The 72,089-nt window shown below is 39.0% G+C and overlaps 1 protein-coding gene across 3 annotated transcripts; it reads right to left on the bottom strand.

The window, feature by feature from the left end:
* Positions 1 to 21,861: 21,861 nt before the first annotated feature.
* Positions 21,862 to 66,250, bottom strand: LOC120528079 (hepatic lectin-like). Of its 3 annotated transcripts, none has more exons than XM_039752077.1 (8): positions 66,194 to 66,250; positions 63,033 to 63,118; positions 56,783 to 56,851; positions 51,670 to 51,777; positions 39,206 to 39,478; positions 38,864 to 39,015; positions 34,346 to 34,461; positions 21,862 to 23,836 (listed from the first exon to the last, which is right to left on the bottom strand). In XM_039752077.1, the coding sequence occupies exons 2-8, from the start codon at positions 63,115 to 63,117 to the stop codon at positions 23,677 to 23,679; spliced, it is 963 nt and encodes a 320-aa protein (XP_039608011.1). In that variant the 5' UTR covers position 63,118; positions 66,194 to 66,250; the 3' UTR covers positions 21,862 to 23,676. The 3 variants fall into 3 exon arrangements, with proteins under 3 accessions (XP_039608011.1, XP_039608012.1, XP_039608013.1); XM_039752078.1 differs by having other exon boundaries at positions 56,783 to 56,848; XM_039752079.1 differs by lacking the exon at positions 51,670 to 51,777.
* Positions 66,251 to 72,089: the final 5,839 nt, after the last annotated feature.

The following is a 72,089-nucleotide window of genomic DNA, read 5'->3' as shown; positions in this document are numbered from 1 at the left end:
TAAGATATGAGTAAGGCACAACCCAGAGACTTAAATTAAACTCTTTTTATTCCAGAAAGGTTTTAGAATACAACCTTGATTTTGTTAACAACTGCGACATTTCAGATTAACACTTGCCTAATTCAGTGGCCTTTCTCTGTAACTAGTATGATTTAACAGCTGGATTCCGTGCAAAGGGTAGTACTTTATTATATTCAAATGGTAACAGTTTTCTTCAAATCAAAATAGTTTCCACATTTTAAAATAAATGACCCTTGTATAAAAAATGTGTCTAGTGGTTTGATGTTGTCAAATAAATGGCTTAATCCAAACAGTGTTGCTGGAATTTATTAACATAAAAAGAAATGTTCAAGAATATAGGAATCTTTAAAAGTTTTATATAGTTCAATGATATCCCCATGGTAGTACTTCTCAAGAATATATATTTTGTTTTTCAGTCATATAGTCTCACTGGAATTAAAATTAACCGGCTTCATAGCTTCAACAAAACAGGTGGACTTATCCAGGTTAGGGATTTTAATTTCAAATAACAAAACATCTCTATCAAAGACACAGCATCATGAACTTGAAACTCCAAACAATATAATGTGTAGTGCTGCTATGGCTCAAAAGTCGTTTTAAACTCAAAGGCACAAACGAGCAGCAAATAAAACAATGGCAAATCATCCTTGGTGTTTAAACAAGAAAAAGCACGAGTGCTGCGCGACTGTAGCTGTTCTGGATCGTTCCATTATTTTAGGAAAAAAAATAATTTACGTCAATGACATTGTTGAGTATATAAAAAGCTAACGGTATAATTACAGTTTCCTTGCAGTGTCCAATTGTTGTTTTTTTTTCAAATATAATATCCAGTGCTGTTTTTGACCCCTTTGTCTTGTAATGGAACATACCTTTCTTTGAGCATGCGTAAACGCGTTCCTTGTGAAGCGTCCTTAGCTTTCCCGCGCATAAGATGTTACATTTCGAAACGTTCTCACCGTAAGGTTATTAACAACGTTACATAGATAGCTAAAATACTGCTTTGCTCTTTGCAGCTTATAAGTAACATATTTACGCATATAAACCAATGGATTCACTTGACAAAGTCACACTGGAAATATTAAAAGGTACATTTCTAATTGACATTTACTGTTGCTGCAGTGCATTCTGTTTTTATGAATCCACAAGAATTCACCTGTCCACGTTGATACCTATAATCATTACGACACAAAACAGAAGTAGTGGGGCAAGCTAGTTTCGTGTAACCATTACATAAAATTAAAAAAAATAAATGCAGGTGTTTATGTTATAACACCAGACTCTTTTTATCGAGCGCCATCATTGTTAGATTTCATATTGTAGCGACCTGGGGTCGAGTCTTGAAGTTTTTGAAGCCGATCTCTGCCGTGCACCTCTCCCAAGCTGTCGGCTAGCGGATTGCCAGCATTAGGCACGCAGCTGTACCCAGCTCTTTAAGTACGAGCGCTCGTGTCCCATACACCGCACGACTACGAGCGTCTCGGCAGCACGCAGCTGTACCCAGCTTCTTAAGTAACGAGCACTCGTGTCCCATACACCGCGCGACTCTGAGTGTCTCGGCATTAATTGCTTAGATGAAATCTTAGCAATGAATAACAGCTCTGTCCTGTTGTATCTCTTTATTCACAGATAGCCAGTAAACAAAGCTCGACATTATTGCACTGCCATGGTCAAGGTCATGCACGAAGACACATTTCACATAACCGGTACTTTTTACAAAATAAATAACCCCGGACGGCGATGACCCAAACCCACCCAACTAATTGAACACAAACACAACAATTATTTACAAGTTAAGACATTAATAAATACAACAGGAAAAACATTATAAAAAGCAGTGAACGTACAACCTTCCCACAATGCATCACTCCGGCAGCGCTGACTGCCGGGTCGCTACATAGCCCCCTCCCAAGAGGGTTTAGTGTCCTCACAACCCTAGTCGTTACATTCAAAGTCTAATAAATATCCCGGTCGGCGACGAACACGCTTTGGCCTGCTTGACTCGCCACTACTCGTGTCAGGTTCAGTCCGAGACTTTCAATGTCTGTCTCGACACCGAGTGTGGAGGTTGGAGAGCCACTTTGAGTTCCAATTCCTTCTGGTGCTGGGGCCAATGGGTGGTATGGTGCTAAACGATCTTTATGTAGCACCACCCGCCTGCCCCTCCAGGCATTCGACTCGAAAAACAACTTCCAAATCATGTCCAGAATTTCTCCCGTCCCTGCCAATGGTGTGTCAGTTTTGGGGACAACCCCCGTTTCCTTTGTGGGCAAAAGACCCACACTTTGTCCCCTTGCTTGAAAGTTGGACCATGAGCCCGAATGTCATATGCCCGTTTCTGACGGGCTCCAGCTCCCGCTAGGGCCTCCCTGGCCAGTTGATGCACGGTGTTCAGCCGCTCTTTTAATCGCCGGAAATAGTCCGCCTCGTGACCGCCAACAAGCTCAGGTTCAGGGGCGAGCCAAACACCAAGTCCACCGGCGGCGATCTCTTCCGAACATCAGCCCCGCCGTGTGCACTGACTCGATTCCTGAACGGCCGCCCTATACGCCCACAAGACCAGAGGCAAATGTTGGTCCCAGTCTCTGGTGTTGACTAGTGAGGATGGCAAGTTGGGCGGCCAGGGTGCGGTTAAACCGCTCGACCAGTCCATCGCTTTGAGGGTGAAGGGGAGTGGTTCGGTCTTCTTCACCCCAGCCGCTGACACACCTCTTTAAACAAACGGCTCTCAAGTTCCGCCTTGATCGCTGTGCAGTTCATTCGCACCCAATCGAAAGTGAACATTTCATCCAGCAATTTTTGGCGGCTGTGGAGGCACTTTGATCTGAATGGCATATGCCTCCGCCATTTAGTAAAGTAGTCCATCGCCACCAAAACAAAACGATTTCCTGCCTCGTTGATAGGGAAAGGACCCAGTACATCTACCCCAATCCTCTCCATGGGAGCCCCGACAAGATACTGTTGTAGTGGCGCGTGAGAGCGCTGGCCAGGTCCTTTCTGCGCCGCATAAACGCCACAGCAGTGGACGTGCATCTCCGCATCTTGTCGACATCCGGCCAATAGAATCGCTGCCGCAGCCGACGACTGTCTTTGCATTTCCAAAGTGCCCAGATCCAGCTGCTCCATGAACCCAACGGAGGACCGCTGCGTAAAGCCTGGGGAACCAGAAGTTGCAAACGGTCAGTACCCCCTTGGTGCCTGCCATCTTCTGTAGATCACACCATCGCAACTCCAGGCTGCCCCACTGCGAATGTAACAACTTGAGTTCCGCCCCTGGGAAGACACGGTTTGCCAATCGGGCATTCCTGGGTCTCCAGCCAACCCCTTACCTCCTCTAGCACTTGGGTCGCCTGCTTGTAGTTGCCGTAACTGGTCGATGGTGAATGGTTCCCCTGCTCCATCAGTGTCCTCTAGCCCGCTGCTGATGATGATGGTCCCATACCCTTTCTTCTTGCCGGCGGCAATATCGACAGTCGCCGAGGACGCATGGTCGCCTGGAGAGGGCATCAGCATTTGCATGCTGCCGTCCTGGTCGGTGTTGCACCTCGAAATCATACTCCTGAAGTATTTCTATCCACCTTGCCACCTGGCCCTCAGGTTGCCGGAAGTTTAACAGCCATGTAAGGCTAGCATGGTCAGTTCAATTGTAAACTTAGTGCCCAAAAGGTAAGGCTTGAAGTGTCGACTGCCAGATCACTGCCAATAGCTCCCGCCGGTAACGCAGTAATTTTTCTCCGGTCGACTGAGGCTGCAGCTATAGTAGGCCACCACTCTCTCTCCGGTCTCCCCTCTGGGAGAGTACTGCGCCAACCCCACATTACTAGCGCCAGTGTCCAAAATAAAGGGTTGGTTGGGGTCAGGGTAAGCCAGGACAGGTGCACTGGTAAGAGCAGCTTTAGTTGTTGAAAAGTGGCGGCGCAGTCCTCCGCCCACCCAAACTGTTGGCCCTTACTCGCCAGCTGGTGCAAGGGGCTAGCAATGGTTGCAAAGTTTCTCACGAATCTCCGGTAGTATGAGGCTAAGCCCAGAAAGCTCCGCAGCTCGGTGATGTTGGCTGGTGGGGCCAGTTGCTCACGGCAGCCACCGTCGCTGGGTCGGTAGCCACTCCACTCTCGCTAACCACATGTCCCAGAAACTGAGTCTGTCGGGAGAGGAGGTTACATTTGCGGGGTTCAACCGCAACCCGGCGCTACCAACGGCTGTCAAGACTTCCCTTAAATTGTGGACAGCCTGATCAAAGTCTCTGGCATGGATTAAAAGATCGTCCAGATAGACCACACATCGGGTTCGGGGAATGTCTTTAGGACCCGCTCCATCAGTCTTTCAAAGGTGGCCGTGCGTTACACAGTCCAAACGGCATCACCTTGAATTGCCACAGCCCTTGTCCTATGGTGAATGCGGTTTTGTGTCGGTCCTCTGGTGCCAGTTCCACTTGCCAATACCCACTGCGCAAGTCCAAGGTGCTGAACCAACAGGATCCAGCCACATAATCCAATGCATCATCGATGCGTGGCAGTGGGTATGAGTCTTTTCGAGTGACTTCGCTTAACCTCCGAAAGTCCACACAGGCGCCAACCCCCGCTTTCTTCCGTACCATGACCATTGGTGCAGCCCAGGGCTGTCGAAGGCTCAATAACGCGTTGGCTGCCATCTCACAAATCATTTCCTCGGCAGCTTGACGCCGCAAGAGGCAATCGGTGGGGCGCAAACGAATGGGAGCGGCATGGCCAGTGTCTATGTGGTGTTTCACTAAATTCGCTCTAGTACAGTCCTCCTCTCGAGCCGCAAAATGTCCACAAAGTCTCTCAATAGTTGTTGAAGTTGCTCCTGCTGTGGCGCTCAGATGTTCCCCACTTCGACGCCCAATTCCTCTACAGCGCAACTGTCTCAGCTGATGGGTGGTCGCGTGAGGAAAACCGTTGGGAAGCACTGGTCTGAGCTGCAACATTCTCCTGGGGGTCCCCTTGAGTCTCTGCATCTTCCGAACAACGGTCGGGAGCCGGTGAGCCGTGGTATCCAGGCAAATCCAAGCCAGCAGCCCTTCCAGGACGGTTCCAGCCCGATTGAGCGACACAGTCTCATTACCTAGGCAGAGGACGGCCCTAGACACATCAACACATGCTCCCCAGTGGGCCAACAAGTCCAACCCAATAATGCACTGGTCTTTAATGTCCGCAAGCCAGAATTCGTGGTTGGTCTGGCTCGTCCCTACCACCACAGATAACAGTTTCTTTCCGGCATTACTGTCCGCTCACCCGAACGCGCGTAGTTCGCTATTTGTGGGGGTCCAGCCCTCGGGAAGAAGACTAGCTGTTTCTGGCAACACTCCTTTTCTTAGCAAACAAATAGTGGACCCCGTGTCCACTAAGGCACTGCATGGCCGTCCATCAATAGTGCAGTCTAGGTATAGTCCAGTGGAAAATCCACAGCCCAACTTTGAAGCAGTCTTTGTTGAGGGGTGCTGAAAAACGGAGCGAGGGTCCCCTCACGGCCTCACCCCGATGTCGTTTCCCTGCGGTGATGCTGTACGAGGCAACGGACTTGGGGCAGGGCAATCCCTGGCAAAGTGCCCTGGTTCTCCGTGATCGAAAACAGCAGTCCACTCGTTGTCTCTGTCGGGGTTGATGTTGATTGGGCGCGGCTGACCTCCACTGCCTCAGACAGGTCCCCTTCCGCCCTTCGTTCAACGGCTCTTGTTAGTCGACTCGGTCGTGGCGTTCGTCTTGTCGGTGACTCAGCCTGTAGTACGCCTTCAACCCGCTCAGCCTCTTTTAGTGCCTCGCCAAATCTCGGGGTGACGATAGACAGACATGCTGGCGAAGACGTTCTGGTGTGAGGCCCCGCAGGAAAGCATGAAGACCGAGTTCTTCTCTCACTGCTGTCGAGAAAGTAGGGTAACCTTTTCGTGTATAAACCCTGACGTCAGCGGCAAAGGCTCCTATACTCTCACCTTCATGCCGACGTCGGCTAGTCAGCTTGTCTCTGCTGCATTCTGCTGAAGTTCTTTGTCCAAAGCGACGGGTGAGAGCAGCGGTGAGAGCCTGAAGATCACGACACTCTTCCGATGACAGATCAATGAGTACCTGAAGTGCGGGACCCTCCAAGGCAAGGGCCAAGTGTGTCGCAGCTTCCTCGCGGTTCCACTCATTGTGTATCGCGCCAGATCCACTTGTGCGAGGTATGGTTCTAAAGGAGTCAATCCGCTGTATCGCGGCAGCTTAGCAGGTGACCGTGAGAAGCGGACCGTCCGACTGGTAACCTGGGGTATCGCTGCGGCAGCCGACGGCCCCCTCTGGCCGTGCTCAGAAGATCGCAACACTGTCCGGGGAATACTGGTACCATCAGGCCGGTCTGCCGCTTTTCTCCGCACAGCTCCGCTGATCAGGCGCTCTAACGTAACGCTGTTCTCTAAGATGGCACGCTCTAATTCTTCAAGACTCTGTTCCATGACGGCGTCTTCTAAACAGCCTGGTCTCCCACTTCTGACACCAATGTAGCGACCTGGGGTCGAGTCTTGAAGTTTTTAAAGCCGATCTCTGCCGTGCACCTCTCCCAAGCTGTCGGCTAGCGGATTGCCAGCATTAGGCACGCAGCTGTACCCAGCTCTTTAAGTACGAGCGCTCGTGTCCCATACACCGCACGACTACGAGCGTCTCGGCAGCACGCAGCTGTACCCAGCTTCTTAAGTAACGAGCACTCGTGTCCCATACACCGCACGACTCGAAAGTGTCTCGGCATTAATTGCTTAGATGAAATCTTAGCAATGAATAACAGCTCTGTCCTGTTGTATCTCTTTATTCACAGATAGCCAGTAAACAAAGCTCGACATTATTGCACTGCCATGGTCAAGGTCATGCACGAAGACACATTTCACATAACCGGTACTTTTTACAAAATAAATAACCCCGGACGGCGATGACCCAAACCCACCCAACTAATTGAACACAAACACAACAATTATTTACAAGTTAAGACATTAATAAATACAACAGGAAAAACATTATAAAAAGTAGTGAACGTACAACCTTCCCACAATGCATCACTCCGGCAGCGCTGACTGCCGGGTCGCTACAATATATACAGAGAGTTATTATGAAATAAATGTTAGTTAAATGCCGTTGATTTATTTGTTAAAGTGCTTTATTAAAAAAGTTGTCTTTTAAAGACGTTCTGATACAGACTTCAGCTTTGCTTAAAAATAAATTGAAACGTATCTTTTAAAAATGTGCCGAGTTCTAACTGCATTGCACGCGCCTCAAGTTATTACCGGTAGTAAAAGCGAACACGACCCAAGTTGCTTCTATTTGAGATACCTTTAAAGAAAAACTTTAAAATTTAAAGGCCAGTATTTTAAAATTATTATCGGTTTTGAGGTATCCACAATTGTAAGCTCATTGCTGGAATTTAAAAAGATCGCTGCACTTGAAACTGCAATGGGAGAACCCATCTCCTTTAACTTTGTTATCAATACCATACATGAGCGCGTCATATGTGTGTGTGTGTGTATATATATATATATATATATATATATATATATATATATATATATATATATATATATATATATATATACTTTTATTTCTTTTTTTTTTCTTTTTTTTCTAGAGTCAGCCCTGAGTGAGACGGTGCTCTTTATTACTTTAATGGCCCAGGTGAAGGCCCCAGTCTGAGTGAAATGTTAACACCCTGCTAATTTTATACACTCACAAATTAATTTAGTAAGTCGTGTGTGTCGTGTCCTTGATGAGGCAACACAGTAAATACAACCCTGTAGGATATCTCTACTTGCCTAAAACATCAGCATGATATACTAGTTCAGAAAGGAAACAAAATGTAAAACATTTATAAAAAGGTATCATGATTTGCACTTGTATCATCTTTCAAGAATCTCTTAAACTTGTAAAAATTTGTAAATTTAGCACTTAAAGCTTAAAACCTGAGTTGGAAATGACTGCTGGTAATTGTGCAGATGACTTCCAAATATGAATGAATTACTGGTCTTCTCTGTTGCTTTCAAGTTGCAAATGTTACAGAAGATCTTCTAGGGACTCTTATGTGTAGATCTGAACATTTCGTTCGGAGAAAACCTCGTGGCCAGCAGTACATCAATAGGTCAGCATTATTTATTTATTTATTATTTTTTAAAGAAATATTGTTGAGTAAACAATGTAGTTATTATCACTTTTGCGATGTTCTTTTTGTTGAGATTAAAGGTTTCTGTAGCAACTTTTATGTCAGAAGTGTCCATGTCTTGATGATATCTGAGATCAAGCAGGGGAGAAATATAAATGATAATAGGGAAAAGGAGGACATTTATGATATGAAAGTGATGACAACATAAATGTATACGAGTGTGGAAATTTGAAGAGTAGAAACTTGGGCTTGGTCCTTCTCAATTCAAATTTTCCATAATTCAATAAAAGCAGTTTGAAATGTCACACCTGAGCACAGGACAGCTCATGCATCCATCAAGGCTGTTGCCCCAACATGTTCACCTCACCATGTGAATCTTTGTGTGAAGACATATTTATGTATGTTTGTCATTAATACAAAGTCTATATTAACTTACGAATGTTTTGATAAATGTGATCATGGCACCAGAGAATGATAGCGCGTTACATGTTAATTAGCACACACAAGTAAGAATTTCACAATACTCAGGTAGCACTTATTTAGTTCAATACAACATATTGTGAAAATACTCCATATCAATAGATAACTGAGCACATATTGTTTCTGTGTTTTATCAGGAAGTAAATATGATGACTACTATCTTGTTTTTAGTTACTTAAAAATTTTAACAATGAAAATATAAGCGGTCAGATATTTGAGCAATGCTGTCTTTGATTACTAATTTCATTTACGTTAAATAAAAGTAAATATTTCCATTTATGTCAGGCTTCATCAAATTTCATAATTCATAAACAGTTTATTGATAACTGCTGACTATTTTCAATGCCCTTTTCCTGTATTTTTTTTAACAGGAGCTGAAGTTTTCTGTACAGCAAGATAACTTTCAAGACAGCTGCACATCTCCCTCCTCTTCTGAATGCAATACTTTACAAAATGCCAGTCTTTCACCTACCCCTCAATCCAGTGAGCAAAGATGTTCTAGAAAACTTTTAAGAGAAGCCAGTCCCTCTAAAATCATTCAACTACCAAGCCCTGAATACATCCTTCATAGTGACAGTGAGTTGGAGCAGGTCAGAAAACACTGCAGCACATAGGGAAAGAGTAGCATTGTATTCTTTCAAAGGATCTGTGCTGGAGATTAATTAGAAATACAACATGGTACCCATACTGAGGACAACAACGAGGGAAGACAAATATACCTCCAAACATGAGGTTTCTTTAATGGCAAACGTATAGTCAAGTATTATCCAAAGCTCTGTGCAGCTGAAGATCAAAATTCATGGGTGAGTGTAAGTAACTCGTTTTTATAGGGGTTTTAGACTGAGCAGTCACACCTTGTATTCACTTGCACACTTTTTAAAAGAGTGTAATCTCATTACAGGAACCTGTGTTTAAACAATTCCTGAAAAGACTACAGAATATCTGCACACCTCAGAAGCAACAGGACTGTATGCCTCAAATAAATAAAAAGATGTCTCGGCGTCACCACTGACAAGCCTGATGCTGCTGAAGTCGAGAATTCGGGCGAGGCCGATTCCACTGCATCTTTGGGGAATGCTATTGCTTTCGCTTGTTAACGTGTCACCTTCTAGTCGTACCCAAGAAGTTACAGCAGAGAGAATGTGAACCATCTGGTAAGTGCACAATAAAGATGGTCACATCCCATCTTAGTTCAGACTGTTTAGAAAATACAACTGATTTGATTATTCATTTATATGTTTTTGCAGCTGTTGACACTACAAAACACTACAGGATCTTTACAAGAAGCCAAAGCCAAATAAATTTGCAGTTACCCAGCTCCTAGATCATGAATTTAATGCACAGAGGTCATTTATAGATTATATGGGAGGCTTACCCAGGCTTTAAATAGCTGGATCATGTAAGTACAGTACATAAAACACAGACATTTGACTGATATATTTTTGAAAATGGTTTCTTAAAACAAAATATGTGCTGACTTAGAGTGTACTTATTTTATAGTTAATGGATCAAATGCATTGTATTCTTAGTTGGAATAATCTTAACTACATCATAGAAGTTAAACGAGCAGATGGACCAGTTTTTATGGAAAAGCACAGCTGTATGGAGTAATGAAGAAGATCCTGAAGCATCCACATATACATGATGAGGGTACATTTTGTCATGCATATTTTATTCAAACTCATTTTATAGTTAGTTATGCACTTTACTCAGTGTTACAGCATGATAGGCCTAAATGAAAATCAAATTGAAGTTGTTTAAAATTATGATATTTTGCAGTTGATGCTCAAAGGGTTGCACTTTTTATGCCATTTTTTCCATAAAGACCAAGTCTATATTATAGTAAACCAAACTTTAAGAAATTTTCATCCAAAATATTATTGCTGCTGTCTTTGCCAGTAACTGTTGATTTGTGAATTCCAGGTTCCCGTTTCTTCATTGTATTAGAAAGTTGTACTGTGTTATTCTGAAATAAATTTTTCCCTTTAATTATGTTTTTAAAAGTCATTTATTAGCATTGTAAATAGTTTTGTCTAGCATCTTTTTAAGACACAACAGAATAATAAACTGACTGACACTATCCTTTATTAGGTATAAATAATGAAGGAATATTTTAAAGAATACTTAAAATGATCTATGTAAGGTTCATTTCAATTGTTCGATCATGTTCTAGCATATTAGTAGGTAAAAATAATACCAGACATCAAATAATTTTTGTAATGAATCATTCTTAATTTAAAGCTTGCTGTATGTTGTTGTTTTCATTAAAAGGAGAATGTTTGAGTTATATTAGAACATAATGCAAAAGATATTTAATAAGATTGTGTTTTTTTTTTTTTTTTTTCTTCATTGGTGAAAAATGCCATAGCCATGTTTAGAGCTCTGCCATCCATGTTTCCTTCACTTTTTCTACCCCGAAAAAAGCTGGGAAACCAAAACATGAGGCATTAGTTCATGGCCTTAAAGTAAAACTGTGCATTTTTACATTGTTTAAAGGAAAAATAAAGACAGTTACTGCAATTCTATCCATCTGTGACTGGCAGCAATTTTCAGGGTTGTTTTTAATGTTAGCTACAGGAACGACATTCTACATTAAACAGTTTGATTAAAAGGGCTCAACAGAATATAACAATCTTCAATTTTGAGTGATTTCTTTGCTATTTCAATTACAAGCTGTGTATAACTGCTTCTGTTAAAATTAGCACATTAAGTATTATAAATAGGTAAATGTATAATAAATCTGTATAGGACTACAGAGGATAGAATAAATTCAATCTGTTTTCTTTGTTGGTTTTTGTTTGTCTTAAAGACCTCCGAGAATCCTGATGCCTTTCTACAGCAAAGACTGACCACTGACTAGCACCGTCCTTATTGTGGACCAAGATAACTGCATGCTGGCTATTGGAAGTGAGCCTGTGACAACTTTTCCTCAAGAAATGTTGTAGGAAGGTATCATGTATCTTATGGCATACTATTATGCACTACATCTAACATGTCCTAAGTGCATTGACGCTGTCCTCTCTGCAATTCAAACTGAAATATTACTGGACACAATTTGAAGGGAAAATACAAATATGCTAGAAGAAAAATTGTTTGAGCCAAATGTAGAACAGGAAATGCACGTCTATGATGTACTGTATATAATTGCCATAATATTTGAAAATCAATTAGATAAATTATAAATTTGCTTTTTTGTGGATTTTAACATGTTAGGTTGCATTTTCTTTGTCCTGTTTTTTGGCCAAGTTACCGTTGTTAAAATTTTGTTTATGTAATTAAGTTTTTTATGCATTTCTGACTGTGATAAAATGAGATAGTCCTGAACTACAAAGTACAATAATGATAAGCATATGACGTTTGTGTTATATACAAGGTAACCTTTCTGTGTCAACTCATTTTCATGTGCTTATGTTTTTCTCTTTTTCTGTATTGTAAACACAGCAGTAGTGCTGTTGGATACTGATGTAATCTATACTAATAAAAGGCAAAGCCCTCACTCACTCACTCACTCACTCACTCACTGACTCACTCACTGACTCATCACTAATTCTCCAACTTCCCGTGTAGGTAGAAGGCTGAAATTTGGCAGGCTTATTCCTTACAGCTTACTTACAAAAGTTGGGCAGGTTTCATTTCGAAATTCTACGCATAAGGGTTATAACTGGAAGCTATTTTTCCCCATATAATGTAATGGAGTCTTGAGTTGGAGATGGCCGCGGGGGGCGGAGTTTCGTGTGACATCATCACGCCTCCTACGTATGTACGTAGAGAACAAGGAAGAACTCCAAACAGCGATGAGCACAAAACGCCATTTCACAATTGAGAAGGCAGAAAAACATTATGAAGCAAATGATGCATACAAGCATATTCATAAGTACAGCTACTGCGGAAACAAAGCACGGCGTGAACCGTAAGTTTATATTAAATTAAGTTCATAGACAGGCTTCCACTAGCGTTTGTAATTTAGTGCCTGCCCATATAAGGCCGTCCATCAGCGGCAATCCAATACAAACACTGCCGGTAAATGTTCACGGGTGAAGGACTGTGCTTATGCAGAGGAAGATGAGATGGTCAGGGTGGTGTTTGGCACAAACTCATTGAAACTGCGAGAGAAACTTTTAAATGCGTGGTCTTAGCTGACATTACACGAGATGGCACCAGTACAGCTGGGAACCTTCGATGCAAGAACACCAAGCGGCTCACGTGAACTGGCGAGTGCACAGACAAAAGCAACAGTTCCAAAGAGTGCTGAACAAAAACCGAATTACACAATTGAGAAGGCAGCAAAAAAATATGAAGCGTCTTATACATACAATCATATTCATAAGTGCAGCTACTGCGGAAACAAAGCACACGGTGGAAAAAGTGAATGTCCTGCTAAAGGAAGACAGTGTAAAAAAACCCGTGCATGCAGTTTGTCACATCACAGATAAAAGGAAGACGAGCTGTTTATTGATGCAGTAAGGAACTAATCGATGAATGAAACCTCTTATCTTTACAACGATTGACAAACACGGAATGTAACTTGAACACATCCTACAAATACGAGCCTGATTGAAAGAAATAATGATAATCAAATCCTTGATGACAGCAACATTCAATAACACTCACAAAACAATTACTGTATATTGACAATCATGTTACGTTATTTTTAAAATGTTCCCTTTTCTTTTTCATAACTTCTACTTCTCCACTGCGATACACAGGTATATATATATATAAATGTATATCTACAATACATACTTTAGCATAGACAAGCCACACGCTGTGGCGCAATTGTAGAGTCTTCGCCTCTAACGCTGACATTCGAGGTTGATTCCGAGAGGGATGTACTGACTATGTGCGCTACCGCTTCATTTTACCTTCGATCTCCTTGGTTTGGGACGTATGAAAAATATTAGGTTAAGCAGAATCATGTTACGTTATTTTTAAAATTTTCCCTTTCTTAGCACAAGCACAGCTGAGAAGCTTCGATGCATGTACTCGTTAAAAAATAACGCATTTAATCACACTTTCAATTCCAAGCAAACGGGAACTTTTGTCAATGCATGATTTCCTGGTACATCCATTACACTGATGCACACATCACAGCTACAAAAATGTTAGAGTCGGAATAAAGCGCGTTCCTACAACTGATCATTTCGACTTCCGAGCGAAGCCTTGATAAAAGCATGGTTTTGTGCACACTGAAAAGCAAGCAAAATTAGATGCATTACAGAAAGCGGACTTTGTGGCTCTTACTGGGGATCATTGGACTTCCGTGACCGTTAGTAATTCTAAATACATCTAATTACAAAATGTTCAATGATCACACTGTTTTAGCCTAATGTACAAAATAATTTTGGCTAATGTTACTCAGAGTTTAAAGAGTAAGCTGGTCAAATTACCTTTTATGTTTCTGACTTATTTTTTTAAGAAGAAAAACTGCACTTTATGGTGAAATTTTGGTTATTATTATTTAAAGACAATACTATTCTGCAAATGTACTTAAAGTACTTAAACTACCACTTTATTTTTAAGTCTGCCCAATTTTAACCAGGGATGATATTTTTGTTTCTGTTTTGAATTCAAATGCAGTTTAAAGGCTTTTTTTTTCAGAAATTAAAACAGCTTCAGTTTACAATATTCATGTCCATGTCTATTATTTGATTCTGTAAGCCCACTAAAACCGTTTTAAATAAAAAAAAAAAAACATTTGCGATTTGGGGCAAATTTACGTGTGCAATTACATACGATTAATCAAGATTAATTCTTACACAGCCTCTAATTAATTGGATTAATTTTTTAATCGAGTCCCACCTAATATATATATATATGTAGATATATATATGTAGATTTGTATATATATGTGTATATACAGTATATATGTAGATATGTATATGTTGTATATACAGTATGTATATATGTGTGTGTGTATATATATACAGTATGTGTATATATATGTATATGTATATATGTATGTGTGTATAGATGTGTATATATATATATATATATATATGTTTATATGTATATATATGTTTATATATGTGTCTGTGTGTGTGTGTATATATATATATATATATATATGCCAGCAACACTCATATCAATGACAAAACAATTACATTAACAATCATCTTACGTTATTTTTAAAATGTTTGCTTTTCTTTTTCATAACTTCTTTAACACACTACTTCTCCGCTGCGAAGCGCGGGTATTCTGCTAGTACTTAAATAAAGAGCAGTGCTGATGATTATGTCTTTATTGTAAGTTATTTTATGTATTCAGGAAGCCAACATATATCAGGAAATTATATCTTAATTATGTGTCTTGAATATAGGAATGAATTCCTAATTCAAACCTCTGCTAAAATATTTGGTTTCAATTTGAAATGAAGACCCTCCTAAAATGAGAGCTTTGTGCTACTTTTACCTTACTTTGTAGGTGGACTGAAATTTGTTGTATATAACATGCAAATATAGCCTAGTATGTGTTGAAACAAAGTAATTTCAGGATTTTTTTAAAAATCCAAGTCAATATATCTCACCCCATTGGCATATAATTTTGCTTATTTCAAGCATTTATTTCTTAATAATGGTATATTTTTTTCTTATTATGTGATTTTTGTAAAATAATTTTCCTTTTTTAAGATATATGCTCTGAGATTAAATATTGGACTACCCATTTCAAGATGAGCAAACCTGTTTCAAGTAACAAGACTTTCATTCTTCACTGGTATTAAGAATTTTCCACTTATTAGTGATTTATTCTGTTCTTCCTTGGCCTTCATTTTTCAGTGTGCTAAAATTAAGAATGCAAAACAACTGAATTAAAAATTATTTTCTAATATTCAGTGTATTTCCGCTGTAGAAAGTCTAATCTCAAGTAATTTGTTCTAAAAAGCAGCATTTTCTACTTATTTCAAACCTTTGAACACCTATCAGGGCTTTCTTATTTCTAGACTGGAACTAACTTATTTTAAGATATCTTGGCAAGTAAAATTATCTTGCTGCATGGACAGATAATTTCACTAATATTAAGTAATTTTCTCCTGAAATTCAGTGTTTTTATCTTATTTCTTATCTAGGTTTTTTTGCAGTGTACAGACTCCTTGTAGACACGGTGGTTTGTATCCGGCCTAGACTCCAATTAATAATGCACTGCTTTTACTCTAATTGATTTTGGCATGTGAAATCAGTTCATACTTCTGTTAACAATCAGTCAATTTATTGATGTCTGCTTGATTTAAAAAAAATAACAATATCATCAGTGTAGACAGTGACTTCTACCAGATTCCCACTACAGTGAGGAATGGAGAAACCAGTCAGCACTTTTCTCGAATTCACTGAGAATGGCTCCAATGCAAGGTTATACAGCATTCCTGATAACAAACAACCTTGTACGACTCCTCTTTGGATGCAGACCAGCACACACATACCACCATTGACCATTACTATACCATAAATGTCATAATACAACAGCTAATTGTACTTAATAAATTGATCCCCAAATCCAAAGGCTTTAAGAGTATTCCATAGATAAGAGTGGCTAACACTATCGAAGGCTTTCTCTTGATCGACTGAAATAAATCCTGTTCTAAAATAAAATAAATAAATCAGTTTATCTGTGATGTTCTTTAATCTAACAAGCTATTTAATGATAAACATCATGGAAGTTGTCTCTTCTCAGACTGTGGACTGAGGTATAAAAAGAGCCACATCCACCCCCCCGCCCAACCCCACCACGCCATCCGTTGACACTATAGGACAGTTTTGAAATTTAACTTCCTCCCCTTGTGTCAATAGTAGAATAATCACCAGGGGCCTCATGTATAAATGGTGCGTATGTGCAAAACTGTTGAGCACATCTGCTTCCATGCTCACATCACAATGTAAAAAAACTAAACTTGGCGTAAAGCCACGCACATTCTAATGGCAGGACCACCCCTTGCATATGTACATTATGCAAACTAGTGGCATCCAGTGTCAAAGAAGTGCTACTGTTCCTGTGCGGCTTCCCTTTCTTTTTTAGATTCACATCCATGACGTGGGCTTTATCTGCTACACTGAAATTAACCTCATATCGTTTATAAATTTAAGGCACCTGACTATAGTTAACCTGTAACATTATAATGGTACACGGAATTGCCAAACTATTCCAAACACCATGGTTGCTTTAGCACTGTTACTCTCAGTGCACCACTCAGAGTATTTTAGCCCATTGTATCTGAGTGTGGCATCATAGTGTACAGCAGCTGATTGGAAAGCTCTACAGTAGGTTCTGTCAAGAGTGTAGAGAATTATCGGGAAACAGCTTCCAGCCCTAAAGGACATTTATAGCACATGCTACGTCAGGAAAGCCACCAACATCTGCATGGATTCCAGTCAGCCATGCAAACAGTCTATTTGAACTTCTCCCATCCGTCAAAAGCTTCAGAGCCTTTCCTGCATGGACCTGAAGATTCAGAAAAAGTATTTGTCCCAAGATCTACAAATGTACTGAATCATTCCATCAAGTGCTCCCGATAGAACTGTTTGTACTTAAAATTACAATCACCTCACTGTAAACTTGCACTACAACTGGAATATTGCACAGCCTGAGCCACTTTATAAACCATTTACGCTATTTGCACTACATGTACGAGGGGAAGTCAAAAAGCATAGGGACATTTGAGAAAAGGGGCATTTATTCTAATGATAGAAATGTGAAACATACCTTATTTTTCTACATATCCTCCCTGGACTTCAATGCACTTTTCCCAACGTTTCACAAGTTTTTTGATTCCGTCGGAAAAAAAGTTTTTCGGTTGCATCTGCAACCAATTTTGCACCGCATCAATGACTTCTTCATCACTTGCATCACTTCATCTTCGTCACATAAAGAAGTTCTTCCCTGTTTGAAGCGCTCTATCCATTCATAGATCTTGCTTCGCGATAAACAGTTGTCACCATACTGTGCTTGCATTCGCCGAATAATGCTTGCATTCGACGAATAATGTCCGCAGGTTTAACACCTTCCGCAAACAAAAAGCGAATCACTGCCCTCATTTCCTCCTTGGTGCAGATCGACAATGGAGCTGTCATGTTTAATGGTCTGCTACACTCCAACGAATAACGCGGGAATAAGAGTTACACGTTGTATAGAAGTGTTGGCGACTACACTCATTCAGCGCTGGATACGAGCAGTGTTACCAAACTCTGAAAAGAGAAATTAAAAAAATCCCTTTACTTTTTGACTTCCCCTCGTACATGTATATTCTACTTTTGCTTTCATACTGTATATTTTTTGATTGTTTTTCATATTATTATTATTTTATCATTTTTTTGGAAAATAAGTTTATGGAGGATTTACATATTGAATCTCATTGCACCATATAATAACAATGAAGGAATTTTTTTCAATTCAATAGAAGAGAGCACATATTTACAGATGATGACGACTGACGATTTAGATTTCCAAGAGCTATACTCCTTGAGCTCTGTGCTGTTAGGATACTAAGAGGTATACATGACATTATTTTTAAGATGAAATGCATTAAAGTATGTATATTACATTATACATATAAAATTTTAATTTCATTTAAATAATATATACTGTTAATAATAACATGTGGTGACAAGGTGTATCAGCGGTAGCAATGAGCTAGCGCCCCATTCAGGGACTGGTCCTGCCTCACATTGTATGCTTGTTGAGAGTAGTACGAATTAATGCTAATAAAGACCTCATTTTGTTAAATTAAAATACTGTGGCTTATTATTCTTCCACACCCATATTCAGAGGGAAGCACAAAAAAAGAAAATAATAATCAAAAATCCCTGTGTGATCTTCAAAATAGGCCAAACACTTGTAAAATATTGTTTACTGTAAAGAAGTAGAAAGCAATATAAATTGGACAATGAAACTGTAATTATACATATATAATGGATGATATCGTCTTACTGGAAGCATTTTTGAAACAGATAGATTAAGATGGTCTTCATTCCCTGTCCAAGTGGCACATCTCATAGTTGCAGAACTTCTCCAGAGGCAGACTCAGCACAGCTTATGTCATTATCAGATAAAAGAGAAGACTTCTACAGGTTGTGTACTTTATGTAGTTTGTGGCATTATACTTAAATTATATACATTAGAATAACAGTTTGCCTTCACTGTTATACTGCACGCTAGGAATTAAGAGCTCATTAGTAATTCCTGGTCAGCAGAAATGAAAAATAGTCTGTGCGTAGTGTAGCCTTAATATGAAACAGCATTGCATAAGCAAATAATGACTAATGCCACAACAGCCTAGTGGGCACACTACGACTGATCATCCTCAAGTTCAGGTGAAGGCGCTGTATATTACTACAGTGTGGAGTATGTGTTCCAACATCACAAAGAACCTATTTTTAGGGCTTAGTATGAAAAGAAAAGCATTTTTCTACAATATCACACTTGGCAGTATTTGCACTGTGGACTGGTGGAGTGTAGTGGTGGTACTGTGCAGAATGTTGGCAGTGGAATGAGAGAGAACTCATCAGACGTCATCAGGAAGGACTCCACTTGTGGTGTTTTCAGGCACAGCTGACAATAGGCACTACTTTATTAGCTGATTCTGTAAAGTAATGGCTTCAGAGGGCCCTTGTATTTCAAACATTGTGGTTTGCAGCTGACCACTGACACTTACCAATTAATACTTTTTAACAAAATGTCTGTCACTGTCTGTCCTGAACCATGCAGCTCAAGTGAGGAAGACATCAGTAGGTCATCTAAAGGTGGGAAAAACTGGAACTAAGGACACCAGAATGTAGAATAATAACAGGATCTGGCAGACAATGCAGAGGGTGGCGACTGTCAACAACATGAGACATGTTGTCATACTGGCTTGCCATTGCACACCATTGATACAATAGAAGGACTTGAAAACTTCCCCATAGAATGTGAAATATGTCTTTCTAGAATGGACCACATTATACAAAGTACCTGGCTGGAAGATTTGGCAAGTCCCATAAGATGGTGCCAGAAACACCTCTTTGTGAGTGTGCAGAAATAATACTACATCACTTTTGTCCATGAATCAATGTCTGTCTGCTTAAGGGAGAGGTGGATGATAGCTAGGATATTTTTCCTGTTAGAAGTTCTGACACTTTATTACATTACTCTTTAATGTACACATAGAATTATGTTGTTTTTTTTCCTTAGACCTTGTTGCACAGTGCCAGAGGGGACTCAGAACCCCAACTTTTCTCTTATTTCCTCTTAAATCCTGAAATAGGATTCCAATCCAAACCTCAACCTAAAATATAATCATGTCCTCTATGATGGATGGCATTAACAGTGAGTACAAATCAAGCAGAAATTTAAAAAACTCTAAAAAAGCTGTAATGATGTCACTGCCTCTTGTGTCCCTACATATGATAAATATGGCCCATTCAGTATATGGGGAGTGTTACCCATCACAGAAGGTCCTATTTAATTCTTGCAAAGAAAGAAATAAACTTGGCTTTTATCATCAGACGAAATCGTCATCAGACGAAGTAATTAATAAACTATATCTAGATAAATTAATTCTGAGGTTAACTTTTGGGTCTGGTTTCAGCAAAAAATAGTTATCATTCAGCCCAACAAAGCTTGTCCTTCCTATTCAACTAATTTCTTTAAATAACACAAAGTATGAGTTAAAGTTATGGGAAAGAGTAGTGGAAGCTAGGTTAAGAAGTGAGGTGATGATTAGTGAGCAGCAGTATGGCTTCATGCCAAGAAATAGCACCCCAGATGTGATTTTTGCTCTGAGGATGTTGATGCAGAAGTATAGAGAAGGCCAGAAGGAGTTGCATTGCGTCTTTGTGGACCTGGAGAAAGCATGTGACAGGGTGCCTGGAGAGGAGTTGTGGTATTGTATGAGTATGTCAGGAGTGGCAGAGAAGTATGTAAGAGTTGTACAGGATATGTACGAGGGAAGTGTGACAGTGGTGAGGTCTGCGGTAGGAGTGATGGATGCACTCAAAATGGAGGTGAGAATACATCAGGGTTTGGCTCTGAGCCCTTTCTTATTTGCAATGGTGATGGACAGGCTGACAGATGAGATTAGACAGGAGTCCCCATGGACTATGATGTTTGCTGAGGACATTGTGATATGTAGCGATAGTAGGGAGCAGGTTGAGGAGACCCTGGAAAAGTGGAGATATGCTCTAGAGAGGAGAGGAATGAAGGTCAGTAGGAACAAGACAGAATACATGTGTGTGATTGAGAGGAAGGTCAGTGGAATGATGAGGTTGCAAGGAGTAGAGTTGGCTAAGGTGGATGAGTTTAAATACTTGGGATCAACAGTACCGAGTAATGGGGATTGTGGAAGAGAAGTGAAAAAGAGAGTACAGGCAGGGTGGAGTGGGTGGAGAAGAGCGTCAGGAGTGATTTGTGACAGACGGATATCAGCAAAAATGAAAGGGAAGGTCTACAGGACGGCAGTGAGACCAGCTACAGTATGTTATATGGGTTGGAGATGGTGGCACTGACTAGAAACCAGGAGACAGAGCTGGAGGTGGCAAAGTTAAAGATGCTAAGATTTGCAGTGGGTGTGACGAGGATGGATAGGATTAGAAATGAACACATTGGGGGTCAGCTCAAGTTGGACGGTTGGGAGACATAGTCAGAGAGGTCGAGATTGTGTTGGTTTGGACATGTGCAGAGAAGAGATGCTGAGTATATTGGGAGAAAGTTTCTAAGCATACAGCTGCCAGGGAAGAGGAAAAGAGGAAGGCCTAAGAGAAGGTTTATGGATGTGGTGAGAGAGGACATGAAAGTGATGGGTGTAATAGAACAAGATGCAGAGGACAGAAAGATACAGAAGAAGATGATCCACTGTGGCGACACTTAACTGGAGTAGTCGAAAGAAGAAGAATATAAGTTCCTAAAGTCCTACTGTCTGCTGTACTACTAAGTAATTTATTCATTGTGTCTATGGTTTTCTGATTGAAGAAGAACTTTCTAAATTCACCCCTAACAAGTTTCCAACTAAGTTCATGTTGACATTATTTTAAAGTAACAGTTTCGATCCACTGTGTTAATTTACATGCAGAAAAAGAAAAAAGTCAAGAAACACAACATTTAGGTGACACAGCTGATATGGCTATACGGTCAAAACTTTGCACTGCTTACACTCTTTCCTTCTTAGTGTGGAAAAAAATGTTCATTGTTTTCCTTTGTAGATACACATTCTAACCACAAGTGGGCTCCAGAGAGCCCTACACCCCTGACACAGTAAGGAACCACACATTATTACGATCAAATAAAGACTTTTTATTCTCTCAAGGCATTTCTTTCCATTCCTTTCTCCAGTAATCAGCCACAATAATAAAATAAATCAATAAGAAAGTACAATTCTTCCTCCTTCTCTCCTTCAGTTGAATATTGCCCACTGCCTTCCGACTTGTCCATGTGTGGCAGTGGGCTACCTTTTATGCCGGACCCAAGAATGCTTCTGGAGCCACTCCACGGCTTCTAGTAAGCACCTCCAGGTCATAATGAAAGTAGGGAGGTCCTCCCCCAACAGCACCCTGCACTTCTTGACTCCATATTCCAAGCAAGGTGTCCCAACTAGGTTCTCGTGCAAGGACCACTGCAACCTAACATGTGGGGGACTGAACTGCTCCCAACACCTGACTTCTGCTGGTCAGTCCATTATTTTATACTGGCTGGGCACAGTTATTTTCTCACCCCAACAGCCAATCCATCTATCTTTCATGTTTGGCTTCCTGGCCGGGTAATAAACCATGCTCTCTCTGGCCGAGATGCCCAATCTTATCCTATAAAAATAGCACAGCCCTTCACTCACGTTCTGCTATGTTATTCACCTGAGTGCAATACATTTAACTAAATTGGCTCTCGCCATCATTTTGTCTTAATTACCATTCCACTTAGAGGCCTTGCTGTATAGGTTGTATCCTCTGAAAAAACAAAGTCAATTGGAAACAAACTCAAAATTTAACTACATAACCCCACCTCCCCATGCAAATCACGCACCGATTGCCCTATCAGAATAGTGATGTTCACAGAGGTTTACACCTAGGAGTTGGGGGCAATTAATTGGCCTGAAATGGACTAACTAAAATTTGGCTACATTTAGTAGGAATGGATGGTATGTTGACAATGATTGGGCTGTTAAAGTGTCTGATCAATCTGGCAACCCTAGTTGAAGGAATGAGGATGACACAGCAGGAAAGTTGATGCTGTTTTGTTTTGTTTTATGGTCGGGCAGGGGATTTTTGTTGGCAGATGAATGACGTGTTAAGAGGGATGAGTATGTTTTTGCCAGGGACAGAAGATGTTTCATCAAAGGTAGAGAGGCAGAATGGCATTATATCAGAAAAAGGAGGATGTCCTAAAATGGTCAATATACATTGGAGCTGGGCAGTGCTTGAAGTGGAAGTAAATAACTGACAGTTCTCTTTTTTTGCAATTCTGTGACATTGAAATGCCAGGATATGTCAGCACTTGATCCAAAGGGGTGGGGGTATTCTAAAAATAGGTACTGGTGTGGTGTGGTGAAATGTCAATCGATCGTTGCAAGACAATGAAAGTGTGTGGGTTGAGTATCACATGGTTATGTTAAGGAAAGGAACACTATGTTGAATTGGTGAGTACCAGCCCACTTCAAGCACTGGAGCTGGGTCTCATGGGTCATCAAACATTCTAATAAATTTGGCTAAAAAATGCTCAGAAGGGACATCCAATAATCTTGGGCTTGATCTGTAGATATCCTGTATGTACAATGTTTCTTTTGTAATCATTAGCTCTAGAAAGCACCTTGTGAACTTACATTCTTTTAAGTAAGGAACAAGTGTGTGGATTTAATGGTGACTTTGAATTATTTGAACAAAGCTAATATGGTAAATAAAGCATAATAATATATAATATATATGATGAAGCCTGTTTGCACTCAGTGTTGTTCAGTGTAGCACGGTGAGGAACTTTAGGTATCACTTCATTATCCAGTAGAAGGCAGGTGAAAAGAAAGAGTTGATGGTGTCTTCAAAATATCTCCATTGATGGGTCAAGGCAGCAGCTCCTGTTGTCTTTACCTGCTCCTTCAATCTAGAAGTTAAACCAAGCAGCAGCAGCTTCACAGATCCTGTTTGCTTGAGTACCACAGGGATAATCATGCCATTTTTCATTGTTTAGCAGCACACAGTATTCTTGGAATGATGGGTTATTTTGTTTATATGGCTGATTTGGCTGATTATCGCCCCAGAACCTGCAAGAAAATGACAGCTTTCATGAATAAGGATGCAGATAGCATGGTTTCATTTATTTCTCAGGCTAATACTGGTGGACAGGTAAGCCAATAGTATGTACAATAACCATCAACAATAATAGGGATAACCTGCCATCAAGGTAAAGTGAAATACAACTACTTTGTTACTTGACTTAAGTGCTTTTTTCAGATATTTGTTCTCTACTTGAGTAAGTTTCATTTAGTGCTACTTTTACTTTTGCCCACTGCATTTTAGGTAAAATTCAATACTTTATTGTTCTCTTTACTTGTTACACAGACAATAATACATTTATAAAAAAATACCAGTCAGGTGTGTTTGCAGCTTCAGTTATATTTCAGCACAGCTCAGAAACAAGCAATAGAATGCTCTATGTCCATAAAAAAAATGGCAAGCCTTCCACTGCTCATTTGGTAGGTCATTACCTTGCTACCCAGTAATTGTATAGTCACAGGGACTGAGTGTGCACTACGCTCGTATTAAAAAACAGTACCTAAAGAAATCTCTGCTTTCAAAAGTTTGCCTTCGAATTTAAAGAAGCAAATTGAAGTAATTGTTTTGGGGTTTTTTTCTCTCTTCTTAAACTTATATGGAGCATCTAAAGACCCAATAAGCAGTGACTTTTTAATCTTGTGAAAACAAGATTTTATAGGCACAAGTAAGGTCTGGAGACCACAAATGACATACTGTGCAAACAATATCCATATGCTGCACCCATATGATATTGTGTCGGATTCTTGCAAGCCCAATTACTGAAACGTTAGGCTGTAAAAGTCGCTGGTTAACTGGAGAAGACTGACTCGGGGCTCATGCAAGATCTAGTGGTCTGTGAGGGGTCTTGCTGTCCCTTGTCATGTGACAGAGCTAATAAAAGGGATGTCAGCTTTCCTACAAGCAGAAACAAGTGTTTTGTCAGTCCCTTTTGGAATCTCAGTTCAAAGAAAGCTAAAAGAACACTGCCCTGCTGACCAGAGTCTACGAGAGCCAATGACTAAGGAAAATGTATGTGGCTTATTAGGTGAATTTTCTTGTTTTATGTACAAAGGTGAACATTAAGGAGTGATATATTTCGCAGGAGAAAGCAGTTCAGTTTAACAGAGCTGGCTCACGTCCAGAGAATCTCCAGTGGAGCATTGACTCTCAGATTTGTGATTGTCATTTTATAATGTTGTATTGAAGCTGAATTTTTGTAGCATAATGTTAATGAAAGTTGGTTTAATGCTTACATGTGTAGAAAAATGTAATTTTGTAAAATTTAAATTGTCTATAGATATGCATCAAGATATAAATATATATTATGAGACAACCATCCAGAATACATCTTGTTTTACTGGAGGATTAATAATATAGTTAATTGTGGTTAATTCTATAGTTTGGGGCTAAAGTGGGTAATTTAAAGATAAAATAAAAAAGAATAAAGGAAACCTGAAGCTTTGTTGAGAGAATTCTTGTTAAAAATGTAAAATAAATATGTTGTGTCCTCAAGACAGAGCCTTGCATCTGCTCATTATTATGAAATGAACTTTTACTTTTGGTACTTGACTACTTTTGAAAGCAGATACTTCTTTACTTTACTCAAAGTATTTTTAACTGAAATACTTCTTATTTCAGTGAAAGCAAGAAAATTGATAAAATACTTTGAGTTTTACTCAAGTATCATTTCTGAGCACTTTATACAACTCTGCTAGTATCTCAGTGAGCCATAATACACATTATTATGAAGCAGAACAAAAAAGTATAAACCACCACCAGTCAAAACAAACACATATAAAAAGGTAATAGTTTTATATGATAATAATATAATAATAATAGTTCACAAAATAATCCAGCCAAACAAAAAAACATATCCTCAGTTCTGTAACAAAAATATATAAAGAGAAAAGTCAGCTGTAAGCATGACTATTACATATATTTTGACTGACTTAATTAGAGTACAACATAAAAGGAAGAAATTCAATACAGACAATAGCAAAAATAAATATTTACATATAATGTAGTATACGTACTACAACTTCATGCCACTTACACAAACACATATACAAGATTAAGGAATGATACAGTAAACAGGTAAAGCCACTTTAAGTCCACAGATCAGGCTAAAGGCTGATTTTTGAATTTGCACAGTCATCAAACAACAGTGGTTCATCTGCTCATCAAATTGCCTATTATGCATTGTTAACTTGTAGTTGATAACCGGTTAGCTGACGTGTTTTGTCTCATCAGGGCTTGAAGTGAAAACAAGCAGAGTTGATGCATATGCAAAGAGAGCATCCAGCAAAGATAACATATGCATGTTTAAACCAACACAAATCCATAAACATATATGTAAAATGAGCATTAACAAGGGAAAAAAACATTACCTGTATAGCGGCAATCGAGAATTCCAGTATGCTCTTTAAACCTATATTATGTTTGGGGCAACATTGTTCTTCTTAACGAAAATTAAACATTCCATTGTTTAAAATTAAAATAAAAATGAAAAATGGCTGAAACCTACAACTAAATGAAAATGAGAAAATAAAATGAAAATGAAACCAGTTTTTGTTATTTTGACTTTTTGTGCACATTTTCCGGTATACTTATTGAAGCATGCAGTCATAATTTTAGTTTAGAAAAGAACGTCGATTTCATGCACTTGTACCCTTCACTGAAGCTGCCAGACTCTCACTATCACCTGCGGTATTCTGGAGATCGCATTCGTCTTTTCCAGGTATCTGTCAGAAATTAGGGGGAAGCAGATGCCTCTTAACTTATCAGTAGCTTCTTCTGAATATTGTATTGGCCATAATTGAATATAAAATAAAATAAAATAAAATAAATGGTTAAGGATGTCCCTCTAGTTGTCAGCCTTTAACATATTCCAAGGAGAAAGTGCTAAAAACGTGCAGCCTGTTCTTCTGGCAAAATTGTAACGCTAAAATGGCATTCCCAGTTTCAAATTCTGTTAGTATTTAGATGGAGAAAAAAAAAACAGTGTTGTTGTCCTTGCATGCCAAAGAAGGTAGGAAGTTCAGTGTTTTGGGCTAAAGCTAAATAAAAACTAAAATAAATAAATAGATATGAATTTTAGCCACTGTAGAAAATGGTAAAAATTAAGAACTAAAAAACAGAATGAAACACTATATAATAACTAGAGCTAAAAATATCTCAAAACCAGAAAAACAAGTGTTTTGAATTTTGTTTAACATATCAAAAAAGTAATTTAACCTATTTTTTTCACTTGATGCTGATGAAGTTTCCTACTTTGTTATAAACAGTATTGAAAAATGTATTGTGCAATCACAGCAGGCTAACTCATCTTTTGTCGTAAAACAGAAAATTTCTGTAAAATTGCATTTGCATCTGGTCCATGATGCATTGTCGGACATTTTCCGTTTGTGCATTTTCATAGTGCTTCACTGATATGTGTTGTGAGATGAGTTAAAAGTGAAATCCTTGCTACTAAGGTACTAATGGAAATGTGTTTGAATTTGCACAAACATTAGAACATTTTTATTCACACAGGGAACTACAGACAAAAAGGAATAAGTGACCTAATGATGAGGTGGACAGCAGGAGGATTTCAGGGACTTTCAAATCTCTTGATGCTAATTTTGGGAAAAATAAGTGAATACCTTGTAAAAAAAAATCCCTGTAAAATACATTACATTAATTGTGTAGTTTCACAACCAGAAAAAATTAATACAAATAAATGGTTAAAACAATGATTTTCAACAGACATATGCATGTATACTTACATATAAAATGTGTTTTAGCTGTCTACTGTATATCAGTTAATTGTTTCAATGCAGTACTATTTTATGAATAACTGTTGTACTGTTGTAAAGTCACTATGGCTGTATGTATATATATATATATATATATATATATATATATATATATATATATATATATATATATATATATATTGTGGACTGTGCCCGGCAGTTTATCGGCCAAGTCCCCAAGCCGCCAGATGGAGCCCTCCCTGCAGTATGAAGGTGCCCCTAAGACCAGCAGGGAGTCATGGACTATGTAGTTTTATCCTCAGCCCTGCTGGATACCACAGGGGCCGCAAGAGGGAGCTGCAGGGAGGACCAAAGACTTATTTGTACACTATGACCGGAAGTTCGTCATAGGAAGAGTGACGGACTTCGGGATGAAGAAAAGTACTTTTACCTGACCGGAAGTGATACAAGATCACATGGACAGGGGACTGGGAACACTTCCGGGTCAGGGAATATAAAAGGACTGAGGGAACTCCCAGACGGCGAGCTGAGCTGGGTGGTAGGAGGGCAACGCGTCTGGGCGTGGAGGATTGTTGATTGTTGATTTATTATTGTGGTTTATGAATAGTGTGGAGTGGAGGGTGCTTAGTGCACATTGTTATAATAAAAGAATAATTGTAGCACTTTTACCAGGTGTTTGGCGTGGTACCTGAGGGTTCAAGGGAGCACTACTGCCCCTACTGCGACGATATATATATATATATATATATATATATATATATATATATATATATACATACAGTACAGGCCAAAAGTTTGGACACACCTCCTCATTCAATGTGTTTTCTTTATTTTCATGACCATTTACATTGGTAGATTCTCACTGAAGGCATCAAAACTATGAATGAACACATGTGGAGTTATGTACTTAACAAAAAGGTGAAATAACTGAAAACGTGTTTTATATTCTAGTTTCTTCAAAATAGCAGAGTGAAGGCAAAGGGGCCAACAAGTGCTAAACACCTCTGGGAACTCCTTCAAGACTGTTGGAAAACCATTTCAGGTGACTACCTGTTGAAGCTCATCGAGAGAATGCCAAGAGTGTGCAAAGCAGTACTCAGAGCAAAGGGTGGCTATTTTGAAGAAACTAGAATATAAAACAGGTTTTCAGTTATTTCACCTTTTTTTGTTAAGTACATAACTCCACATGTGTTCATTCATAGTTTTGATGCCTTCAGTGAGAATCTACCAATGTAAATAAAGAAAACACATTGGTGTGTCCAAACTTTTGGCCTGTACTATATATATATATATATATATATATATATATATATATATATATATATATATATATATATATATATATATATATATATATAAAAAGAATGTGGAGTTGTTTTCATCTCTCTCTTTTTTTTTGATGTAGCTTTTAACCTTTTAAACATTTTCCCATGCTGCCATTTTTAAGAATGAAATGGTTCTTACAGCGTCCATAGAAACCAGTCCTGGCACATTCTTAAAGTGTGACAATTCTAAAAGTTCACGTGAGAACTGTGATTATTTACCCAGATTAAACAAGGATCTTTAGAATCAGGCCTGGAGGGAAATCCAGGTTATCTGTTTCTCCTTCCTAGTTTTTAGAGTAAGAGATATGGAGGCAATGGCCTTGCAGTTCCATGTCTCTGGTCATAGTACCTGGCATTGTGACTTTAACAGGTTTGGTTAACCTGTTGAAAGCCATTGTCTGACAGACCTGCATTTAACATCCCTAAACCTGCTTAACCTTTCAATTAAATCCCTATTAATGGAATATTCCATCCAAAAAATCATTTTTTTTATCTGTTACGCACCCCATGTAGTTTGTAGGGATGGCCAAAAAAAATATAGTTTCATGTTTTAATGCAGAATGGAAATAACAAAGTTTATGACAGAATAAGCATCTATGGAGACCAATGATGGACAACGACAAACAATATCAAGAATATCCATTAATAAATCTCATACTGCGCATGTCACACATGTCAAGTTGTCCAGTTGTATGCTTAATAATATTAAAAAAAATTATATTTTCTTTCAAAACACCAAATGTAATGCAAAGAATGTGATGAACACACATTCAGACCTTCCTTTCTGTGTTCAAGAAGACCTCTGTATTTTTAAATCTTATTGTGTTTTTATTTAATAAGTTTGGACACAGCTGTCATGCTTCCTGATTAGCTTGTGTCCATACAAAAGACATTCCATTCTGTGGTGGTGTAATACTTAATTTTTTTCATTTTAAGCCTAAGATACCATAACACATATAATTACATCTCTTTGTATAATTATTTTTTACTTATTCTATTTCCAACTACATTTATATTACATTTCTGGCTTAATATTATCTAAAAAAAGCATTTCTATGTGTGGGGGGAGGAATGGAAACATGTAATTGTATTATATTACTATGGAAGAGGATTTGGATGTCTGTGGAGGTATTGTGTACAATAACTCTTGTTTTTATACAGTATAATATATATATTCCACCCCTACTGTTGATGTCAGTTCCGGTCCTGGTCCCACTGAAATCACTTCCGTTTCGGGCCCTACTGATAACGCCATTTCTGGCCCTGGTCCCAGTGACACCACTTCCGGTTCCAGACCCACTGTTGACGTCACTTCTTCTGGTCTGCCTTAAAGCTGCCATATTTGTGCCAGCAAGTCAGTTCAGTTCAGGTGGCTGCCCCAAACCTTTTTTATGTGTGACTCTTTTTCGTACTTCTGACAATATATATATTGTCAACGGCACCCGGGCACAGACAGGCAGACATCTTGTTTTGCACAAACCACCACACGTTTATTTACAATATTTACAATTACTTGGTCACTCAGACCCAAACAATGGTCACAAAGACCCAGTTCAAACAGTGCACAATACCCCAAACAGTCCTGGCCACAAATGCCTTGTCTTCGGGCCGCCTCCACACTCCTCTTGCTTCGTCCTCCTTCCACCCGACTCCAGCCCGAATGAATGGAGACGGCCCTTTATAGATGACCGGATGAGCACCTGGTGTTCCCGGCATTCCTTCTCTGACCACGCCCCAGCGTGGCGGAAGTGCCGGCTGTCCTCCCGGCTGCTCTCCGGGCGCCAACATAAACCTTCCCCCCAGCACTTCCTGGTGTGGCGGAAGTGCTGGGTTGACAAGTCCCCAAGGCATTGGGGCGCCTCCTGGCGGTGACCACGGGCCCCTACAGGGAAAGGCTTCCATGCCCTTGACCCGTGGCCCCAAAGCAACCCGGAAGGCGAACCCCACGTGATCCAGGCCGGGCTCTGACCCTCTTCCGGTCCCACCTGGCGTCCCGGCCGGGTCATGGCCCCTGGCATCCCTGACATATATATATATATATATATATATATATATATATATATATATATATATATAATTATTATTATTAGGCATATATAAATGATATATATAGGTCTGTGTGTGTATGCAGTAGTCTACATTTACATTTTTTCAGCACTTGCATTCACCTCACTTCTCACCACGATAGACGTGTGTGCAGCAAATGCCACCATGCAACAACAACGTCATGCTAATGACACAGATGAAGAGGAAACATTGAAACAAATCAATCTCTGTGGCTCAGCAACATGCAAGTGAAACACCTTGGCAACAGAGGGCAAGGCTTGAAGTTTTCACTAAAAACATTGTCTAATTGGAGGTATTTTACTCGAGACAAACATTAAAAGGACTCATATGCCAGTGATACGGATAAGATATGGCATCACTGTTGTCTTTGTATGAAAATCACTGGGAAAGCAGACTTTCTCTGTACTTCTTATTGCATTACACATGCCATTACTATGAATACACAATACAGGGTTGCCATTCTATCCTGGAGTTCTAAATAGTCTAGGCTGTAAGATATACAGTACTATTCTTCAGCTATTTCTTCTATTCAGCCATTCAACATGCTAAGGCAGACACCTAGCATATATTTTTAACTAGTCCATGTCATACAAAAAAGTTTGAAAAATTAAAAAATATTTTTAAATAGCACAAAACATTGCCCTGATAGAAAATGGTGGCAAGAATGCCTAAAAATTAAACAGTAAGTTGTACACAAGTCTCAGTAGTAACCACTGAGAAAAGTCACAACTTTGCATATGAAAATAAAATAATTAAAAGTTGTATATACATGCAGCTAAATGATTTTTTTTTTGGTAACAACGGGGAGACAAAACAATACAGAAGACTAGAACATGGTATGAAACCCTAACAGGTCAAAATGCCTAAATAATAGAAATCAAATGGCAGAACTATGTAGAGGTTACCTGAACTTACTACAAGTCATCAGAGGAGGAATCAGCGAACTTAACTACCTTGTAAATGAGCATTTAAACTAAAACAAGTTAAAAGAAAACCAATAAGACAGCAGCCTTAAACACACACATTAGATTACACCCCTCTGGGACAATACAACATTACAAATTATAGAAAACAATGAAAAATTATCAGAAAAAATGCATGAAATAAATATTAAAAATAACTCCACTGCACTACATTGGAGAAATTTGGTGTTTGGCCCGAGAAATTGTGCATGGATCAAACTACTGTATACCAATCCAGAAGATTCAGTTTTTATTAACAACATTTGTTCAGACTACTTTAAACTAGAACGTGGTACCAGACAAGGATGCCCCCTGTCACCACTGCTTTTTGAGCCACTGGCAGCTCACTGTCAAAATGCTTATGAGATAAAGAGGATTATCAGAGAAGGACTGGAACAGAAAGTTTGTCTATATGCAGATGATTTGGTACTGTATATATCAAATCCACAAAATACTGTCCTAACAGCACTAACAGAATTTCTGGTCTCATAATTAATTTGAATAAAAGTGTGCTCTTTCCATTGAATTCTCAAACACACAATATTAGATTGGACACCTTTCCTTTTATCATTGCAGATTAGTTTAAATACCTAGGGGTAAACATCACAAGTAAACATAAAGACTCTTTATCAACAAAATTTTGCCATTTGTATGGAAAAAATTAAGCAAGACTTGCATAGATGGTCAACCCTTCATCTCACTCTAGCTGGAAGAATTAACACTGTTAAGATGAATATCCTTCCTAAGCTTCTCATTTTATTTCAAAACATTCCAATATACATAAATGAATATTTTTTTAAGAAATTAGATTCAATCATAACCTCCTTTATTTTGAATTCAAAACATCCACGTATCCAAAGAGCAACCCTACGAAGACCTAAGGCGGAAGGTGGCATGGCTCTACCTAACTTTCAGTTTTATTACTGGGCAGCAAACATACGAAGTTATAAAAACCTGGACATGGATGTAAATAGATGTACATACACAGGCTTGGTCTGCAATAAAAATAAAATCCTGCAGTACTTCTCTATACTCCCTGTTTTGTGCCCCAATAAATGCAAGTTATCGTCAATATACTAACAACCCAATTGTGCTTCACTCACTCAGAATATGGAACCAATGTAGAAAGCATTTTAAGACAAAGCAGCTTTTATCTGTGGCACCTCTGCAAGAGAACCACTTTTTTCAGCCCTCACAAACATATGCAGTTTTTAATGTCTGGAAAACATTTGGGATCAAATCACTTAGAGATCTGTACATAGATGTCTTTGCATCCTACGAGCAATTACACTCCAAATTTAACTTTCCAGCAACACATTTATTTCACGACCTTCGAATTATAAACTTTGTCAAACAGAACCTGCCCAATTTTCCTCACCTCTAACCTACTTCTGTACCAGAAAAATATTGATCAGTCTTGAGGACTCAGACAGTATTTCTGCAATATATAAAACCATTTTACAGTCCATCCCTTTCAAAGATCCAAGAGTACAGTGGGAAAAGGATCTCTCGCTCAACATCTCAGAAAAGGAGTGGAAAGTAGCAATTGACAGAATTCACTCAAGCTCCATAGGCACAATGCATGCAATTATTCAACTTAAAATTATATTTTGGGCACATCTCTCTTGTTTAAAATTGTCCAAAATGTTTCCGGGGCAAGCTCCAACCTACAAAGTTACAATCAACCTCGAGCCTCACTGGGTCACATGTTTTGGGCCTGCACCAAATTAACATCATTCTGAACCAAAATCGTTAAATGCCTTTCAGACAGCCTTGGAGTCACAATCCCTCCTAACTCATTAACAGGTGTGTTTGGTGGGCTAACAGAGGGGCTAAAAGTGCAGAAAGACAAACAAACTGTAATTGCCTTTACTACACTATTACCACGTAGACTTATCTTGCTCAACTGGAAGGATCCTAACTCTCTTATTCTAAGCCAGTGGGTAACTGATGTTATATAGTATTTGAAATTGGAAAAAATGTAGTTCGTACTTAGAGAATCTGTACAAAACTTCTTTAAAACCTGGCAGGATCTGATCAATAACATTTTAGAACAAGCATTTAAATTGAGGAAGCAGGTTCTCTCCCCTATTTTACTCCATTTATCTTTATTTATTTATTAATTTATCTATTCACTTATTTTTACTAACTGGTCTAGCTCACTTTCTCAGGGGTGGGGGTTAGTTTGTTTCAAACCTATTTTTGTAAAACTTGAGTTATTTGTATGGAATGTTATTTAATCTTAATAAAATCAATAAAATCAAAAAATAAATTACAGGACAGAAACAGACATGAAAGCACAATGCAGTAAAGCAAATATATAAACACACAAGGGTACACAGTTATCGATTTATTTCTAGTTTTAAATATTGCAGTGTTATATCACTTTTAAATATATATTTTCTTACTTGTTTGATATATCCACAGGTACATTGTTCTCCCACCAAAACTCATTTTTGTCCTTAAAATAGGTTAACCCAATCCAGAATTTCTCTTTGGCTTTATTCATATTTGCTAAGAAGGACTAAAACAAACACATATAAGAAATTAGTGAAGTTAATTCAATGTAATAGATTCAGTATTATAGATTACTTTTATGTTGTCTTTTCCCACTACTGCTTTTCAATTAGACACCAAAGTAATAATGCAATTTTGTAGTGCAGGTCAAATTAGAATGAAGTGCCTGGGATAAAAAAAATAATTTGTTATAACTAGGAATTTATTATACAAGAATTGGAACATAGCACATTTTTTTGGCACATTTGGCAAACCTCAGTGTCCGTAATGTGGAAAACTTTCATAAATGTCATCCCTCAGATGACATTCACTAACGGATTGATCAGCCCCCTCTTGCTGTCATCTGTTCTTTTGTGAGTAATCCTTTTTTTGACCTGGGAAAGTTTTACATAAAAAGATCATGATAAAAAGTTTGAGGACATGAAGGTCACATTCATAAATAAAAATCATCGTATGTATACATTTGTGAACACAAAGTTCAAAGAATAGAAAAGAAGAGAAAAAAGATTATAGTGTTGTAGGAGTTCATAGGGAAGAACCGCTGTGAATTCATGCAACATGTTAAAAGTTGGTTGAGTAGCATAATCAGCAGTCCGCATAATTGCTGAAGGGTGAGTAAAAAATGAATCCTCAGTCTGATTAATGTTTTCAGCGAAGTCATACCATACCTTGAGAAACCTGGAATTGGCAGTATATCTGCAGTGAATGTCCAGAGCTCTACAAGTACCGCTGAAGTCAAATTTGAATGTTTGTTTTCCCACTCCCAGATACCCCACAATGCCTCAGGAATTCAATAATCCTTCTCAAGCTCTGCTCCATCACAGGAATATGACAATCATCAAGTAAACTAAGTAACAATAACACGCAATCTAATTGGCTGTTCAGAACAGCTCCTGAATCCTGATTTTTGGGCCATGTGCAAAAGAAGTACACGTTTTGCTGCTTTTCACAAATTTTCAGATAAAATGGACTTTGCTGTAATGAGTTATCTTTTAGACTTTAGTTCTATAGGAAATTTTAGCAAAAATGTGTTAAAACAGGGTTTGTTCTAATGGAATTTGACCTGTATATTCATGGCAGATGTATGTCAAAGTGAATATCATCATAAGAAACAATGCCAGAGTTCAGTAGTTCTTAAATGTTCTATTAGAGGTAACATTCAAATAAAATTTGCAATTTCACAATGTCACAAATTCAGAACTCATGAAGTGGATAAAGTGACTAATTCTATCTGTTGCGGATCTTCATTTAAGGCAGGAATAAGTGATAAGTGGTTGACTAACCATTTAGACAAAGAGAGAAAGGCTATTTAATGAAGTAAAGGATGACCTTTGAAAGCCTGAAATGTTCTAAACACTCTGAAAAGTTAGATACGTTTGTTTTAAGAAATTATGCATGAAGGAATATATTTGCCATGTAGGTCCTATGGTAATCCTATCTTCCCTTTTATAATCTTTCTGTAAACCGTTATAAAATGTCTTAAATCCAATACACCTAGCACTCTGTGGTCAGGTACTTTAGCACTTCCGTCCCCCTTTCCTTCTACCTCTGTAAAATGTAGACAAAATATAGAAACCAGCAGGAGTTAAATTACACATTTAATTAGGGATTATTGATAATATGCCCAAAAATATTTAGGAAGCAGAATACTATGTGAATATTGGCAAACCAATTTTATGTCCATAGGTGGCTCTCAGCTTATCTTCAGTCTAGCTTTCTTTGCTACTACATGGCCTTTGAATGGAGTATTGAAACAGACCACATTGAGTTGTCTTCACCATGGTCTTCTCTTCATGTCCAGGTGGTGTGAAAAGGAGGTGAAGGCAAGGTGACCAATTCTATGCCATTCTTACCACGAAACATGAACCAATGGGGCATTGTGGTACAGAATGGCCTCCAATCTTACACAGTCGTACTTCAAACCAATAGAATTAGTTTACCTGTCCCTTCCTGAGCTAGTTGCTAATGAATGTGTTCAGTTGCAACTCATCCCACGTTTGCTTTGTTTCGGCAGTTTATACCCTTCCTACGTGTGGATGGCTTATAGGGTATTTTATGTCCAAACATAGTCATCCTTGCCAAGCTGATTTGATACATTCTATATTCATTTTTGTATGAGTCAGTACTAAAGACTGAGGGTTTAGTAAGGTAAATGTCAAAGCACTGCTGTTCTCATCAATAAAGTGAAACATTCCTACGAAACACTATCTAGCATTACATTTGCTTTGTCTAGCTTACAAATAAAGACTTTACGTCACAGGGGGACATTTTTGTACACTGGGTCATTCCATTTCTCTCTTAGGAAAAGAAACATGTAAATATTACATTTAAAACCCAGCAGATGAACAGGCAATAGGCACCCATTGTTTGGACTGAGGTGAGAAGTTAAAAGGCAAATTTCCTGGGTTATCCTGTTACTGATTACTGTGATGGCTGTCTTACAGTATATCAATATTTGCTGTCTTGCAAAAGAGTCACCTCTTTGGAGTTTTGGCTGGTTGAGTATACAAACAATACAAAGCTATGATAACAGAACTGCTCCTTCCTTGGAGGATGTTTGTATTTACCTGACTTGGAAATTAACATGTCTGAGAATATTGGTTTCTAATCAGCTGTGTACTCATTGATAGTTGGTAGCAATACATTTTGTTAACTTGTGTTTTCATTATTTGTTAAACCCAGGAAATTTAGATGTGCCATTGTTTAATCTGATTGTCCAGAACTGATAATGGCAGGGACTAAAGGAGATTTAAACTTCTGGGCAGGAGAAGGCAAAGAGATGGACAGTCCACTGAGAACGCTCCCAAGACACTTGGACAGAGCACAGGGGCTCGCAGGCAGACGAAGGTACATGCCTAGCACGACGTGAGGCACAAGGACGGCAACACTTACTTCCAGTAAGGAAGAGACAGCTCCACAAGGAGACGCCAGCTGTGGGTCCAGCAAGAGAGGGAAGCCGCATGAAAGGACCGAGCAAAGCTGGCAGATGAGAAATGAGGCGTGCCTAGATTGCAGCAACACAAAGAGCCCATAATGGAAAAAAGGAACGACGAAGAGACGCTGACAGGGATTCCATGATTTTGATAAAACTTCTGTTTAGAAACGAGTGTCCGGTGAACAGAGTGCATCTGTGGACAGCTGGAAGATTAGTTGTTGGGGTAACACAGTGCGCAAACTGGACTCTGTATCACTAAAGGTTGTATTCTCCAATCCTTGTTTTTAATGGACTTTTAGAGGGTGGACTGTGTGCTTTCCTTTCTAAAAAAGGAATTTTGTTCCTGATATTGTTAGATTTTGTTTATGTTCATTTATCTTTTTAATATACTTATTATTGTCTTGTGTAATAGGAGTTACTGTTGGTTTTCCTGAATTTACTGTTGTATTTCATTGTGTGTTTAATCACTGCCCAATTTAAAGAAACCTGTGTGCTATTTTCTGTAAATCTCAAGAGTTCCCAGTCTCTTAATAAACCTGGGTGGCGTAGTCAGATATTTTAACGGTGTTTAAGTTAGATTGCCTGTAAGTGTGACCAGACACCTGTCACACATACAATTTATTTATCAACTTATATGCTAGATATCACTCCACCACAGTATCCACTGTGTTGTGCTAAGGGAGATATGTGAAGTAAAACAGTCTGCCACTCAAGCCTTGTTGAGAGAGTATTAGTTTGTGGTGAAATGCTGGCACAACTTTGTGTAATTCTGCAATGAAGTGTTTTCAGCCTTGTAGCTGCATGTTCATATCATTCAGATAAGCAATAATGTTTCCTATTGTAGTGGCATCACTGAGAAAATGAAACTCAAAGAAATGTACCCATTTTCTGAAGAAAATATCTCTGGTAAAATATGAGCTTCTTACAAATAGTCTATACATCAAGAAATAGACATAAATAGAAAGCTAAGCAGTGTCTGCATTGTTACAGAATACATTGATTGCCAGTGATGTGCATGCTATGATTTTGCTGTGGTTTAGCCTGAAAATAACAGATATGTTTGACAATTTGCAGACAGGTTTTGCCCTGCATTTGAATCTGTTAGTCATTTAAATAAAAAGTTATATCCATTCCAAATTAAAATACCTGTTCTTACTGTCAGTCTTCAGGTTTTAAGTTCAATAATTGTAGCTCAACTGCATACACTACTGAATTTGAATAGCTAGCTGGCATATTGAATTTAGGAACAAGTAAATGCATATGGATGTGACATACTGTATGCAACATGATATTCACCCATCTTTTTTTCAATATAAAAGACTTAGGAAGCCTGTGTACGCCTGCCCTTATTTAACAATATGCTTATTAGCTTTATTCCACTAACCCTTGATTCAGTTTGTGTGGATTGCCTGCAGACAGGACTAAAGTGTTCTTTGTGCCAATTTGTTCTGAATATTGAATGTCACTGGTGTACCTGCTCATCGTTAGTATCTATAATCACCAGATGTCCTCCTCTTGATAGGCAGTCATAATTACTCAGGTTCCAGTCCATTTTATCATTGGAGAAGTAATAACATTTGGAGTTGAATAGCTGCCAGCTGTCTGGGCAGAAAGAACATTTGCTTCCTGTGGAATGACAAACACAAGAAACCAAACATAAAAAATGTTAGAAATGTCAGCCTTTGGTGCATTACAGCTATTAATGGACAAATAGACATTTTAGAGATACCATCAACAGTTTGATGACTTTTAACTTTCAGTCATATCAAATATGCATTTATTAGAAAGGAGCTGAGCTTCAGTTCACACCACTCACCTTGAGTCAATAAATTTTGTGAAGGGCAGTATTTAATTAAGGCCATGACTCTTGTAGACAGCTTAGTGTTAGTCTCATTCAGTACTGAATATTGGTCCTGCAGGACAACCTGGCTTTTATTCAACATGAAATAGTCATTCAGCAGGCCAGAGTGACTAGAATTTAAGACCGAATACTGGGACTGAAGATCAAAGAGGCTGAGATTCAGAGCTGAATATCGGGATTGCAGAGCTGAGAGGTTATTCTGGAGTTCTTTTGATTGAAATCTGAAATCTAAGTAAAATCAGTAATAGTTTCTGTTATATATAAAATGAGCATTTCAAATAGTATGTCCAAGAAAGCTTATCTTGTTTTTATCAATGTGACACCTATTAAAGGTTTGGTAATCAACATTATGTGATTTATGGTTGAATGATACATTAATTTATTCCATATTCAGATTTTAACTTAAAAAGGTAAGAACAAAATAGTTCATGTAAATTACATCTTTAATAAGCTAATTTCTCAAGTGATCTAAAAAGGTGCAAAAAATCAAATACCATTTATTAATCAATTTGTTTTCTGAACCAAATCCCAACCATACTTATACAATTTATTTTTGTATAGCCCAAAATCACTCAAGATGTGACTCTTGACAGCCCCCCAGCCTTGACTCTCTAAGAAGACAAGAAAAACCTCCCAAAAAAACCCTTGTAGGGAAACAAATGGAAGAAACCTAAATTGTCCCTAGTGTGTGCTTGGTGTGTGCGTGTGTGTGTGCCCTGCGGTGGGCTGGTACCCTGCCCGGGGTTTGTTCCTGCCTTGTGCCCTATGTTGGCTGGGATTGGCTCCAACAGACCCCTGTGACCCTGTAGTTAGGATATAGCGGGTTGGATAATGACTGGCTGATTGGCAATGTGTAAGGCACAGGCCTGCCATCACCAGTCAGACTGATGGACCAGTGCTCCAGTAGCTATTTTGCCTTTCATTGTGGTGATCTAGGGATCCTGACAAATGAAAGTTAAACAGCATACAAAATCATTACCTGTGCATTCCCTGCCAAGGGCATATTTCAGTTTGACTCCTGTGTTATACTGCATAAAACTGCCTGTATAAAAATCTAAAACCAATATAAATAAATAATATTGGCTACATAAATCAATGCTCCCACAATTTCTTTCAAATATTGCAAATTATATCTCTAGTGAAACCTTGGGCTGTGGCTGAAACACATGAAAACCATTGCAGGTAAATTAAAAAAAATAAAAATTCTACATTGTGCAGGCTCTATTACCAATATATGTATATATTGAATTTAAAAATATTTAAGTACAAAGAAATTTAGCAAGTTCCCATTGTTCATATATAGTCCATGTGCTCATGTGCTTAGTTTATTGTTAGCAGCTTTATTGTGTTGTTTTAGCCTAAAAAGGAAAAATATATGACACGTACCAGTATGAGGTGATAAATGTCTACCAATCTCTAATCTGATAGTCTGGGCATGGAGCATTTGCCATATTCTAAATGTTCGGTACCTCAGTACTTTATAATATGTGACATCCTAAAATGAGAATATGCACTGCTGCATCTGGGAGCAATAATGTACTTAAGGCCTTTTCCATTGTTGAGGTCATCTAGACGTTTAAATTACGTGACTGCACCTGAAAAAATTAACCTACTTGTGGGAAGCACTTGGAATAAAAAAGAATAAAGAGACTTTTTATGTATTTTTGGCCAGGTCTTCCATCAATGCAAGGATTGATGTAGAAGCCTCATCCAATTTAGGGTCAACAGAACCTGGAGCCAATCCTAGCACCATTGAGTATATAAGAGAGAAACCAAACCAAAACAGATCGCCAGCCTACTTTTGAGAATTCACACATTCACACTTACTCACATGAGACCAGTTTAGAGACGCCATTAAAATAACCTGTACGTCCTTATTATGGTAGATAGATACAGGAGTACTATGAAAAAACCACATACTGACATGGTGAGAACTTACACAGAATGACCAGGCCAGGACTCATGGTACTAATCATTGTACCGCTATTAAATAAATGAAAAAACAAAAAACTTGTACAATGAAAATACACTCAAACCAGTATCGGCACACTGCATGATAACATGCAGCGAATACACTTGACTTGTGCATTCATAGTTTTCATCCTCTTTCTCTGTAGGTTTAGCATTCATTTGCTCAGAGGTTGATGCACTTGCTGCTTCCTGAGCAGCTCTTCTTTTCTCCACCCTAGTGGCCCGCTTCTTCTCTTCTTTCATCGGCATCTTTCCGCGTTAAAACTGATTAAGTCAGTGTTTGTGTTGCAATTACTTAGTACGTTTTCCTTAATTTTTTCACTTAAGCTGGTACTTAAGTCTTCAATCTGCCTCAAGAATGATGTAAGATATGAAGAGGAAGTGACAGCGAAGGTGGTAGGGATGAGAATGGCGCCCGAATGCATGTGCCACGCTGCTGCCGAGAGTTGATTCTACAATAAAATAAAATAAAGATAAAAAGAGGAATAACCTTGGAGGTCAATCATCACCTCACAAGTGGATAGTAGACATCACGCAGTATATGTGTACCAAATTTCACGTCAATAAGTCAAACGGTTTGTGAGCTACAGGTGATTTAAAATAATGGACAGACAAATGAACAGCCATGGTAGCACTTTGCAGTGGAGAAGTAGTGTGTTAAAGAAGTTATGAAAAATAAAAGGAAATATTTAAAAAAATAATGTAACATGATTGTCAATGTAATTGTTGTAGACTTATTTTACTATTGAGAGTGAATTTGATGATTGTAAAGAGTTTAATTTATGATTGTAAATGTCGTGTATGAGAAATGCACATTTTTAGGATGTAATGATCTCTTTGTAAAATGACCAAGTTGTCTGCTGAGCTTACTCTTGAGCATGCAACGTACAGTCGGCCATGTGAGAAGTAATCTTGTGTCAAGTCAATGCCGACCTTTTTTAGAGTCTGGCCCTGTGACTTATTAATTGTTATAGCGAAGCAGACCCTTACTGGAAATTGGAGGTGTTTGAATTGGAATGGGAGGTCAGAGGGTATGAGAGGAATAAATATAGTCTCCCCTGAGCCAATTCCAGTGAAGACAGTTGCCTCAATGAGGTTCTTGTGCAGAGATTTGATCTGAAGCCTGGTGCCGTTACACAGTTTTGGTGATTGTAAGTTTCGTAGTAACATAATTGGTGCGCCGACCTTCAAAAGTAGAGTATGCGGAGGCATGCCTGGAAGATTAAGAGTGTGAAGAAACTAAACGAAAAGGCATTAGTTACCAGCAGGAAGATGTAAAGCAAGGCGAACAATAACAGGCTTGAAGCAGTGGACAAAAGAAGAAGGGAGCAGTGAACATGATGAACAGCTGAGGAAAGTAAGCAAATGAGTGAGGAGGCACATGAGCGCGGGATGTCGTTAATGTATATAGGTAGGGAGCCAACCACGTGGTAGGTGTGTGGACAGCGGCCGTGCGGAAAAAAGAAGGGGGACCGGGGGTGGCCCTTGTGTGTCTCTGCCATGAAGTAAATCGTCTGTTGATGGACATAAGGAATGAAACTGCCAAAAGGAGAGGTCAGTTCCGAAACTTTGTTACAGCATAATGGTAAGAATCACCAAAAAAAAAGACGTTATTTTCAAAAGTTCGTTACGGGGCACAGCGCGAAATGAAACATACTTAATGTTTGTAAGTACAGTGTAAACGATGAGCATGGATACTTAATGTTTGTAAGTACAGCGTAAAGGATGAGCATGGGAAATTTGGGCTGCCTACGTATATTGGAAATCACAGAAATAGTAAGGATGGGTTTCCCCTATCTATATGTACAGTTTAGGAGGTACACCACGTTCCCCCCCCCCTTAGGTGCTGCAATAGGACATGAAACGTACCTAACTTTTGTAAGTACACTGCAAGGAATGAGCATTCGAAATTTCAGCTTCCCACTTATATGGAAAGTGGGAGAATTAGTGATGAGTCAGTGAGGGCATTGCCTTTTATATGTATAGTTAAAGATCGTCAATAGAAGATTTGTGTGACATTCTGGTATCACTATAATTGATTTGTGATTTGCATGACTTTTTGGGAGGCATTGTTTGGTTGCACCTTTCAGAGCTTCTCACTTGGTTGACTCAAAAGATTTCTTGAAACAACTGTAAAAGTCTGGCTTTCTGGTTCTGGTGCTTTGCACTGAAATGTAAAGAAACCTTTCTCAAAAACACTCATTTAATTATTAAATTTTTTCCTTATTTATTTCTATCTTTAAAATATGAAGGAAATACAGTTGAAGAGTGAAGGAATAATACATCCAGTTCACATCTCTCCAACTTCTCTCACAAACTTCCACAGCTGCTTGTGATAAGAGAGGTCTGTGGTGAAGCATGTTTTTAAATAATCGAGATTCCCAGAGCATGCAGATTCCAGGCAGTGAACATGCATGTGCCACTGCAAGGTTAATTGGGGTGCTTGGCTGATCATGCATTCACATTCAAATTGGAGCAGGTTGGTCAAGTGCTTCATTCAAATCTCAGAGCAGGTCTGCACCTGATCTGTGTTATAAAGGGTGCCTGCATGGAAAAAGGGATAAAGACAAAAAAGAGAGAGAAAAAGTAAAGAGCTGGAGGTTAAAGGAATGTTAAACAGTAGGCAGGATTGGTAGAAGAGCCAGTGCGAGAAGGAATTTAGGCAGGCAGCCGGGAAGAGTCCCAAGAATGCCTGAGGCTGAAGGATCCTATTTGGGGTAAGAGGTGGAGATATCAGTTTTTAGAATGCTGCACTGAGGCTCATGTTTGCTCTAAATGGATGGATAGATTCCTGCCATGATTTTAACCTTGTTTATATTGGATTTATTTATTAAACTTTTTAACCTCCACCTACCACCTTAATTTTATGGATTATTCATTAATTAATTAGACTGCACCGCACTTTGGACATGCCTCTGTAAATAAAGGCACAAAAACTTGCACCAGCACTTGGTGACTGTGTGTGTCTTCATTTGCCCAGCTCATCCTCGGGTACATTATCAACAGTTCTGGGTTCAAGTGGCTCCCAGAAGCAGACAAGGAGTGTGGAGCTGACCTGAACAGTCACAGTACACAGTGAAGTACTTATTCACTGACCTCATCTCATTCTTTTACAGCACCTACTGGGCTAACTGCACAGGATAAAGGTGGGACAGAATATGACTGACATCTAGCTGCCTAAGAACATAACATAAGAAATTTGACAAATGAGAGGTGATCATTCAGTCCATCAAGTTCAATTGTTTAGCTAATAGCTAACCTGTCCCAATATCTCATCCATATTTTTCTTAGAAGTTGTCAAGGTTTCTGTGTCTAGTCAATGTCTCTGTGGTTTGACCGAGAGTCCCACAACTCTTTGCATAAATAAGTGCTTCCTGGCTTCAGTCTTAAATGTACTTCCCCTTAATTTTGACTGTCCTAGAGTATGTGATTCACCCTTAATCCAAAAAGAATATATTCAGGATCTACACTGTGCTTGCTGCCTTTGAAAAGGCAAACACTATAATTAAAACATCAGTCATCTTGCTCAGCTACTATTTTTCTCATTTATTTGTTCTGGTAAATGGCACAGGTCCATAAGCATTCACCCTTGTAGATTCAGAGACAGTTTCTACCCACATGTAAGAATTTAATTGTACTCAGTACAAATGGCAGAAAACCTGACTTAAGTTGACACAACTTGAAGTCCAGAAAAATATTGTGCTAATAATGAAGAATACAGTAGACCTCCGTGAAGTCATGGTTAAGGGTTCGTGGACTCAGTCGTTCATGGATTTTTTTTCTTAGAACCTAACTGTTAATTGCTAGCGGAAAGCACAAATATCCTCCGCAATTTTTTATGCCTTTTTTCGTGGCAATACTGTGCTGTAGAGAGAACAAGAAGCAACTGCTGAGAGAAACATGGTTTGGGATGGTGAAAGTAGCCAATCTAAGAGCATTATTCATTTCTCCTTGCTGCTGATTGACTGCTACCATGTGACGCGTCTCCAGCTGAGTGTCCTTGTGTTTTCCATTTTGATATTTTTTTGTTATTTTTAAATGCACACGATGTTGTCGAATCGCTCCGCACCTTCTAAGGCTTCTGGAACTGAGCCTAAGCGCCAGAAGAAGTTTAAAACACTCCAGGAGAAGGTTGAACTGCTGGATTTGCTCCGGGAACTAAAAACAATTATTATGTATTTACTCTATTTATAACAAAGAAAATAACAGTGCATACCAAAGAAAACGCGATTGCATGACTTACAGTACATATAGCGGTAACATCGGTATTTTATATTCTAGCACCGCAGGAGACACAGCAGTACAGTACAGTACAGAAGACGGGTTTACCTTTACATTCTGTTTTTAGGTAATGTATTAAGGTAATTTTTAGGTAATGTATTAAGCTGAGTTTACAATGAACTTAAAGTGCTTTGGGGGCATACTGTATTTAGGGTTGAAACTATAGAAATAGGCATTTAATTGGCATTTTTTAAACACATCCAAAAGTCGCGGTTTTTCACAATTCGCAAGTGCTCTAGGAACGTAACCACCGCGAATTTTGGGGGTGTACTGTATTCAGTGTAAATTCAGTAAATCATTTGTCTGAGACAGTGTCATATGGTTGAATATCATCTATAATAATAAAAGGCAAAGCCCTCACTGACTCATCACTCACTCACTCACTGACTGACTCATCACTAATTCTCCAACTTCCCATGTAGGTAGAAAGCTGAAATTTGGCAGGCTTATTCCTTACAGCATACTTACAAAAGTTAAGCAGGTTTCATTTCGAAATTCTACACGTAACGGTCATAACAGTCGATAACGGTCAACAACGTCCGCCATGTTGAACTTTCTTATTTATGGCCCCATATTCACAAAATTTGGTAGGTGGCTTACCTGCGCTAACCAAAACCGATGTACGTACTTATTTCGTTGGTATGACACCACTGTCGGCCGCCATATTGAATTTTCCAAACGTCACTAATTCTCCAGCTTCCTGTGTAGGTAGAAGGCTGAAATTTGGCAGGCCCATTCCTTACAGCTTACTTACAAAAGTTAAGCAGGTTTCATTTTGAAATTCTACGCGTAACGGTCAAGATGGTCAACAACATCCGCCATATTGAACTTTCTTATTCATGGCCCCATCTTCACGAAATTTGGTAGGCGGCTTCCCTGCGCTAACCGAAACCAATGTACATACTCATTTCGGTGGTATGACGCCACTGTCAGCCGCCATATTGAACTTTCCAACGTCACTAATTCTCAAACTTCCCGTGTAGGTAGAAGACTGAAATTTGGTACTTATTTCGGTGGTATGATGCCACTGTTGGGCGCCATATTGGGCTTTTAATGGAAACCGATGTCCGTACTTATTTCGTTGGTATGACACCACTGTCGGCCTCCATATTGAACTTTCTAACGTCACTAATTCTCCAACTTCCCGCGTAGGTAGAAGGCTGAAATTTGGCAGGCTCATTCCTTACAACTTACTTACAAAAGTTTAGCAGGTTTCATTTCAAAATTCTACGCGTAATGGTCATAACGGTCAACAACGTTCGCCATGTTGAACTTTCTTATTTATGGCCCCATCTTCTCGAAATTTGGTAGGCGGCTTCCCTGAGCTAACCGAAACCAATGTACGTACTTATTTCGGTGGTATGATGCCACTGCCGGCCGCCATATTGAACTTTTCAACAGTCTTTGTTACTTATGGGCCCATCTTCAAGAAATTTGTTACACGGGTTCCCAATGCTAACTGAATCCTACTTACGTACATACGCGTATATACGTCCATTGCCTGCAGCTCGGTCGCCGTGTGAGGCGGCGTTGGGTCCCCATCCCAACGCCTCCCACGTTGTTGGCTGCCTGCCTATATAAGACTGTCCGTCGCTCCGGTCTCTACATTCCCTTCCTTGCTTCGCCACGGGATTCACATCTCCCTACTGATAACTACAGCCTTTTTGTTTAATCCACGGCTTCTGCGCTGTTTTATTGTTTATTACAATTATAGTTAATGTGTAGGTATTTTACACTTACTTTACGTTGCTCAGGTACCCATTTCCTTTATCATTCCAACCCCCATTACCATGTCTATCGAGATGATCATATTGCACGGCTCACTCTTGATATCCGGAGGAACATTGTGTCTTATGGATTGAATGACTGGGACAGGTTCAAGGTGTGGACTGATGACGGTACAGGAGATAATTATACTACACAGGAGCACTAGAAGAGTGAAATGCTTAAGCCTTTCACCTATGGTTCTGCATGTGAGTTGATGGCTGCCACTCAATTGTTCAGTTGTTGCTTTCAGGTGTACCGAAATGGCCAAATATTTTACACCTTTCGACAACCGCCAATGCCTCTTAAACATCTTAGATTCACAGGTGACGATTTCAGTAGTGGACATTTTGATGTTTATGAATGTTTAAACTCTCAAAAGCTGGATGTGATTTTATCGATGAAACCGGTTGTGTGCTTACAACGCTTGACAGATGCCAAATGTCACTTCAACACAACAAATCCTGCAAATACTGTCATAATTGAAACAAACCATGACACTCAAACCGATTATGACAGCAGCAATCCAAGCTGTCAGATTTGAGACAAGATTACTGTTCACATGGCCAACTGTACGTTGCATCCTTAAGAGTAAGCTCAGCGCACAGCTTGGTCATTTTACAACCGGAGGGCCGAACTGACAACATGGTATACAAAGAGATCCTTCACAAATAATTATTGGTATATTTTTCCTCAGTTTAAAAAGGTTTACTTTTCTTCTTAATAAAAATTTTAATGCAGTACTTCGCCGCTGCGAAGCGAGGGTATTTTGCTAGTTACAAATAAAGTGTATATCTTTTTAGTAAGTGAGGCGGCGCGGTGGCTGCTTGCAGCGGCCTCTCCAGACCATAAATAGTGTTTTTATGTAGCATTTGTTATTTTTATTTTTTTCTTCCACTTTTTAAGTAGTACATGGACATCAGAACATCTAGAGTTCATGTATATCAACATGAGACGCTTCTCTGCTACCAAAATTCATATAAAAACATAAAGAATGATCTGCGGGATAAACTGTGTGACCTCGGTCTGCTACGAGAACCGGACCTTTAGACCCCGGCGTCACCTGATGCAAATGCCCGAGAGAGAGGCACATGGAGGCAGAAACGCAGGAAACGAGTGGGAGTCCGTGCTAGGCGAAAAGCTAACCCCAGCTGGCCAGCGCTCCTGTCCACATTACTTTATAATGTCTGCTCCCTGGACAATAAATTGGACTGCATTTGACTCCAGCGAACTACCCAGCGTGAGTTTAAAAACTGTTGTGTCTTTATTTTCACGGAGACGTGGCTCAGCGACAGAGTTCCGGACAGCACCATTCAGCTAGTTGGGCTAACCGCATTTCCAGTGAACAGAAATGCTACTCTGTGTGGTAAGACTCACGTTGGACAATGTGTTTATATCAACACGGAATGGTGAAGTAACTCTGTGCTTGTTTCTAGCTACTGCTCACCGGCAGTGGAGTTTGTGATTGTTAAATGTAGACCTTTTTATTTGCTTCAGGAATTCACCACCATCCACATAATCGGAGTTTTCATACCTCCCAGTGCTAATCCTAAGGAAGCGCTCTGGGAACTGTACAGCACCATCACAGACATACAGAACACACGCCTTGATGGAATGGTTATTGTCGCTGGAGATTTCAATCATGAGAATCTCAAGTCAGTGCTCCCTAAATTCCATCAGTTTGTGGACTTTGCAATGAGAGGGACGAAGACACTGATCTTATTTATACGAACATTCCTGCCGCGTACCAGGCAGAGCCCCGCCCCCACTTTAGAAACTCAGATCACATGTCTATTATGTTAATTCCAGCATACAGACCGCTTCTGAGACGCACCAGACCAGTTCTGAAGCTGGTAAGAACCTTGCCAGCAGAAGCCATCTCTGCCCTTCAGAACTGTTTTGAGTGCACTGACTGGGAGATGTTTAGAGAGGCTGCAACCAACAGCGACTATATCAACTTGGAGGAGTACATGTCATCAGTGACCAGCTACATCTATAAGGACATTGATGACTTTACTGTCTCCAAGTACATCACTGCACGCCCCAACCAGAAACCGTGGATTACAAAGGAAGTGCATGTGCTACTGAAGACCCGTGACTCTGCCTTCAAGGAAGGTGACAAAATCGCCCTGAGAACAGTGAGGGCTAACTATCCCACGCCATCAGTCACAAAAAAGTCACAAGCATCCAACCTCAATGACTACCGTCTTATTGCACTCACTCCCATTATCATGAAGTGCTTCGAGAAGCTCGTCATGAGGCACATCAAAAGTCCTCACTGGACCCCTGCAGTTTGCCTATCGCCAGGACCGTTCAACAGATGATGCAATAGCCACCACTCTCCATCTGGCTCTCACTCATCTGGGCAATAAGGACATATATGTTTAAATACTGTTTATCGACTTCAGCTCAGTATTCAACACAATCATTCCTCAGCAGCTGACGGAAAAGCTGAGCCTGCTGGGACTGAACACCTCCTTCTGTAACTGAATTCTGGACTTCCTGGCTGAGAGACCTCAGTCAGTCAGGATTGGAAACAACATCTCCAGAACCACCACACTGAGCACTGGAGGCCCTAAAGGCTGTGAGCTCAGTCTATTATTGTTCACACTGCTGACTCATGACTGTGCAGCAACACACAGCTCTAGTCACATCATAAAATGGATGACATGACTGTGGTGGGTCTCATCAGCAACAACAATGAGTCAGCATACAGAGAGGAGGTGCAGTGGTTAACTGACTGGTGTAAAGCCAATAACCTGTCTCTGAATGTAGACAAAACAAAGGTGATGATTGTTGACTTTAGGAAAACTAAGAGTGACCATCTGCCACTGAACATTGACGGCTCAACTGTGGAGGTTGTCAATAGCACCAAATTCCTGGGTGTCCACCTAGCAGAGAACCTCACCTGGTCCTACAACACCAGCTCTTTAGCCAAGAAAGCCTAGCAGCGGGTGTGCTTCCTGTGTAGGCTGAGAAAAGCCCATCTGCCACCAGCTATTCTAATAACATTCTACAGAGGAACCATAGAGAGCATCCTGAGCAACTGCATCACTGTCTGATTTGGAAATTGCACGGTCAGGGATCGTAAAGCCCTACAACAGATAGTGAAGACAATTGAGAAGATCATCTGCATCTCTCTTCCTTCCATCATGGACATTTACGCCAAACACTGCATCCGCAAACCCACCAGCATTGTGAATGACCCAACACACCCTGCACACTCACTGTTTACACTTCTGCCATTGGGAAAAAGGTACCGAAGCATTCGGGCCCTTACCACCAGAATGTGTAACAGTTTTTTCCCACAAGCAGTCAGATTCCTGAACACTCATGGACCGATCTGATATCTGATATAAGTGTTCTGCTCTGAAATGTTGCACATGGCTGCACATGTTTGTACATTTGTCTTACATGCACCTTGTTATATATTATGTGTCTTTATGCTATGTGTCATGGATTCTTCGTTGTCCTTTGTTCTATGTAGCACCATGATCCTGGAGGAACATTGTTTCGTTTCACTGTATGCTGCACTACAGTATATGGATGAAATGACAATAAATACTCTTGAATCTTGAATCTACTGTATATACGGTCCTAAAATGTGATGCCCTATAAATATGGTGCCTGTTTAATACATGGTAAAACTTTTTTGTTTTGTTTAGAACAAATAAACAGCAACTGGTTTCTGTTCATATTACTGACACACACACACAAAAAATACAACCATATGTATGCTGCTCCCTTTGTCCTTTTGATGGGTTTAATATTGTAGTTGGTAAAGCTGGTTTTAGTTATGGTAGCTTACTAGTGGGATGGGAGCCTGTCATGCTGCCTCATTCCTATTCACTGCTGAACTACCACACACTATTTAAGTCAGCACAAAATCAAAAAAAAAAAATGTGATTCTGAAATATACAGCAGCACAAAAAAACTGAAAATAAATTTAAAGCATTATCTAAGTAGAATTAAGCAAGAATTAAAAGCAAATAATCATTTCTTTATTTAATTTTCTGTAAATAAATTTTAAAAATTAAAGAAAATTATCTTTCACCAGCTACTGAATATATAAATGCTTTTGGAACTTATCACACGGAAATTTTTTTTTTTTGCCAATTTACTGTTCTGATTTGAAGAAGTACCTAGAACACCTAAATAAATATTATCATTACACTGTATAACCTGGATAGTTTTCAGTCTCTCTTTAAGATTACTCTACAACCACTAAGGCAGATTTTGGGTACTCTGATTTTTACAGACTCATCACACACCATTAGGGCAACATACTGTTCATTAGTGATAGCCATCGCCTAGTAAAGCAAAAGCTTAAGACATGGTTTTGTTTTATAAAATACACTATGAGTTTACCCTGTACTTATGACCATTTGTCAAAATTTGCTTACAGTACACCGCCATGAAGATACAGACAATCAGCAGCAAAACACATAGGAGGAGCAGCAATTTGAAAAGACAAGCTTTATAATCTTCATTGGCAGTAGAAACTGGAGAAGCTGAAAGAGAAATTATAGACATTATCAAAGAATAAGAAGCATTTTCAAGTTACATTTTAACCAAAATACATTGACTTATTATTTTCACACACTTAAATGTTTGTGTCCTTATGTTTCGGGTTTTCTGTCTTTATCAGATAAATACACCTTTCAGGCATGACACTCACTGGCCTCACAGGTCTTGTCTGATACTGTTTGTCAATTAAAGAATGTGTAACTTCATTTGCTTCTTTACGTGAATAGGTTACTCAGTAGTGGAGGATATCTGTCTGAATGACACTGCTTTTTTGCAGTACTACAAAAGAGTAAATGTAAAACCTAGTGATGATCCTACAAAAAATTCTAATGCTTTTTTATATCAAGCACAATTGTACAACAGCCGTCAGGTTAAAACCTTTATTTGTTTTTAATTTCAAAATATTTGCCTTTTTCTTTAACAATTTCTAGTTGAGTACAGTTCATTTTTGGACTTTCCCTAATTAACATTTTTTTTTACTTTTTTCTCCTGATTATTTGATTAAGAAATAGAAAAAAAAAAAAAAACTAGACTAGAGATAAATTTTACTCCACCTTACTTCGTCCAGGCCTTCAATGACCTCTTGAGAACAGCTATCAGCATGGTGTCTGTCTGCGGAGGGAATGTCGACCTCATCAAGAGGTTTACTTACCTTGAAGTCAGACGAATTGAGAGAGCATGGAAGGTCATGAGGTTGCTGGAATGGGTGTGTGGCGCTCCTGATATCTCTGCAAAAGGACGAAGGTCCAAGTCTTTAGAGACATGGACGCTATCCTATGACCTGAGATGAACACTGGACTGGTTCTGTGTCTCTTTGGAGAATCCTTGAGTACTGCTGGTCTGACTTTGTGTCAAATGAGAGGTTGCTCACAGAGTCCCAAAGGAGGCACATTACCTGCATTGTGAGGGAGTGTCAGTTACGGCACTATGGCCATGTGGTGTGATTCCCCGAGGGTTATCCATCTTGCAGGACCCAAGTGGCTGGACAAGGCCAAGGGAACCATCATTAAACACCTGGCTGTGGCAGACAGAGGGTCATTTCCGGAGGGTGGACTGGAACGCATGTCTTGGGGGTTGCCAACTGGGATCCAGTGGTTGTGGCAACCCACTGTACCAGTGCATGCTCCCCAACTTGAACTGACCTTACCTTACTTTTAAAGTTGGGCGTGGATTATGTCCACATGGCTGTGTGTTTTACTGATCATTATAGTATCCTCAATGATTATGTATGAAGTTTCACAATCCTTTGCCAGAGTGAATATACATTTTATAAAAATACTAGCAAAATACCCGAGCTTCACAGGGTCTGTCCCTTAGACTTATTAATTGTCATTGTGAAGCAGAGTCTTACTGGAAATTTGAGGCATTTGAATTGAAATGGGAGATCAGAGGGTATAACGGTGATGTGAGGAATACATTCAGAGTGTGGCGCTCTGCTGTTTTTTTGCGTAGCTGCCTTCACACAGCTTCTCCGCTGTTTTATAAACGAACGCCATATAAGGCCATCGTTTTTCCTTGCTTTGCGATTCTGTACTGTTTTATTGTTCGTTTATTACGATTGTTATAGTTATTGTGTAGCTATTCGAGACTTACTTTACTGTTCAGGTACCCATTTCATTTATTCAATCTGCTATTTTTTGTTCGTTTATCACGATTAGAGATATTAATTGATTCCCTTCTTTAGCTGACTGCCTGCTCATATAAGGCGCTCTGCTGATTTTTTGTGAAGCAGCCTTTACACAGCTTCTCCGCTGTTTTTAAACGAACGACATATAAGACCATCCTTTTTCCTTGCTTTGCCAAGGAAGCTGCCTTTTTATTTAATCCACGGGTTCTCCACTGTTTTATTGTTCGTTTATTACGATTGTTATAGTTCTCTTTATGTAGCACGTTGTCAGTTCAGCACTCTGGTTGTAATATGACGAAGCTGCGCGAGCTCACTCTTGAGAATGCAACATATAGTTGTCCAGGAGAAAAGCAATTTTGCCTGAAATCAATGGTAACCTTTTGTAGTGTGTGTCCCCGAGACTTATTACTTGTCATCGCGAAGCAGAGCCTTACTGGAAATTTGAGGCATTTCAATTGAAATGGGAGATCAGAGGGTATAACGGGGATGCGAGGAATACATTGAGTGAGGAGAAACTGTAGAGACAGCGTGTGTATTAACTTGTGGATTTTTCTTTGAGTATTTGGTGGCAGCGTGACGAAGTTGCTTCCGCAAGACCGTGTTAGCTGTGGAGCTCAGCTCGGAGCATATTCTTTTCCCACCTTGTCAATTGTGTAATGCGTTTTTTGAACAGGTTTGATGCATGGAAGTGATCACTCGTACTGCGTTCAGTCAGTTCATGTGAGCTGCTCTCTTGTGTGATGTTGCGATGTCCACGGCTTTATTTAATGTTAGCTAAGACCCGGCACTTAAAAGTTTCTGGCTGCACTCCGGTTGTAATATGACGGTGCTGCGCGAGCTCACTCTTGAGAATGCAATGTATAGTTGTCCAGGAGAAAAGCAATTTTGCCTGAAATCAATGGCAACCTTTTGTAGGGTCTGTCCCCGAGACTTATTACTTGTCATCGCGAAGCAGAGCCTAACTGGAAATTGGAGTCATCTGAATTGAAATAGAAGATCAAAGGGTATAACGGGGATGCGAGGAATACATTGAGTGAGGAGAAACTGTAGAGACAGCGTGTGTATTAACTTGTGGATTTTTCTTTGAGTATTTGGTGGCAGCGTGACGAAGTTGCTTCCGCAAGACCGTGTTAGCTGTGGAGCTCAGCTCGGAGCATATTCTTTTCCCACCTTGTCAAGTGTGTAATGCGTTTTTTGAACAGGTTTGATGCATGGAAGTGATCACTCGTACTGCGTTCAGTCAGTTCACGTGAGCTGCTCTCTTGTGTGATGTTGCGATGTCCACGGCTTTATTTAATGTTAGCAAAAACCCGGCACTTAAAAGTTTCTCGCTGCACTCCGGTTGTAATATGACGAAGCTGAGCGAGCTCACTCTAGAGAATGCAACGTATAATTGTCCAAGAGAAAAGCAATCTTGACTGAAATCAATGGCATCGTTTTGTAGGGTCTGTCCCTGAGACTTATGACTTGTCATCGCGCAGCAGAGCCTTACTGGAAATTGGAGGCATCTGAATTGAAATTGGAGATCAGAGGGTATAATGGGGATGCGAGGAATACATTGAGTGTGGAGAAACTCTAGAGGCAGCGTGTGTATTAACTTGTGGATTTTTCTGTGAGTATTTGGTGGCAGCGTAACAAAGTTGTTTCCGCAAGACCGCATTAGCTGTGGAGCTCAGCTCGGAGCATATTCTTTTCCTACCTTGTCAATTGTGTAATGCGTTTTTTGAACAGGTATGATGTATGGAAGTGATCACTCGTACTGCGTTCAGTCAGTTCACGTGAGCTGCTCTCTTGTGTGATGTTGCGATGTCCACGGCTTTATTTAATGTTAGCTAAAAAAAGCACTTAAAAGTTTCTCGCTACAGCAATTTTAACTCCGTTACAAAGTGATCCAAAGTCTCATTTATACCTCGTGTCTTCTCATTAAACTTGTATTTCGCGAATAAAGTATTCGATGAAGGCATGACAAACGGCAGCGGGAGCGTGTCCATAAACTTAATTTAAACTTACAGTTTACACCGTGCTTTGTTTCCGCAGTAGCTGCACTTATGAATAAGCTTGTATGTGTTTTTCTTCAGCTCTCTTTGGGAGCTCTTACTTCTTTTCTATGTACTGTGGTCACAGTCAGTTCACGTGATTACGTGGGAGGCGTGATGATGTGACACGCAGCTCCGCCCCCCATGGCCATCGAGCTAAAGTCCATTACAGTATATGGAGAAAAATAGGTTCCAGTTATGACCATTATGCGTAGAATTTCAAAATGAAACCTTTTGTAAGTAAGCTGTAAGGAATGAGCCTGCCAAATTTCAGCCTTCTACCTACACGGGAAGTTGGAGAATTAGTGATAAATGAGTGAGTCAGTGTGGGCTTTGCCTTTTATTAGTATAGATTTCATTTAAATATTTCAGTAGTAAAATCTACAGACCCAAGAAATATGTACAATTACTTATATTTGTACATTCTCTTGATTTCTACTAGTGCCCTAGGCTATGTGATTTACTAATGAAATAAAAAAATTCTGTTGGAACAGTTATATCAATGTCTTTGAGAGCTTGGAAGACTTGAATTAGATTCCTGTGACATATTTCCTTTAGGCTGATGAGATTTAACTGTGACTAAGCCTGTTACAGTAAGACGTATTCCTTATTCCTGGTTTGTACTTGGTTGCTTTCATCTGCCTAGCTTGTAGTGCTATTAAGTTTTTTTTGTAGTGTGATGATCCGAAATCCACACAGGTCTCAGCAGTACATTTGAAAACGTGATCATAATGTCCCTTAATTTTTATTTAATAGTTTTCACAACATAACAGTTTCCTTGATGTTTTTGCTATAATCAAATCAAATACTATCAATATTCCAGTAAGTAAATTTTTAAAAATGCTGCTTGAAATATTCATCCATCTTCTGAACCTTCTTCTTTTTCACTGTGCCTGAGCCAGACAGTATTGTTAGCCTTTTGAGTATACACACATACACATACACACACACATCCATTTCGGCCAGACCACTTTAGAGTTGAAAATACCCTAACCTGCATGTCTTTATGATGAGAGGTCTATAGATTACAAATGAAAACTGGAGGGACATGACTAGAATGTGAAAACTCCACAGCAATGAGGTAGTGGCCAGATTGGTAATCACACCAGTGATGGTGATAAACTGTGTGTCATTTTTCCCATCTATTTTTTCTCAAGATGAACAAATTCACAAAAATAGTTTATGAACTTAGGCCTCAAAAGTGTGTACTTCTCTATATTTTTAAATTATTGTAATAGATAGATAGATAGATAGATAGATAGATAGATAGATAGATAGATAGATAGATAGATAGATAGATAGATAATAGCCAAGTGCCAGCCTTACCTGGTTGATTTTCTTTCTGCTTGGGTTGACGATGTTTTGCTCCTTTTATTTCACTGTACGTGACATCTTCTGTAGCATATATTAGAGATTAAAATAAAAGTATTTTTATTTACATTTTAATGTTGCAAATACAACATCTGTTTTTGTTTTACTTAGTAATTGGCTATTATAAATGTTCACAAATAAACACACTGCAAGAATCAATTATTATTTTTTTGTGGTAACAAATAGCTTATTGCCATGTTGGAAAACATCTCATAATATAAATGCAAATTGTATATTTTGTCTGGTGCATTAATTACTTAAATAGATAACTCTATATGAACGTGTACTCATTACATATTCTACATATCTTACCTCTGGAACACCGCCATCTAATAGGTGATCTCGCGGCTTTGGAAACCCCACCATCTGGATGGACCTTTTCCAGTTCTGCAAACCCTACATCTGGCGGGCCTGCTATAACTCTGGAAACCCCATCACCTGGCTCTCATAAACTCTCTAGAAACTCCCCACATGGGGTGTGATGTCTTACAATTCTGGAAACCCTCCCACGTGGCAAGGCTTCTCACAGTTCTGGCACAACCCAGGTGCAGCATACATGCAGCAACTTAATTTAGCCCCTTTATGGCAGGAACGCCTGGAACTTGGGAGCACATTCTGAAACCAGATGGTCTGGAGCACACTGTGGAGCTAGGAGGTCAGAAACAAACCTGACTCTGTTAGGCATCCTTCTCCTAAAAATCTTGATAGTTCTTCAGCTGACCCAATTACCACTAAGACTAGAAAGGAAACCACACTGACTGATTACATTTACCTTTGAAACATTGTAAACAGCAATTAAGATTAAGCAGACACCTTGGCCATCTCTACAAGAGAAGCATTTAGCCCACTGCCTAGGAGAGCAAATAAAGAAGAATGGCTCAGAGGCATCGGAATTATTGAGAGAAGATATTTCAATTAATCCTTTTCTATTCTACTTCGTCAGACTGTGGTTATACTTTGGAAAATTTGATCACCATGAGGTGACAAACCCATCAGCATCCTGATAATCAGTTTATGTTTAAATTTCATTATTTGATTATATAACCTTTTAATTTTTTTAGCTGCTTGTTTACAAACTGATTTATCACCAGTGTTATGAGCAATGGGTAAGGCAACATGTTCAAGAGAAGGGAAGGGAAAATGAACAGGTCAATAATGAATGTCATAAGAGTTGGCAAAATTCTGAATCCAAGAACAGACTGGGGTCAGTAAGGCAGTAGAATACAGACAACCAAAACCAAAAGCACAAACAAAACCATAGTTAAAGAACAGAGCCAAAGATCCATAAGCTGACTTTTTAGATTTAGCCACCAACACAAAAAGTCATAAAGATACAGAGAAACTAAAGTGCAGATGCTAGAGGCTGTAATCCACCATCATATATAGTTAGGACAATTCATCATTTGAGCATAGCCAGTGTCACCATTATGTGCAAATTAGGCATTCACTTAGGGTGCAGACCATAAGGTGAGGGGGACTCAGCCGCACAGGTTTGGCTACCGAACAGTCAGTTGGCACACTAATAAGCTTAGCCTAGGGTGCAAAATAACCTAGCATCAGCACTGCATATGAGTCCCGTGCCAAGTGTGTGGACACAAGCAGTGCAACCATGCAGAGGGTGCAGAGGAGATTTCTGATGTTTCCACATTGAAAACTGCCACCTATGGACTACCAATGAGGTTCTGAATAACACACATACAAAAAGGCAACTCTGACCTGCAATCTTCACAATAAACACCTAATAATGTATAATAATTAAACTATTCATTTTCTTGACAGAAATAATACTAGTTACAAAAGTGAAAAATCATAGGACAGGAAATTAATTTACAGACTTAATTGTAAGAAGCACTCATTTAAAAGAAAACTTACTTAACTATGAAACTGATGGACAAAGCAAATTCTAAATCTAAGTGGTAGTAAGTATATACCTTTACAATAACAAATAACAGCTAAACAAATAATCTTAAAATAAAACACAAAAGCAATTGAAGTCAAAATTTAAAAAAAAAGAAAAGGTCATTCATGATATCCTCCCTTTTGCAATTTTTATTTTCATGGGTTTTGCCATTTTGTGTGTTGACTTACCCACAGACTTCCATCCCCAAATTACCCTGATTTACTTTAAGCAGGTTTAAGAATCTTATGTTATGTCCTTAGCTAAACTGTTACAAAGTTACTCAGAAGGAAAAATTCAGAAACCTTGCCTGTTACACACCGATTATTTAAATCACTATTTCATCCACAACAGTAATATTCCACCTAAAAATTATATATTTTTTAAATGTTACTTACACCATGTAGTTTGTAGTGGTGGCTGAGAAAAAATTTAATGTCATGATTTTGTGGAGAAGTTAAATATTGAATATTTAAACTCAATGCGGTTGCCCAACACTGTGAAAAATGCACATGAAAAAAATTTCTCAAGTAACTTGTGTCGAATAATGCATGTGTCTGATATTCATTTGTGTGGTCAAAATGTGCAAAATGACTGTATTTTTTGTACATACAGGGCCAAAGCCTGCCCTGGTCTTGTGAGAGTCGGACGCTGTACACTTAATCCCAGTAGGCCAATATAGAGTTGCTAATTAATCTAGCAGGCACATTTTTAGAGGAAATGGAAGGACCTAAAGAAAAAAAATGCAGGCATTCATTGGGCCAGAATTTGAACTCAGGACTCCAGATCCAAGCAACAACTATGCCTCACAAAAGAAATACAGGTTTCTTTAATTTTAATGTTGACTTCTAATTTTAACTTCCTATGCTATCAATGTATTCTCTGTTATTCCTATGATTATTACATAATATTTCTTGATGGAACTATGACATGAATTGTTAATGAACCTTACAGGATTCACTAACTCATTTTCAACTGCTTTTGATTCTTTTGTTAAATGAAGTAAATATTTTCTTTGATCTTATCTCGTGCTCTGTACTGAATGAGCTACCCAAAATTAGTGCAATATTAGTGCAATTAGCGCACCTTCTCTATAGCAACATTATACACACACACATTTATTCATATTTACACAAGTAAGCAGCACACAATCCAGTGCCCCAGCACCAATCACCCTTTAATTCAGACCTTTCCAATGCCTCTCTCTCTGTTCTGGTCCACCTCCACTCCTCTCCTCTTCCACCCAACTCCTGCCATCAAATGGAGGGAGGTGGACCCTTTTATATCCACCCAGAAATGCTCCAATTGCCTCCCAACGAGATCCTGCCAGCACTCCCCGGTGTGGCGAAAGTGCCAGCTGTGCACCCGGAAGCACTCCAGGTGTCCCTGGTCTTCTTCCCCCAAGCACTTCTGGGTGTGGCGGATGTACTGAGGGCCAGGGCTCCTCAGGCATCTGGGCGCCCCCTGGCGGTGACCATGGACCCCTATAGGGTTGAGCTTCTATGCTCCTTTCCCATGATCACCATTCCAACCAGGGTGGCTGCCCCTCATGGTCTGGAGGAGGCGTAATCCCTCCTCCAGTCCTTCCGGGCGTCCCAGCTGGGTACAGCCCCCAGCCACTCTCCACAATGGTTAAAAACAAATACTTTAGTTTGTTTTGAATGATATCATATAAATACATATTTACTATTGATGCGTTTTTTCTGGAATTCCTCATTTTGACAATAGCTATAGTTTTTATACCATACTCATTACTGCATTTCCATATGTTAGCTGATTTCAAAGCAGCACTTATTGTTTAATGGAAAATGTTTAGATAAGGTACCAGAAAAAAGCAAGAATACCAATTTATGAATACCCACTCTGTGAAATAAACTATAACTTGTATTTAAGTGTAAAACATTTACTTAACATGAGAAGCACAAAGCTCTCCATTAGGTTTCTTTTATGTGAGATCATTTGTAAAGCACTATACACACAATTGAAATCTCCAGTGCTCAGGTTTATTTATCCATATTGTAGCCAAGGTGGAAATGAACAAGTCCAGAAAATGAGAAATAACCCAGAGGTTAGGAATCCTTTACGGGGAATCAGATGCAAAGTCATAAGACTGGCAAGGGTCAAGAGCCAAAATAGCCTCAAGAAACAAAGGGTCAAAACTGAAAACAGAATCCAAAACTCAAAGTCAAAAAGGCAAACTAAAACATCCTAACTATAACGGCCTCCCTTTTTTCAAATTATTCTACAAAATCACTGTAGTTTAAACGAGTCTAAAGCTTGAACACTGGGTAATACATGCCGCCATCTTACATAATGTCAACCTGGTGATATTACACATCATGACATTGCTGAGCCAGCAACAGACATCGTTGTTAGCAATAATATTCTTTTTGACTCACTAAGAAACAGTGAGAATTTTTCATCAGGAGATAAAATATAATCAAAAATTCATGTCAGTGTGGTTACCAAAAGTCAAACCGACTGACGTCATGTTCAAAATGATAATCAAAAATCAAACATGTCAATGTCAAATGTAAAATCATTACCCAGGAGTAGTTTTTTGGCACAAGAGTCACACACCAACACTGATATTATCCTAATCTCTGATATCCCATAAATGTCACGTATTGCATATTCCCGGAGCAGTCTGGGAAGATTGCCATAGCAACTTGGTGACACTAACCTCAAAATGGAGGTGCCATTAACTAAACAAAATGATGTTGTTGCATAACTCTAAAATTATGTAACTTTTTCAGGAACCGTTCTAGATGAAAATAAAGGCCATTTTTGAATTCATTGTGTAATAAACCCCCCAAAAGACACATACTTTGTTCATAATACTTCAAAATTTCCTTAAAAAATGTATTAAAAAACAATAACTCTTGGCAATTATGGCTATAGCTGTGAAAACAAAGCAGAAATGACAACCACAAAGAAAAATGATTAAAATAATAATAGAAATTTAAAGCAGTAAGAATCAAAATATCAATTATGTAAAAAACAAAGTAGAATGACTCATAAAAGTTGCCAAACATATTCATGACAATTCTGCCTTTTTTCTACTTCCTTAAATCACAAGCTACTTTTTTAACTAATCATATCTTTTCTTTTGTTGTAGTTAATGCTGATACTTCCAGCCTCCAGAATGCAACTCATGAATATAAATATAAATATAGAATACATTACTAAATATTTTTATCTTGCACCCCATAAAAGTTGCCAACCAGTGACAAAGTTATTAGTAATTTCAAGAACAAGTAATCTGTAAGAAACTTTGTTAGACTCCTAAACTTTGAAAGAAATCAAAGAACACTCGTCAACCCATCCATCCACCTGAAGCTGCTTTATCCATTAAAAAGTCATGGTGGCCAAGGCTGGAACAGGATGCCATTCCAACATGCACTAACCTATCTAGTGAACGTTGGGATGTGAGAGGAAATATGAGTACCCAGAGAGTAGATATGAAAGAAATCTGCAAATGTAACCAGACTAGGCCTTGGGAACACATTCTTGGAGTTGTAAGGCAACTGCACTGTGTTGTCAATGACTATGAGAGGCAGGATCCATCCATCTTGAAAATTATTTAGTCCAGTTCATGTTTGTGGGGGGGCTTATCAATGCAGAAGAACCTCACAGTAGAGCTGCTGATTTCCCAGATCAAGAGGAGTCAGTTGAGCTGGGTAAAGCATTTAGTTAAAATACCCCTTTGGCACTACTGGGTCATCTACTCAGCACGACCCAAACAGAGAGGAAGGGAGAGAGAAGAAAAGAGAAAGAAGACCCAGGGTAACTCTCCAGTGCTCAGGTTTATTTATCCATATTGTAGCCATCGTGGAAATTAAGTTTAAATTAAGCTGAAATGTGAAGATGTGGATGTGAAGAATTCTTTAAGGGGAATCAGAAGCAGAGTGATAAGACTAGCAAGGGTCAAGAGCCAAAATAACCTCAAGAAACAAAGGGTCAAAACTGAAAACAGAATCCAAAACTCATGACATTCTGGAGGGATTAGATCTCTCACTTGGCCTGGAAACATTTAAAAATTCTCAAGGAGGTGTTGGAAAACATTCCTTAGGATAAAGTGGTTTGGTTAGACCATCACAGCATGTTGTTGCTGTAACCCTCATCAGGATTAGCAGATTAAAAATGATTAATGATGATAGCTTGGATGTAAAGACGGACATATTAAAATGATGTTTAGTTTTGAATGAATTCAGCATCAATACAGCTCTCCTTAAATTCCACATCAAAACACTTAGCATATAAAAAAAGGAAAAGCTGATTTGACATTTAAAGCTGTCAGAATCTTACCTGCTTTCTCCTGGTAGTTTGGAGGTTTTGACTGCTGGTTATTGTGTGAGAAAATCACTGAAACGTACTGCACTTCATCTGCCATCCTGGGGAAGTGAAACAGTGAAAAAGTAATAATGAGAATCTCGCCTTTGCACCTCAGTATTAATGCTTCCACAAACCAAGAAGAACAACCAGCCTTTTTGAAATGAGGATCTTATTTTTGTGCTACACTTCACACTTCACTTCCTAACACAACTGTTACCCTTCTGGTATTACTGAAAAGAGTCACCATAATTTTCAGAGCTACTAGTAAACTTCATTAACCTCGCTATTATGAAGTATCCAAGGGTAAAGTTGCAGAGTTTGCCTGCTGTTATTGGGAATGTTTGTGAACCCTTTGAAAATTTTTGAATTCCTGTTTGATTGGCTACTAAAATATGACGTGATCCCCATCAAAGGCAGCTTAATTAAGTAAACAGCCAATGATTACAAACAATTATACATTTTCTCATATTTATTGGGGTCTGTGATGGACCAGTGCCCTGTCCAGGACTTGCTCCTGCCTTGTGCCATTGCTGCTGGGATTGGCTCCCTGAACCTTCAGTGGACTATGTGCATTCAAAAATGTAATTCTATATCTTTATTGAACATAAAATGAAGGAGAGCCATTTCTCAACAGGTGATAGTCTAACAGAAGGAATAATGATTAGAACGATTTCAGAGACGCTAATTTCATGTAAAGTGGCCAAGACAATATTGTTGTTTTTATATTTTTTGTGATCTTAGATCTTCTAGGTTCTGGGTCCTGGCTGAATCATCTTGTCCAAATTTGCATTTTCCATGTGTCCATGTGAATTTTTCTTCAGAACACTCCAGTTTTTCTCCCACCTTCCATAGACTTCCTGAATAAGTTAACCACTGAGTCTGAATGAGTGCTGGCACACATGTGAGTGTGCCCTGCAATTGAGTGACATCCCACTTGCGTTTTGATCTACAGTATGCTACTGGCCTATGCTGCACATCCATCAAGCGTAATGGAGCAAGTGAGCCTGCAAAATGCACGTGTTGTATAGGGTATTGTATATTTGGAGACACCTTTACCAAAGATATCATATAAATTCAGGACTCATTACAGTTATTTACATCTATGGAAAGGTTAGTGACTCAGAGAGTCTGAGGGGAGGACTGAATCTTCCACCTTAAAATCCAATGTCCAGATCAGTGCACCATACTACCTGTATGGCTGCACTTCCCCAAAGTTAGCCTCAATAATCATCTGCTGTTAACTCAAATGGTGGGGAAAACATCAGCAAGTCTTAAATTTAGAGTAGAGGCAGAAATTAGATCATCCACTTATGTGAACAGGGCATGTCACAAAAAGCATTACAACATAGCATGCCTGTGAATATAGAATCTGTCACAGCCATCCAGCAGCCATGGACAGCATAAGCTACTACAGTAGGATCAGCTGTAAAAGAAGGGAAGTGTGAATGAACTTTGATAACAATTATTGGTTTGCTCTTTTCACAATCTCATCAAATGTTCTGGTACAGATGAAGTCATGATGTCCTGGCATAACAGGCAGGCAGTTTCTAGCACTTTTTTCTTTCTCTTACACATATGTAGAGGTTTTCTTGTACTGGTGAGCCAGGAGGCTACGGGCAAAAAAACCAGAAGTGATTTCAAACTGTTCATAAGTAATTCCTATGAACGCAAAAAGATTAAAGAGAACCCCCACCATAGCTCTGTAAGAATGGGTGAAATAGAAGAAAAGAAATAAAAGAAATATAACTGCACCACTGGGCCAAAATCCTAAAAATGTTATATGGAAGGCTAAAAAGATCTACAATTCATGCAGCATCGGGTATCTAGCTCCCAAACAGCATGGCAGCACATACCTGGTTATCGACATTGATACCGAATGATGCATTAAACCATCATGTATATAACATGAATGGAACAGGTTAATAGAATGTGGACTTACACAGGTTGCAAGAAACTCTTTTCAATCTTGTATAAATTTCCTGTAAGTGACCTATACTAACTTGTCTGAGATAGTAACAAAGATGAAAGACCTCCACTGTATATTAACGAGGAGGGAGAGGATCAGGAATCGTGAAAAAGGAACATCAACATGGAGGACTTAGGAAAAAAGACAGAAAGACGTTTATTCATTTTATATTATTTTGTCTGGAAACATCTTTGGATTACATTTTTTAATTTTCCATTGCTGTCTTACCAATTACCAATGTCTCTTAAGAAATAAAAACATCACCGTCTCTGTCTATCCTGCATTCTACTTCATTAGTTCTGGCTTCCTCCTGCCCAAGTATTAAGCTGGCAATTTAAATTATCACTCCAGTTCATAAGTATGTCATCAGTATTGCATACATTTCTCTGTTCCTTCATGTAATATCATAATCAACTGTATTATCCATTCCATGAGAGAAACAAAACACCTTGCAAAACAGAACTTTTGACTGAATACAATTTAAGTGTGCATTTTCATGTTTTTTCCAGGTTTGTCCAGACTTCTCTTCAGTGCTTTCCCCACAATCCAGAAAAGGGAATTTTAAGTTAGTGTGCCCCTCTATACTGGACTCGTATGAATGTGTGTGGATGTGTGCATGACGGTGCCCTGTGATGCACTCCTGCTTCATTCATTTAGGTGCCACTTAAACACTAGGCTCCTGAGACTCGGTAGGTTTATATAACAGTCGGATGGAGGGGCTGGTCAAACCTGAAACATTTGTAGCCAACGATCAAAACAAATCCTGTTACCAGCAATCTCATTCATTTTCTTTATTTCATTATTTCAATAAGATATTACCAAGAACCCCTTTCTAGTGTATAGCTATTCAGCATCTGATACTTAAGGCAGATGTTGCTAAAAGTTGATATTTGATCTCTGCTAATCTCTTTAGTGGCATTGAACACAGACTCTGTTGTAGCTCTCCTCTTTCGCTTCTCCTCTGCATCACATACAGCCTAAATCTTTCAACTACTCTCACCTCCATTACTTTACTCACTACTCAATCTTTTCAGGCATTGCTGTTTAAAGACACACGAATATTTTACCAGAACAGTGAAGACTAAACACTAAGTAAGCTACATGCTAGCATCTCTGAGTTTCACATGTGCATAAACACATAAGAAAAGACAGAAAAAGAGCTCCAAACCTGCTGAAATGCTGTTGACTTCTGGCTTCTTATGTTTTGTCCTTGTTTTAAAGCTACTATATATGCTAAAAATAAGCTGAACTCAAATACCTCATTTGAATTTTTACTTCCCTTTGTACTGCAGTCATGCGGAAATTAATTTAAGTTGTCTGTCAAAATTCAAATGTAAAGAACGTGTTGCTATATCTAAGTAGTTCTTAACCTCATCATACTGTGATAAAGTGCATGAACAGCTTTGGGTGAAAAGTGGCAACCTGCTAACACCACATATTGGTACCTCAGCTGATATATAGCATGGTGAAGTGTAATGTCCACCACTAGTAAGTATTAAATGTTTTATCGCAGTATACAAAAAATAAGTACAATGACACAAACTGTCGGAAATCATTATCCAGATATTGGTCAGCACTGTGCTTTATTCAGAACATTGTAGAAAGCAAAACAGTTAACTTGAAACACATTTTGTAGGTTTAAATCAAATAAATATTGTCATGATTAGGAGTACCAAGCAAATCAAGAGGTTGTGAGACCTCCAGAATCAGCCACAAATGCAGGCCAGGATATTCACTGCTATTCTCTTCTGAGACGCACCCTAAAATAGCAAGTCACCAAACTGCTACCTTCAGGCTGCAGCCAGCATAGGACTAAAGATGTGGCACTTGTTTTAAAAGTTTATAAAGGCAAGTCTAAGAATGCACAAATAATACCTTATAAAGGACAGAAACCTTAAAAACTCTGATTTATTTAACAAAAGACAAAGTTGATACCTTGTTTATTATTTATTACCAATACAATCCGGAGCAATAAAGTTTAAAACCACAATCCAACAAGTAGAATCCACAGACAAAAGAAATAATTTCAATAAACAATATAATTCAAATAAAAAAATAATACTTGCAATACACTCCAATCCCAAACCCACCTCTTAGGTTTCCACCATCAAAGTACACGCAATGCCTGCACATTTAAAGACGCAGTATACATAATTAGCATATAATACACAACATAAATACAAAATAACATAAAGCTTGAGGAATAATAATTTAAAGATAACAAATACCACAAAGATAAAAATAAACTCTGGCTATTGCAGAATGAGAACAGAGTGTGAGGAAATCACATTAACCTACCTGTGTTTATGTAGAGGTTTGACATCTTTAGGTTTCATCCCCCACATCACTTATATGAACGTCACTTTAGTGGACAGTGGGAGTGATGGCGGGTGAGCACACAAGTGACTCTTGGACTGGCCGACAGTGACATCCCATCTTTGATGAGCTCCTGCCCTGACGTCACACCAACAAGCAAACATAAAACTGGCATACAGGAGTCGGTTAAGAAAATGAATGACACTTTTAGAATTTGAAGAAGCTGCTCAGTGCTTATTATTAATACACAGAATGCTAAATATACAACATAAATAAATGCAAATTGTCAGCAGTGAATATTACTGTGCACTGTCATCAAGTTTTAAAACTTAAACTAATCACTGAATGACGCTGGGCTAAAATATTATTTTTTAGTACTTTTATGAACAAGGGATAAAAAAAGCATAAATAATTTGATTAATTCCGAAGGTCACCTCTCTGATCAGTACTATCCATCCATCCATTATCTAGCCCGCTATATCCTAACTACAGGGTCACGGGGGTCTGCTGGATTCAATCCCAGCCAACACAGAGGTCAAGGCAGGAGACAAATACTGGGCAGGGGGCCAGCCCACCGCAGCTGATCAGTACTAAGAAGTTCTTTATTTCGTCCAAGAGAACTGAAGTAGCATAGACACAAAAATCAAACAATGTGAACACAAAGGGAAGTTCGTGACTGAAATGGAGTACTGTGCCCGCCATGATGTTTGGGACAAAGACATGTATTCCCTTGAATTACCTCTCTGCTCCACAGTTTAAAATTACAAGTCAAACAATTCAGACGTGAGAAAAGTGCACATTGCAGCCTTTAACTTAAGGGGATCCAATCCTCCACATAAAATACAGATAGTGCATACATTTTTAGGAATAATGTAACTATTTTTTACTGAGTTTATTCAATTGTTAAATGAAAACCAGGATATGCTTAATAATTTGAAAAATAAATTAGAAATACTTTATGTATTGTTAGTGATGGTACTTTTATTTCAAAAAATATGCAATTAGAGACAAGGTAAATTGACTGCACTGATAAAAATTTTTTTGACTATTTTAGTCCTTATCCAGCACCATTAACCGAGTGACTAAGTTAAACGACCATTCATACTGTTCTTCTAAAAATCATCAGATATGCACTCCAAGATTTTTTTTTTCTCTTAGCTTAGCATTTAAACTGGCAGTGACAAACTTCAGGATTCCATTTCCTGTTTGCAATGTGAATTATTGTTTTATTAACTATGTGTTTATTTCCCACTTTTCTTTTTTAGAACTATTCATGTGAGAAATATCCTTGAAATGAAACAAAAACTTTTCACTTTTATTTATTATTGTTGTTATTATGTGGCCATGGTTATTTGTTTGTTTATTGCTCTGCTGTCATTATGGTTATAATTATCTTCTTGGGTCCCAGTATGGGATCGATTTTCTTATTTGGGTCCTCAGATTAAAAAGTTTAGAAACCTCTGCTTTATTGTACTTACTAATGATATGCAGATGTACAACAACTTTGGCATTTTCATTTGCTCTGATAAAAAAATATTTTTTTAAAATCAATCATAGCATCATTGGTTCATATCGGAGTTATGGTCACATGTATGCACAGTACAAAGAAATTCCTATCTGCACATTAGATCAACCACAGCACCAATTTCCTTACGTGGTGAGCCAAATTTCACAATGTAGATTATGTAAAATAACATCAGAGGAATATAATAGGCAGTGTTGAGCAAAACAGCTGAGTTTTCTGTCACATGCAGTTTGTCGATTTTCGTGAAGCGTTCAACTCAATTGATTGAACTGCCCTGTGGGACATCTTGAGGGTTCACGGGATCCCCTCAAGGTTGCTGGATATCATGGCCGGTCTGTACACTGGTACTAAGGGTGCTGTGCAGAATGGAGGCAGAACCTCTGCATTTTTTCTAGTTGATTCTGGAGTTCGTTAGCAGTGTGTTCTTGCTACTATTCTGTTCAATGCTTGTATGGACTGGGTGTTGGGCAAGGTCGTGGGGTCAAGCGGCTGTGGGGCATCTGTTGGTGAAGAAAGACGGATCTTGACTTTGCTGACGATGCTGTGATCTTCACAGAGTCAATGGAGGCTCTGATCGTGGCGCTTAAAAAACTGAGTGAGGAGTCTGAGTGTCTGGGCTTGCAAGTGTCCTGATAAAAACCAAGATCCAGGCCTTTAATGACGTCTTGGGCAAAGCCATCAGCAGTGTGTCTGTCAGCGGAGAGAGTGTCGACCTTGTCGAGAGGTTTACTTACCTTGGCAGTGACATTCATCTCTCTGGTGACTCTTCCTATGAAGTCAATAGACGGATTGGGAGAGCATGGAGGGTCATGAAGTTGGTGGAAAGGGGTGTGTGGCGCTCCCGATATCTATGCAAAAGGATGATGGTCCAAGTCTTTAGAGCCCTGGTGCTTCCTGTCTTGCTATATGGTTGCGAGACATGGATACTATCCAGTGACCTGAGACGAAGACTGGACTACTTTGGTCCTTTGTGTCTCTCTGGAAAATCCTTGGGAACCATTGGTTTGACTTTGTGTCGAATGAGCGGTTGCTCATGAAGTCCTGAATGAGGTACATCATCTTCATTGTGAGGGAGCATCAGTTATGGGACTACAGCCATGTAGCGCGTTTTGCTGAGGGCGATCCAGCTTGTAAGATCCTCATTGTTGGGGACCCAAGTAGCTGGACCAGGCCAAGGGGTCACCCAAGTGACACCTGGCTGCGGCAGATAGAGGGTCACTTCTGGAGGGTGGGACTGGACCATGTGTCTGCCTGGAGGGTTGCTAACCAGGATCCTAAGGTTTTCGTCATGTAGTGGGTATAACAACGCACTGTACCAGTGCATGCACCCCAACTTGACTTGATGTTAAAATTCATTTCACAGTTGATTTCACTCCTAAAAATATTTTTTTCATCATTTTTAAAGATTTTTTTAGTGGTGGGAAGAAAGAAACATACTGCTCCTTAACGGTTTGGCAAAACTGTACACCCTTTTTGGACCCGTAAATTTCTCAGAAAATGGGTCTATAAAAATGAACGGGGAAAATTCAACATGGTTAAACAGAATCCATAATTAGACAAAAGAACTAATGAACTTTATATTACTATGATTTGTTTTTTGTAATCAAATTGAAACTGTTTTGTTTTACTTGGTTTAGCATTTCTATATTTGATGTGTATGTGATTGTTATATGTTCTAGAAATTTACTGTTAATATATGACAATGCTAAAATTGTACACAAACTCTGAACATGGGCTTCATAGTAGTGCAGTGGCTTCACGTTTGCAATGTCCTGGGTTTGAAACTTGCAACTGGACATCATCCACGTGGAGTTTGCACATTCTGCTCATGCATGATGGGAGTTCTTCTAGTTCTTCTTCTTCTAGATGTCCTCCCTTCTTCCTAAAGATGTGCAAATTTTAGGTGATTGCAATTCAAAATTGGCTGAAATGTGCGAGTGTGTGTGAATAGGCCCTGTGAATTACTGTTGCCCTTCCCAGTATTCCTTCATGCTTTGCGCCCTGTGCTGGTGGGATAAGATTTCTGAAATATTGCAAAAAATGGTTTAAAGAAATCCCAGCAAGACCATTCACAGGAATCAGTGCTTTGAAGAAGGCAAATATGAACATTTTTTGATACCATAATCAGTTATTATCAGCTCACAGGGATAGGCCATATACAGAAGTTAGTAGACCTGAATCTCGTCTTTCTAAGCACGTTTTATTATAATACTCAGGAGGAAGACTTAGAGCAATAAAGGTGAGATCAAGATAGAAAACACAAAAAGAGGTTCATTGGGGAAACACCACAGGAGACACCAAAATGGAGGAAGTATGAATGAAATGTTGACAAAGTTTACTGTATGAAAATATCCAGGAGCAAGTTTGCTGATTTATGTTTCTTTTTCAAAGTTTTGACATTTATTATGTTCATTTGTCACTGTGGCTGGCAATGGTATGTGCCTTGGGGACAGCTTAAAGGCTCTCTGGCATTGGTAGTTGCACACCAAACCACAGGTTGGCGCTCTATACCAATGCCTTTTCTCGTCATCCCTCTGCAGACTGGATGATTGGCAATCTCACCAGTTATGACGTCACTTCCAGTGTCCGTCCACCTGGACCCCCACTTTCCTGCCTGGCCAGTATTTGACCAGAGGTGTTGTCATCTTGGGCAGTCTAATCCCAGACTTGAGTCTATAGAGATGTTCTTTTTTCTGAAAAGCATTTATTATTTTTGTATATACAATATGCAGGGCCGTGGTGTCACTCCAAAACTTTATCTTGTCTTTGTCCTCTTTTACATATGTTACATTGTTTTAGGCAGTCAGAATGGGTGTCACATCATGATGTCATCAGGTGTGGTTACTGAAGCATACAGTAGTCAGAGAATCTCAGTGTCCATCATACAGAGGTGTAAGTGACTCACAGTTATCTGGTAACTTTACAATTATTATTATTAATGTTCTTTATTGTCAAATGCAGATTTCAAATTACACTCTTACACTACATAATGAAACTCTGAGCATGTGGTCCTTTGTGATACGTTTGAAAGAAAGAACAAATATAACAAATCAAGAACTATAACAAAAGGTACCTAAGCATATATACACACACAGACAAAACCTAATACAGAATACCTACTATCTCTAGGTTGTAAAATGCAATTACCGGTTTATTAAGAATTATTACTGGCCACAGCAGACTGCAGCAGGTAAATTAGGTGAGTTCATAATGGAAGAGTTAA

Source organism: Polypterus senegalus, chromosome 4, assembly GCF_016835505.1.
Source record: "Polypterus senegalus isolate Bchr_013 chromosome 4, ASM1683550v1, whole genome shotgun sequence".
Lineage (NCBI taxonomy): Eukaryota > Metazoa > Chordata > Cladistia > Polypteriformes > Polypteridae > Polypterus > Polypterus senegalus.
Note: the sequence above shows the minus strand (reverse complement) of the source record. Positions and strands in the feature narration are given on the sequence as shown.

Coding starts and splice junctions, on each gene's coding strand:
- LOC120528079 (XM_039752077.1), bottom strand. CDS start 63,117: ATGGCAGATGAAGTGCAGTACGTTTCAGTGATTTTCTCACACAATAAC. Junction 39,479..51,669: donor TATCTTCATGGCGGTGTACT/GTAAGCAAATTT, acceptor GATTTTACTTAG/ATTTCAGATTTCAATCAAAA. Junction 34,462..38,863: donor TAGATACTAACGATGAGCAG/GTACACCAGTGA, acceptor TGTTTGTTTTAG/TCCTTCTTAGCAAATATGAA.